The sequence below is a fragment of the Ascaphus truei genome, chromosome 7, assembly GCF_040206685.1.
Source record: "Ascaphus truei isolate aAscTru1 chromosome 7, aAscTru1.hap1, whole genome shotgun sequence".
Taxonomy (NCBI): Eukaryota; Metazoa; Chordata; class Amphibia; order Anura; family Ascaphidae; genus Ascaphus; species Ascaphus truei.
In genome coordinates, this window is record NC_134489.1 from 24,616,450 (window position 1) to 24,685,050 (window position 68,601).

Sequence of the window (68,601 nt, forward strand, 5' to 3'; positions counted from 1 at the left end):
ACATCCCCTCTGTTGCCTCCTCCTATCCCACACTGCTTCCCAACTCTCCTCCTGCCTTTCTTGACTCTTTTTCCGCTATCTCGGAGGAGGATGTGTCACTGCTGATCTCCTCTTCTCCCTCTACCACTTGCCCCCTTGATCCCATTCCCTCCGATCTCCTAAAACCTCTTGCTCCTTCTATAATCCCTATGCTCACACAGATCTTTAACTCTTCCCTCTACTCTGGTACCTTTCCATCTACCTTCAAGCATGCAACCGTTATACCATTACTCAAAAACAGCAAGCTTGACCCTACCTGTCCTTCTAACTATCGACCTGTCTCCCTCCTGCCTTTTGCCTCTAAACTCCTTAAACGTCTTGTATTCTCTCTGGCAAAACAAGAGTACTAAAACCAGCGCTAGACCAAATGTGAAACAGTGCAGTGCACAAAAAAAGCAGCCTGGTGATTCTACTAAGGGAACTATCTCAAAAGTTACCCAAAAACAACATGAAAATACAAATATAGAAATGAAACCTGGCGCATGTGTACATAAATAATGTGAATTAAACAAATGTGAATTAAACAAAATCAATGTGTATATTCCATAAAAGGATATGGGTGACTGAAATGAGTGGAGTCCTTTCTTCCAGACGTTGAATGGTTAATGAACAGAAAACGGACTCAGTTCTCAATGCACGTGGAAAAAAGTTTCCCCTTCGCAGCAGATTATTGTCCTGTAGCGTGAGACATAAACCAGGGACACAACATAGCGCAGTATTGTTTTTCAGCAATGAAGTCCTCCCATATGCAACTCAAACAAATGCCCACTTACTAGAGTTAGGGTGGGCAGCATGCAGTGGAGAGAAACTGTATATGTGGTCTTCTAGATCCAGGCGTTTTCAGGGTAACACGAACCCCACGTGGTATCCCCGATCTCGATGGGCACTAAAAGAACCTCCTTAGGAAAATATCTCCTGAATCTGTTCCAGGTCTCCTGTATATAATCTCCAACAAGGGATAAAAAGACAGAGGATTGCGCAATATCTAAAAAAAACTTTAATAACGCCTCCAGAACTGGAACAGAATTATACTCACAAGGAACCGTGAGTTTAAAATCAAATTAGAAGTGCCCGACCCGGCCACCCAACAGCAACACACAGTCTCTGGTAGTCCTTGCCGACAGAACTACTTTAATTCAATCTGCGAAAAAGGCACCTATGGATGTAGACAAGGGAGGAGCCTAAGGAGACGCTGGCATGGACACTCATCTGATCACCGGTCTAGGAACGGAGGTGGTGACGTCATCACGCTCGCGCCGGAACACGCGAGGTACACGCGGTACCGGCAAGAACTACCAGAGACTGTGTGTTGCTGTTGGGTGGCCGGGTCGGGCACTTCTAATTTGATTTTAAACTCACGGTTCCTTGTGAGTATAATTCTGTTCCAGTTCTGGAGGCGTTATTAAAGTTTTTTTTAGATATTGCGCAATCCTCTGTGTCTTTTTATCCCTTGTTGGAGATTATATACAGGAGACCTGGAACAGATTCAGGAGATATTTTCCTGAGAAGGAGGTTCTTTTAGTGCCCATCGAGATCGGGGATACCACGTGGGGTTCGTGTTACCCTGAAAACGCCTGGATCTAGAAGACCACATATACAGTTTCTCTCCACTGCATGCTGCCCACCCTAACTCTAGTAAGTGGGCATTTGTTTGAGTTGCATATGGGAGGACTTCATTGCTGAAAAACAATACTGCGCTATGTTGTGTCCCTGGTTTATGTCTCACTCTACAGGACAATAATCTGCTGCGAAGGAGAAACTTTTTTCCACGTCCATTGAGAACTGAGTCCATTTTCTGTTCATTAACCATTCAACGTCTGGAAGAAAGGACTCCACTCATTTCAGTCACCCATATCCCTTTATGGAATATACACATTGATTGTGTTTAATTAACATTTGTTTAATTCACATTATTTATGTACACATGCGCCAGGTTTCATTTCTATATTCGTCTTGTATTCTCTCGCTTGCTCCATTTTCTCAACACCTATTCTCTCCTAGACCCGCTACAATCTGGCTTCCGCACTGCTCACTCCACGGAAACAGCCCTCACTAAAATAACTGATGACCTCCACGCTGCCAAAGACAGAGGTCATTACACTCTGCTCATATTACTTGACCCCTCTGCAGCATTCGACACCGTGGACCACCCTCTTCTCCTTCACATTCTCCATACTCTTGGTATTCGGAATAACGCTCTATCCTGGATCTCCTCTTACCTCTCCCATCGTACTTTCAGTGTCTCTTTTGCTAACATCTACTCCTCTATTGATCTCTCTATGGGGGCACCCCAGGGCTCTGTCCTGTGACCCCTTCTCTTTTCTCTTTACACGCTCTCTCTAGGTGACCTAGGGCCTCATGCAGTAAGCGTTGATAAGGGAAATATGGCCATGTTATAGCCAAAATTGGGTTTGAGATTCAGTAAGCGCCGATAAGTGCTTCATATCGCCAGGTTTCGGAGCCGATAATTTGGTTATGGCCAGTCGCCTGCCGATAAGCCTGTTTTCGACACTGATCGCCACTTTTTTAAATCGGCTGGATTCAACAAAAAAAAACAGCTTATCGGGGCTGATCGGCACTACGAAATTGAGATGTTATGGCCGATTTCTCCCGCCAACTAAAGTTGGCATTTTGGACGGGGGAACGATCGCTAAGGCTGCCGGAACGGCACTTAGAAAAAAAACATCTTCTGTACATCAATGGAAGTCAATGGAGCGGGGACGTATAACAGTATAGTACTGTTTACGTTTCATTGCTCACAATACAAGGGGGATTTGCATTACAGTGTGGGGGCATTCCCTGCATTGTGTCACAGCTGACGTGTCTTATTTGCATAACATTCGACTTTTACATGTTTTCAGCATTTGCGGGTCACATTACTCATCATGTGATGATGTGGCAAGGGAAAATACTATACTACACTCTTAAAGGAGAACCTCACATCATATCACACATTTTACTCAACTCAGCGACAATTATTTACATGATGTCACACATGTCACACATGTCACACATACACAGTATATTCATCTTCCTTTACATTACACAATGCTTGTAATGTGACACGCATCTTTAAACGTTCATGTACATCTGTATTCTCATGTTTACATATACTTTTGGGTCCTCCCTATTTTCATGACGTCACTTATTGGACGCTCAATCACATTGCATGTTTACATTGTAACCGTTGCATTACAAGCACTTCAACCTAACTTATACACACATGTACAGTAATTCATCATTGGGACACCTTGTAAACTCATTCTATACCAACTATCCTCCTTACACAAATGCATGCATATGCACACGACTATTCATTGTTGCCAACATGTCACAATAACATGGATAATTACACATGTTACACAAAACTTTTCCCACGTCAATCTCAGCCTTTTTGTCTCATTACATGACTGACTCTTGCGTTCACAAGTGTTACATGCATTGCACATGCAACTATTTATTTGCAAGCAATCTTTGTACAAAGCTTCACGTCACATCATTGCCAAATATCATCATTCCCTGCAGAATACACACAACAAATACTTAGAACAACAAGTGCACACAGCTTGCCACAGAAGTACTTTATTATGTTAATGTAACACCTTGCATTTTACTATGTCACCTGACATCATCACATACCTATTTAAAGGACGCACATTACCTGCTCATTCACAGCTACTCATTTCAAAATGTTGCGAATGTTTAGGAGACGGAGGAACATTCTTTTCTATGACATGCTTGATGATGAAGACAATCATATAGGGCAAGGGAGGGACACACCGAGGGACAGTGACAGTGACGCGGATACGACAGGGACAGGGAGAGGGACAGGCCGAGGGACAGGTAGAGGGACAGGAGATCAGAGGAGAAGACAGAGGAGACAACTTGTGCCTCGTCCGCGTCTGTACAGGGAGAGAACCCTGTTAGATGGGATGAGTGAGGAGGAGATTGTAAGTCGCTATCGTTTGAGTTCAGCAGCAATCTTAGCTCTTTATCAGGAGATAAGGGGGGATTTAGATTTTTTCACAGCCAGAGGTCGTGCAGTCCCTGGGCTTGTTAAAATGCTGTGCTCATTACATTATCTTGCTTCCGCGTCATACCAGACAACTGTGGGCATAGTGGGCGGGGTCTCGCAATCTACATTCTCGCGGGCCTTGACCCAGTTTCTCTATGCACTCAATAGACGCGCTAGGAATTATATTCATTTTCCTACAGAGGCAACAGAGTGGCTGGAAGTCAGGACTGGCTTTTATAATATAGCAGGGATACCATCTGTGCTGGGTGCAATCGATTGCACACATGTTGCTTTGATTGCACCTAGTCAGAGTGAGCATGTGTACCGCAATCGGAAGCACTACCATTCACTCAATGTACAGGTGGTATGTGATGCCACGATGAGGATAATGCATGTGGTACCCAAGTTCCCTGGTTCCAGTCACGATTCCTCTATCCTGAGGAACTCTTCAGTCTTCCATGCGTTCGAAGAGGGACATTTTGAACCTGGTTGGCTGCTGGGTGAGTACATATTTACATGTTCTAACACAAAACACATGTTGATTTAGGAATGTTGGCATTGTACAATTTGATCACTAATGTCAGCTTATGTGTGCTCCATTCATTATAGGTGACTCAGGATACGGAATTAGGCCGTGGCTCTTGACTCCGGTGCTAAACCCTCAAACTGAAGCAGAGGACAGGTACAATGCAGCCCATATATCTACAAGATCTGTTATAGAGAGGACATTTGGCCTACTCAAGACCAGGTTTAGGTGTCTGGACAGAACTGGTGGGGCTCTTCTATACAAGCCTCAAAAAGTGTCTGATATTATCCTTGCCTGTTGCATTTTGCACAATGTTGCACTCAGGCACAATGTACAGTCAGACCTAGCTGAGGCTTTGGTAGACGAGCATCCCACCCATGTAGCTGCTGAAAATGAACAAACAGCCAGTGGTGGCCAGACACGACAGAATCTCATCAATTCATTTTTTTCTTGTAAGTACAAACTCATATGTTCCTAGTACTACTTTTATAGTTTAATTATGTTATATTAACAATAATGTTTCTTTATATAACCTTCTGTTAGGACACAGATGAATATGGGTTGCACACCTTTCTTTTCTCTGCTGTGTGCACAAAGGGATGTGGCACCGGTATGTTATTGTTGCACAGGTTATATAATCCCTCTTCAATTGTACTTTAGTTGTGTGTATGTGAATACAACTTGGGTAACAAAGCACTAATATTTTAGCATTGTGTTATTCCTTATGCTAAGACAAAACACATATTATGCCCATAATCATTCATGCTTCTAGTATGCTTACATACAATGTTATTGGTGCAGTGTAACATGTACATCCATATGATGTGTACACCAGGCTCATTTACATTTTGAATGTCATGAAATATACATGGTGTTGTACATTTAACACCAAATACACACTTTGCTGTGTTGTTTACGGTACTGAAGATGGCATGTCAATGTTTGCAATTTATATATTGTTCCTTTGCATTATAGGTATATCTCCAGTATGACTGATCATGGTATGTATATTTGCTGACATCTCTCATAAGATGTGGCTACCTCAATCTTCCTATAATTATTGGAACTAAAAACCCAACATATTGGTTTAAACACAAATGTTACATATATGTACTTTCTGTATCATGTATATGCATTTAGCTACTCTTGAGCTTTCATGTGCATTGTATTACAAAATGATTACTCACATTTCATCACATTTTATGTATGTTTCCTTATAATTTCCATTAATGTAATATAGAGGTGGTTGGAGAAAAGGGGATAACTGTACTTATTTGTTTACTTACGGGAGCACATTCATCACTAGCATAGACACACTTTTTAAGACAACTGTTTGTGTCTCTATCAATTGGTGTAGGATCCATGTATAACACCGACAAATGATAACACCAGCTTTATTATGGTAGCTTATATCATCATATTGACTATACTATGTATTTCGAAACGATTAATAAACACAGTAAACTATAGTTAGTTAGGTTAATGAAATATACACAGAAACGTACTTCATAACATGATGGTGATGTCATATTCAGAACATCATGCATTGGAGGGGACCATAACATCTGGCCAGTAACATTATTTGCTACAGTCCCAAACCATTTTATCTACATACCCATGTAACAAGAGATTTTAAAAATAAATGGCTACTTGGTTGTAAGTGTCCTTTACATTGGGAGAAGGAGTGGCTCAGTGAGTAAAGACACACACTGGCACTGATAGTTTGAAGCAGGGGAGTCTGGTTCAATTCCCGGTGTGGGCTCCTTGTGACCTTGGCCAAGTCACTTTATCTCCCTGTGCCTCATGCGGCAAAAAAACATTTGTACGTTCCACGGGCCAGGGACCTCAGGCTGAAACATGTGTCTGTAAATCGCTGCGTACAACTAGCAGCCCTATACATGAACATGCTCATATTATTATTATTATTGTTACATAGTTTCGACAGTCATACGTTCCATTACATATTAGAATACACAAATGTGTTAGCAGAGTGGGAATGGTTGTTATATATAAAACACACCATGTCATAAAATGTTAGTAGTCATTAAAGAACACTCAATAAAAATTCATGAGGCACTCTTTTGCAACATCATTATGTTAATTAAGTGCTTATGCAATATAGGCATAAGGGTATCACATTTTTAATTGTTTGTTAATAAGCGCTGCAAGCAATATAAAATTAGTTCCATATGTAGTATAGTAGTCGGTGGCTCCTCCTCACAATCATCTCATATAAAGGTAGACTCTTCTGAAATCATACATTGATCCGATTGTATCTTCCCCGACATCTCTGAAATACAGCAAACACATGATGGTCAAAGATGGCACCTTACTAGATATGCATCCGTGACAACGCGTTACGCAGCTCTATATGATTGTGTAGATACACACGTCAGTCACTTATATGTTAGAAGTAAAACTGTTCATCAGTATGTAATGTTTCTTTAAATTTGTAGCAGGCATAACTATGTATAAGAAGTGAACGTTGCCTGTATACTGAAAGATGTGCGCGCACATCTTTGTGTGCGCACGCACTTCACGCTTGGCTCCACTAACTGTTAGCGCATGCGCAAAACAAAGCGTACGTTGTGCGTTCAATACATGTTGAAAATACCAGTAAACATAACATCTTTATTTCAAATACAATGAAGACGAAACTACATTCGTTCTAAACGAGTACATCTGTATTCTTTTTAAACAGACGTGTTTGAACAGAAAGCACGGCCGATAACACAATGCGCAAATGCAATACGTGTGACGTCATGTTAAGCCAGCGTGAAACGCACGCTAACACTCCTCCCACTCAATTAACATTCGGCTAACGCCCAGGGTACGCCTACAAACACTGAGCCGCACGCATCACACACTGCAGTTACCGTTACTATAACAAAACATGACAGCCAATAGGCTTTGAGGCGCGCACGTCGCTTGGGGGCGGGACTTACATCACTAATCCTTTTTAAGGACGCCTTGGCCCATGACAAGGGTCCCACGTCATACGTGGTGGACCCGGTTTTCAATGTTGTAGATGTTGCATGATAACAAAACAGGTATGTGTTAGAGTAATGGTAAAATGTTGCTAATATGTTTAAAGGGATAGGAAAGTACGTATATTTATTCCGTCAGCAATGTGTACTACTCTTTCAGGTCCTACTATATTGTATTAGGAAACAATTTGTTTGTGATCGCTACATGTTATGCAGTCTGCAATGTTACGCTGTATCCACGCATTGAAAGTGAAAATGGTGGTTACAAAAAAAAAAAAAATTTAAACGCAGAGTCAACGCATAACGATTGTTATATTTACCATTCTTCTAGAATTAACTCTTCGCCTGGCTGCAACTGGTCGCTCCAGAAATGCAAGCCATTTTCATCCACGCTTAACCCAACCGCTGAATCCAGTATGGCACATATCTCCTCCAGGATGCGCTCATAGGAATCGCCACTGCTTTCTTCAAATAATTGGTCGGGAGGTAGGTTCATTTCTTCCGGTTCCCATTCCAATGCAATTTCAGCTGAAAGGCTTGGTACATAATCATAGTACTTTTGTTCTTGTACAATGTGGGTTTCAGGAATGGAGGCTGCAGATATTGCAGCACGTATCGATTCAAACGGATCAGTAGTAGCGGATACATTGCTATTGCCATTAGGAATAAATATGCCTTTCACGACAATATAAGTGCCGTCTTTCAGGATAAATTGTTTTTCCGGGGCAATCTTCCAGAAACCATAGGTGTGTTGTAGCTTATCCTGGTCACGTTCAAAAAAGTCATTACTTGATAAAGTGAATCTTATTGAGGAATTAAAATTCCGTGCATGCTTACGGTCTTGGTAATAAGGATATTTTGCTCGAATGAAATCATCGATTTGGCGTGTGCTTGCTTTCTGTCCGCGACTGTTCAAGATGGCTTCACAGATCATGTACTTATACCCTAAAAGGGGATTAATATTGTTAACGAATTCATCAGCCATGTCTGAGTAGCACAAAAGCTGTGTGCAGGTCTGTGTTATTTGCTCATCAAAATGAATGTGCTGAATGGCTAACAAACTCCTGTTTTTCCTTGTCAAGGTCAACAAAAGTAACTACTTTGACTCCTTATTTCAAACGCCAATTGGATTTGGTTGTCTAATTGGGTTAACAGTTGTGGTTCGTGATATGGGACTGTGGGAGAAACATTTCTCCTTCTTTTATCTCGTTTGTGAAAAACATCCCTAGACTGTGAATGCGTTCACATAGTGTTTTTTTGAAAACTAACAAAGGCCAGTGTGTGAAAATATTTCTTAGCCAGGCATATCAGTAAAAACACACCTGCAAAAAGAAATGTTTTTTCCCCGCTTACATTTCTGTGTGTATGTGAAAGTCTGGTTAACTCCCTGTCTGCATGAGTTTAAATACGTGTGTATATATATATATATATATATATATATATATATATATATATATATATATATATATATATATAAATATATCTCTTATAAAAATATATATATATTTATATATAATAATTTTTTTTTTTTTATATTGCAGGAGTACACACAACATTGATGGCATTAAGTATACCTTGTATGAAACCTATTTAAATGGTGAGAAACATGATTGAATTAAGTAATAAACATTTGTTTAAGCACAATACTGTTAGAGTCTCATACTTAGGATATTTCTCAAACATTAGGCCTGTATTATTAAAATAGTGTGCTTTCACAAGGAAGCATGAAGTGTATTAGTTTGTGTATACCAGTTTATATAGTACTATATATATATATATATATATATATATATATATATATATATATATACACACACACATATATACATATATATATATATATACACATATATATATATATATACACATATATACATATATATATATACACATATATACATATATATATATACACATATATACATATATATATATATATATATATACACACACTCACACTCACACTCACTCAGTGTGTGTGTGTGTGTGTGTGTGTGTGTGTGTATATATATTATTATACATTCTGAGATGTTATAGAAACGAACACACAACTGATTAAAGGACAAAATTACAATGGCCAAGCAAGGCAAAGGTAAGTAATAATTTACACATAATCCTGCTGTACACGTACAAGAAAGATGTTTGCACTTACTTAGGTGTTTTAATAATTGCATGTGACTAATATGCATATGCAATTCTTACATCAATTAACACACCCAAATGCAATGTTTTGCTGCAAAGTCAATGGCAGCTTCTCTAAACTTAGCAACTGGCTCCTGGTGGACCATTACTGAACAGACGATTACAACATAAATATTTATAACACAATTAATTATGAGTGTTAACATTTCCAAACCTTCACGTGTACAAGAACATAGTTGAAAGTTTGGAAACAACACAGTCTTCAGCATACATACAATAGTAATTAGATAATCTGAAGTCAACAAAACAAGGCCAAACACATATTTTCTGAATTATAACATTTATTTTTTTTGTTCCTTTTGCGAGCGAGTAACAGGCCTGCTTGTTGTCTCTTGAATTTTCCTTTTTCTTTTGCCACCAACTTTAGGCACAACAGAGCCACTTTGAGTGGCCTCTGGCACTTCACGGGCAGGGCTTGTGGCCAGTGACTGTTCACCTACAGGGCTTGTGGCCAGTGACTCACCTACAGGGCTTGTGGGCAGTGATTCACCTACAGGGCTTGTGGCCAGTGACTCACCTACATGGCTTGTGGCCAGTGACTCACCTACAGGGCTTGTGGGCAGTGATTCACCTACAGGGCTTTTGGGCAGCGACTCACCTACAGGGCTTTTGGGTAGTGACTGTTCACGGACAGGGCTTGTGCCCAGTGACACATGTGAGCAAGTTGGTAGACACTGCACAAGTGATGGTTGGTCTGTTTCATGTGTGTCTTTTGTTGTTTTTGACCAAAAACTGGTCAGTAGTAACTGCTTGTATTTTGTTTTTGTGGGCTCCTTTGTAGGTGTCAGCTGCTGATTTTGTACAGATGGCAGTGGTAGTATGTCGTCAGGAACCTGCACAGCAATGTCTGCTACTTGACCGGTAACATTTGGGCCTGGTGAATGAATATCAGATGAATGTGGTGAAAACTGACCTGCATGAACAGATCCTGGCTGGGAGGTGTTGAATTGTGGTACATTAGTCATTCTCCAGTAATTAGCTTGTGTTTGCTGAACAACTAATGCTTCGAATGAGGTGTTGATTTTTTGCAACTGTTTAGGCACTTCAATGAAGACTCTGTGGAGATGTGCCAATTGTGATACTGTTTCTTCCTGCAGTCCAATCATCCTTTCCAGCACTGTCATCATGTCTGAATGGCGACGATTTTCTGCGTCCACTATTTTTCCCTCTGAAGCTACAATTGCATCGTATGTGGAAGTTGATGGACGATTTGGCGGTACAACAGTTTCTATTGGCACCTCTTCATGGTCACATGATTGTATTTCAGTCTCTTCTGTGGCGTCATCCTCATCATACTCATCATCCTCATCACCATGATGTTCTAAAAAGAAATGTACACATTATTAAATGGCATGTTAATGTATGCTGTGTTACTATGTAATTGTACTGTGTCCTAAGTAACACCTAACATGTTAGCATACGTTTTATAACCTCATTAAAAACTACCTTGACTTACGAATAATGTTTGGACTCAGTATGAAATATGAATGAATGAAAAGTTGCTCTAAACTCAGAAGTCCTACATGATAATTAACATCACTAACACAATACATGTTGCCTTACACTTAATTTTCACTGACACTAAGTAATCCTATTTAAAGAAGATGTGCAAAACAAATAATGCACATGACAACATAACATATAGAAGAGCACATATTATATGGCCAGCAAATGATACACTCACCTTCTAGTAGTGTTGAGCTGGCTGACCCAGGTGAAGACACTTGTTCCATCTCAGGTGACACATGTCCTCCAGGGGCAACTATATATAACAATAACATAAGTTTTACATTTACATGTGTAAATATTGAACAAACACTTATTGTATGTTCTGTATTTATGATTAACTAACAACATCAGTTCCTTAACCGAAAATGTGTGTGTGAAAGTGAACATAAATAGTTGTAATAACAATGTACATGCCTGTGTACTTAGAAGTTTTGAGTTCCCTAACATACAACATACTATGTTTCTGCAGTAATGCGTGAGGATAAATAGATTAAATGAGTACATAAAAATCATATGTTGTGTAGTGATATCAGTATCATAATGTACATAACCATTGTGAATGGTCATCTCATGATAGTTATCATGAAGGTGGTCATATTGCAAAAAGTGTTATTTTTGGTAGAGGATATGTGTGGTACATTAATCGAAGATGTGGCACACCTGAATGTGGCTGTGACTCAACAAGACAACACATGCAGTGTGTGATAATGTGTCTTTCATAGTAGTTCAACTATAGATATGAGTGAACTAATGTGTGACGTACGCTTTGATAAGTAATGAGTTGTTGGGGCATTTAGTAGCTAGAGTTAAGCTTTCCAATGAGTGTGATTAACTTCAGTTGTGCTATTCAGGTTGTAAGAAAGGTATTCCCTTCCCCAAAAAGCCTAATCAGCCACACCTTTCAATGACTTGAAACAGGTGCAAATGGTGTGAACTAAGTTGACCGTGAAATGAGGCTGTAATTAGTGTGTGTGCTGAACCCCACCCCCTCTGTTGAAGTGTATGCTGTGATGAGATATTAATTGCAGCTGCTTTAACACAATGGTAGATGAGCTAAGTAGTCATCTGCAGTGTTTAAGTTATGAAAACAATGACATAACATATGATACGTGTGCCTCATTATGCTGTCTGTATATGACATAAAGCAAAAATGGACCTTTTCTTAAGCAACTATAGATGTGTTAGTGCCAGTGATGTTTGTAGGCCGTTACATGCAATTTCTTTGATGCATGCTTAAAATAGGCAGTAATGTCATGTTTGTCGGAGTAAAATCAATAAAATACACAATAATATGATACATATTTCTGTTCTGTACCTGTAGCTACTAATAATTTCTCATGAACATGTGTTACACGTGTACTACCCTGTTGTTCCCCATCTTCGCCCACCATCAATTGCTTCCACTGCAGCTATGCATTTTGGGAATTCACATGTAAATGAGCACGCAATGGCACGTGCTATATTAGTTACTGCTTTTAGTAGGACTACTACATATATGTCTATTTTGAGATATATATATACAGAATCAGACATATACATATATAGATGCAGGTATGCTTATATTGTGAAGACAGTATAAAAAGCAGTGTAACTATGCAAAATAACTGTAAGCAACGACACGCCTAGTACAGTAATATTTATCACCTGCTGGAAATTGTGACGGATAAATTCCAATGTCACGGTCACCAGCCAAGCCTTCCACGACGACGGTAAGTAATTTTGGCCGAAGCAGCTCCTCCAATGGAGTCAATATGAGACGTTGTGGTGTGGGCCCACCTCCAGTGCCAGTAGCATGCACGCGTTGGTCTTGTATTTTCTTTTTCAATTTGGACCTAATATCATCAAATCTTTTCCGACAATGATACTTGTCCCTGACACGATTCCCACAGGCATTGACACCAATGACTATTGTGTCCCACATTTCTTTTTTGCTTGCTGCACTTGTCCGCCCTTGAAAAACATATAAAAGATATGAGGTAAATGAATAATAATATAAGCACCAGTTTCCTACACTGCTAGCTGTTCCAAGTGATAGCAAACATGCTGTTTTATGTGTAATATGTGCAGCACATGAGCATTCACTACTAAACCTATACATGTAAGCAAGCTTGCATTCATATTGTATGCAGTTATGGCAAATTGACCGCCTGTGTTTATTTGTCCTTGTAAGGCATGATAAAAAGCTGTGTTTCCACACTAATGAACATAGAAAGATATTGTGTACCCATATTTGCATATGAACAAAACTCAGATGACCTAGGATCACATGTATTTGAATAATAAATGTAAAGTTACACTTACCTACTAAATGTCCATATATACTGTCATAGTGCTCCAGAATGCCAGTGACAAGAGCCCTATTTTCCTGGTCATTGAAGCGAGGATTACGTGGCTTCTCCACACGTTTTTTCCGAGCAGGTTTAGGGTCAGAGCTTGGCTGGTGCTGACTGGACTCTCCTTCTTCCAATGGAAGAGCCTCCAAAAGCTGGCCACCAGCAAGCACGCCACCACCATCCACCCCATCAGCAACTGCGCCACCAGCAGCACTCCCAGCACCAGCACTCCCACTCCTAGCACCAGCACTCCCACTCCTAGCACCAGCACTCACACTCCTAGCACCAGCACTCACACTCCTAGCACCAGCACTCACACTCCTAGCACCAGCACTCACACTCCTAGCACCAGCACTCCCACTCCCAGCAACAGCACTCCCACTCCCAGCAACAGCACTCCCACTCCCAGCAACAGCACTCCCACTCCCAGCAACAGCACTCCCATTCCCAGCAACAGCACTCCCATTCCCAGCAACAGCACTCCCATTCCCAGCAACAGCACTCCCACTCCCAGCAACAGCACTCCCACTCCCAGCAACACCACTCGGTGCACCAGCAACATCACTCCCCTGAACAGTACGTTCACTCCGACGCGTACTCCCACGAGTAGCACTCCCACTCCCACCAGCATCACTCTTCCCACGCTTTGCGGGCATACTTCCAGCACTCACAAAAAACAGACAAGAAATGTACAGGCAATCACACGACCCACTTCCACATATAAAACAAGACAAAGATGTAAACAAAACAACAATGGACAAAGCTCACCCAATACACAACAAGTCTCTCAGTCAATATGCAAATGTTCAATCGTCCAGCTCTGTGCGTCTCTCTCTCTCTCTCACTCCCAACAACACAGAGAATGATTAGCAGTACACGTTGCCTTTAAATATGGCGCGCAATCAAAAACATGCTTGTTTCGCCTGATTCAGCAAGATTTGTGATTGTGCAACCTAACAGCACCCCGCCACGCACGCCGATACACCTGTGTGTGATCGGCTCATCATCGTGAGAGTGGGCGGATTTGTTTTCGGGTTGATTTTGAATGTATTCGGCACTTACTGCATACGGAGAGGGAAAAACGCCAATAACATGACTAATCGATAAGCTTGCCGATTTCACATAATCGTCGCTTACTGCATGAGGCCCCTAATCACATCTTTTGGGTTTAAATATCACCTCTATGCTGACGACACACAAATTTACCTTTCAACCCCTGACCTTACACCTGCTATACAGACCAAAGTTTCTGAATGCCTTTCTGGAATATCATCCTGGATGGCCATCCGCCGACTGAAACTTAATATGGCAAAAACAGAGCTCCTTATTCTTCCTCCCAAACCTGGCCTACTACCTCCTTCCACATTACTATTGGAAATACGATCATTCACCCAGTAGCCCAAGCACGCTGCCTAGTGGTTACACTTGATTCCTCTCTCATTCTCCTCTCATATTCAAAACGTTTCTAAAACCTGTCGCTTTTTCCTCCGCAATATCACAAAGATACGCCCTTTCCTCTGTTACTCGACTGCTAAAACTCTGACTCAGGCCCTCATTCTCTCCCGTCTTGATTACTGTAACCTCCTGCTGTCCGGCCTTCCTACCTCTCACCTGTCTCCCCTACAATCTATCCTAAACGCTGCTGCCAGAATCACTCTACTCTTTCCTAAATCTGTCTCCGCATCTCTCCTCCTGAAATCTCTCTCCTGGTTTCCTATCAAATCCCGCATCTCGCACTCAATTCTCCTCCTCACTTTTAAAGCTTTACACTCTTCTGCCCCTCCTTATGTCTCAGCCTAATTTCTCGCTGTGCACCATCCCGACTCTTGCGTTCTTCTCAAGGATGTCTTCTCTCTACCCCTTTGTATTTAAAGCCCTTTCCCGCCTTAAACCTTTCTCACTTTCTGCCCCACCACTTATTTTATTCAAAAAGGCAGGATTGACGTTTCGGTCCCTAGATGGGGGTCCATGTAGGGACCGAAACACCAATCATGCCTTTTTGTGGCGGGTTTGTCTGCGCCGAACCCCTGTGGTGATTTGGTGGCGGCAAATCGTCCACAAACCGAATTTCCTATTCCGTTCACAGACTGCAGCACAAAGTTAGACGGTGGCCATTATGTTAGTCACACAATCAGGATTTTAGAGATTTATAACAGGAGCACCAAACGATTGCCAGTTTAGATAAAAATGTAGAATTATACATTATCACAAGATTTACATGTACAAATAAGAAATAAAAAAAATGGGAAAATTTAGTATTTAAATTGCTTTAACCACCACATTAAACTGTGGTTACTGAAGCTGGGCCGGGGAAGATTGCAGGGCCAGTCGCAGCAATGGCAGCACCGTCAAGCTGGCCCTGTTATACTCACGGTCACGTTAATGCCTTTATAGCTGCAGACCAAGCAATATCTTAAGTGTGGGTTTTTAAAATAAATCAGATCAGTACTATGAGACAATACTTGGAACATTTTTTTTAAACAACTCTGAATGACATTTTTAAAGTATTATATTGTAACAAGCATTTGTTTCTATAGCAGCCATTTAGTCACATCCCCTTCCTCTTCTGAAACAGGCTCTGGCACACCTCTTTTTGAGCCCTGCCCTCTCTCTAGCAGTGCACCAATTGTATCTAGTGACTGCCTGGTCACATGATCTTCCCCACAGAACTTTGCATCTTTGGTCCTCTTCTGCTTCACCGACAGCCATTTAGTGAACCCTTGAGCCGAATCTTTGCCGATCGATCACAGGAGAACGGATTGATTGGCAACTTAGCTAATTACATATCATTGTGTGGATTGTATTGAAGCACATATTAAAGGGGGGGGGGGGGAGAAAAGGCAGCTTGGACGGCTGCTTTAATCTATTCAGGGGTGTCAACAGTACAGCAACAGAGGGGGTTCATTTGCATTTTAAAAATACCTGGCCTGTCTCCTTGTGAGGTTACCTGGGTCAATATTGTCTTTGCATTAATAGGCCAATAAAAATTGGGTCAACAGATTTTGAAAACTAAAAACCAGGACACATTAAAAGATTTATAAAACAAATGACCACTTAAAAATAATTATAGTGGTATTTGTCTAATCGCGTCCCCATTTATGCAGTATTATTGATTTTACTCAGAGTACAGTACATTACTGAATTACATATCACCACCGGTAATTAGTTTACCAATATATTTAAACCGTTTACTCTCTGATATTATCAATCACATAAAAACAATGTTTATTTTTAGTTTTATAGGGAATCCAAACAGGGAAAAGCTATCAAAAAAACAAAACGTGGGACGTTTAAACAATTTTGAGAAAATGGTCGTAACATTTAATGAAAATCCAGGATGTACGGTCACCCTAGTGTTACTGCATGTGTCAAACTCGTAAAGTGTATTAAATCATTTCATTTGCCACATGCCCACATTTTTTAAACTGAATTAATAAAATAAATGTAAGTCTTGACATATACAGACGTGAACTTGCACCCAGCCCTGTTCAACCAATCACTGAGGTTCTTGCCGCCTTGACCTATGATGTCATGCAGGAAGTGAGGTCAGCCTGTGGGACCCTGTATGTAGGCAGTGAACTCCTTGTGGAACTAATCTACATGTTGGGTAGTTGCTCTATAATTCAGCTCTGCAGTGGTCTCCAACTACTTAGTATGGCTAGGACTAGCTGCATATTTTATTTGTATATATTACTGCCATTAGGGACAGATTTCCATTGACCCTAACCCTTCCACTGCTGGATCTATCCAGTTTCTGGGACACCCCACTGCAGAGCGCTTTAGACTGGGGGTGTTTTACCAAGAAGAGCCACAGAACTGAAAGCAACCGGAAGCCTACAGCACAAGAGTTCCCGTTCTACGCGTCTGTATGTTTGTGTTTCCAGCCATGTCGTATTTTGTATCGGGCAACAACTGGATCAGTGCATCTGTAGTTCGTCTCATCGTGAAATCCCATCAGAGACCATAGTCTCCAGGACCCCACTGCTGAGGTTTTCCTGTCAGTTATACTTTAGCAAGATGGGTAATTTGGAAGGCTCTTCACAGCCTACACGTCACATCCATGTTTGCCATCATTACTTCAGGAGTCGCCCACATTTAAATTCTCCTTTGGAAATACCTACATTTGGCACATTACTGCATCAACGCACAAACCGAACACTTTGTTTCATTCGCCACCAGCACCAAGAGTTAATCTGAGCCCAAGCAGCAAAGTAACGCTGTTCTGAATTTAAGACTACATCTCAACTGTACTGTTGAGTTTATGAACTATTTGGGGTAATGTTATTGTTTTGTGTTCAATAAAGATTGGTAAAGGAAACTAGATGACAATGTTGTGTGGGTTTAGTGTGTACAACCTTTCCCACATTCTATTACTGGAATTATTTGCCCAATAATTATACAAGTTGTGTGTTACTAAATTATTTGTTACTGTGTGAGCATTACTAGTACGCCTACTTGGAAGAGCGAGGGAGAGGGTGGTACTTCATCTGTTTGGAGGGGACAAATCGCCACCAGCTGAACTCTACAATTAAAGAACCCTGGTATCTTACAACACTACCTGGAAGAGGCAGCACTGAGACACTGGCAGGGAGCGGGAGGAGGCAGCACTGAGACACTGGCAGGGAGGAGGCAGCACTGAGACACTGGCAGGGAGCGGGAGCGAGGAGGCAGCACTGAGACACTGGCAGGGAGCGGGAGGGAGGAGGCAGCACTGAGACACTGGCAGGGAGCGGGAGGAGGCAGCACTGAGACACTGGCAGGGAAGAGGCAGCACTGAGACACTGGCAGGGAGCGGGAGGAAGGAGGCAGCACAGACACTGGCAGGGAGCGGGAGGGAGGAGGCAGCACTGAGACACTGGCAGGGAGCGGGAGGAGGCAGCACTGAGACACTGGCAGGGAGTGGGAGGGAGGAGGCAACACTGAGACACTGGCAGGGAGCGGGAGGGAGGAGGCAGCACTGAGACACTGGCAGGGAGCGGGAGGGAGGAGGCAGCACTGAGACACTGGCAGGGAGCGGGAGGGAGGAGGCAGCACTGAGACACTGGCAGGGAGCGGGAGGGAGGAGGCAGCACTGAGACACTGGCAGGGAGCGGGAGGGAGGAGGCAGCACTGAGACACTGGCAGGGAGCGGGAGGGAGGAGGCAGCACTGAGACACTGTGGCAGGGAGCGGGAGGGAGGAGGCAGCACTGAGACACTGGCAAGGAGCGGGAGGAGGCAGCACTGAGACACTGGCAGGGAGCGGGAGGGAGGAGGCAGCACTGACACACTGGCAGGGAGCAGGATCACACAATGCCTTTATTTAAGACGGATCCTCTTATCTTTAGAAATAGCACAGTTACATTCAGAATACAGTTCCTTCTCCATATCCACCCCGGCAGGAATTAGACGTGTGCTTGTCCCACCACCTCAGAACGGACAACACTGCAGACATCCGTAAATATAGTTTTAATTCTGTACAAAACAAATTTCACGTTTACAAAAATAGACACAAAACCCTGTGCCCCTCCCCCACTTACTGACGCCCTGTAAGTGCACGGACGTCTCTTCCCTCTGTGATTGTGCTGCTCAGTTAGACCCTGCATAGAACATAGAAAGCCCTCCTTTACAAGTGCTTAAAAATCTTTAGTGCACAAAGTGTGTTTATTGTTTTAAAATAAAAAAGTACACTGAAATTTTTGGAAATAATAGAATCCTAGTAGCGGAGCTGTGGGGGCCGATGCCTGGGACTTTCTGGAGTACTTCACATGGGACTAGCCCGGAGAAGACCCTGCGGACAGAGAACGTGTTCAGATGTAAACTACCTCCCACAAAACACTAGCACTTAAATTCTGAATTACTCACAAAATTCTCCCCCTCACTTTTATGGCCATACACTCTTCTGCCCCTCCCTACATCTCAGCCCTAATTTCTCGCTACGTACCTGCCAGACCTGCGTTCTGCTCAAAAATGTCTTCCATCTACCCCTAGAGACCTCTCCGCCTTATTGATGGTCCCATATCCATGGAATGGCCTTCCCCTCATTCAACTAGCACCCTCGCTCTCCACCTTTCTTAAAAACACAGCTCTTTAACAAAGCATATGTCCAATTCTACACATCTCTGATGCACGGACCTAGACCCCTTGCAGACACACCAGAACACCCTACCACGGTGTCTAACGTCTCCCCACTTAGATTGTAAGCTCTTCGGGGTAGGGACTCTTTTTCCTAATGTTACTTTTATATCTGAAGCGCTTATTCTCATTATGTGTTATATTATTGTCACGTGTATTACTGCTGTGACGCGCTATGTACCTGGATGGCGCTATATACAGATATACATATACACTTTGACCAGTGTCCCTTAAAGAAATGTCACCGACATGACCTTTCTAGCCAAGTGGCAGTGTATGTAGCACCACCTCTTCCATAATATGGACCCAAACAGAAAGGTGTAGTAGTTTGAGTAAACAGCGGAGTTGTAGGGTCACTTCCAGCACTGACTTTACTCCTCACACACAGCACCTCAGGGCTCATCGAGGCTAGGCAGCGCCACATGCCTTCACCCACCCTCAAAGCACCAAGGCCCGAGCACTGCAGATAACTTGCCCAAGTAAGCACTAGATGGTTAAAAAGGAGTCATCCGCACAGAAACCCTCTTTCAACACCCAAGCATCTTACCCTCCTGCAGACTGCCAAGTCGCTGCTGCACCACCTCCAGGTGCCGGATATACTCGGTGAGTGAGTGCTCGGGGTCCTGAGTGGAGCACCGAGATCGTTCTGGAGTGAGGACGGGAGTGTGAACGAGTCTGAGGAACCAAAAATAAACGTATCACGCTCCCCAGTCACCTTCCTGTGCTATTGCTACGGCCATGGCGATGAACCATCCTGTTACTAACCTGTTGCGAGACCAGTAGGCTGGCTTCGGAGAGAGGTTGCTGACGGCGACAGGGCTGGAGTGGTGGCATGAGGTGACGTCCCGAGTCGGAGGGGACTTTAGCAGGATGCTGCTCAGCTGCTGCTGACGTAAAACATCTGTCCTGCTCACTGGCCCTGAAAGAGCAAGCAGCGCATCAGAGGGACTATAGGAGGACAGCAGAAATTATCCCAGAAAGACAGTGGAGTTACACAGGAGCAGGCAGGAATCCAGCAGTGACACAGATTAAGAAACAGTGCACTTTAGATGTACATATATAACTACATGAGTGTGTATTAAATACACACCCACCCATTGCCAACAGAGGTCCTAATGTGGATACATTTGCAATGAGTTACTTGGAATAAGCACTTGTAGTGAATCTGAGGAGCTCTCATGGCTGGATGTTTGCAGCAGTCAGCTGGACCAATGCAGCCAAATGAAAAGTGCATACTAAGATTTCACAGGGACATCACAAAGGGTACACCGCCCCCCCCCCCCCCCCCACCTACCTGCAGAGTCCCAGTTCAGATAAATAGATTTACCTTGCAGAAGAGCAGCAGAACTCTGCATTACAGGTTCCCGAACACCTCCTTTCCTGCTTATTTTGTGCCATTTCTTCACTAAAAACTTTAACCTGGGGTGAAGAGACAAGAGGCATAAAATCAGACAGGTGCTTAGCTACTCTTCACGCTTAGGCCATTTACCTGGATTCAGCAATATTGTAAAACAGCCAGGGTGCCTGTGTGAGGCCCAGAGCACACATCACTAGATCTTGCTTCCCCCCCCCCTCCTCCGGCACATGAACCCCCGTGCCCACAAAGCCACTGAATCCCTCTGTGAGCCCCCCTGCACACATCAATGTTCATTTCTCTGTACCTGGAGATGGCTATAATAGCTCTCACAGCTGATCGGAACTTGGTCAGGCCGGGATTGTGTGGGCTTGTGCGAGCCTGTAGGTCTGCGGGCGATGGGTACACGCCCATGTGGGCGATCAGGGACAGCGTGGCCTTCTCACAGGCGTGGAACCCGCCCAGCAAGAGCAGCAGATATTTCTTCTGATACACCAGGGCCTTGCGGAAGCTCTCAGCTTTCAGGTACTTCCTGTAGAGACGCTGCATCTGTGGAGGGGATATTGAGGGAGGATGCGTGAGACAAAAAAGGGACAGATGTGGGGCAGAGGTAAAGATGGGAGAGGCCTCTTCACCTTTGAGTTGTTCACGTCGGTCACAGGCCTGTTCTCGATCTCAGAGGTCACCTTGGCCAGCTCCGACTCTGCATGTTTCAGTGCGTGCTGTAAGAGACGCCTCTCCCGGAGCCACGCTGCTCGTTCTACCTCTAACGCGGAGTCCACAGCATTGACAGAGTGCAGCTGAGAGCAGCAGCAAGAGGGCACATGGTTATTCACCTCAGCAAACGTGAAATTCTTTACAACTCAATATGCGGGTTTGTCTTACTATGCAACTTCAACACCCACTATTGTGATATGTTAACAGCACTAGGTTGGCTGTCCCTCGAGTCCAGGTGCAACATACAGCTTTCCTGTCTCACCTTCAAATACTTTCTAGACAAGTTACCCAATTGTGAGAGCAGGCTTCTCACCCCTACCTGTACCCAGCACATCTCATTAAATCCCCCTAAAGAAACCAGCTTATAGTCCCACGGTTCAATAAAGAATCCGCTCCCTCTTCCTTCTCGTACCGATGCGCCGCGCCACCCCCCCCCCCCACTGCTGGAGCTATTCACCAGAGTCCCTCAAATCCGCTTCCTGTCCAAGATCTCTCAAGATTTCGTCTGGTTTCCTATTCTAAACAGGTTTGTAACAAACGAACGTTGTCTACTTTACTTTGTGCCCAGGACATACCGGAAAACGCGCGGTAACTTAACGTATCCTTTTACCTGGTAAAATATTTTACAAACAAAACATTTCAAATGCAGACTGCTCTGTACATCCAAAAGCTATCCTCGTTTCTTACCCCATGTATCAGACAGACTGTATCGGGAGGTGGTGACTAGCCTGAGGTCACAAACGGGGTCTCACTTACAGTAACGTGCCCTCACTCCAAAGCCCCATTTAGATCCACAAGGTGCGCTTTACCTGCTCCCCGGCCTTGCCTCTGTGAGGGGGCTGCTGCAGGCTCTGGCTCAGTTTGGCCAGTTGGTTCTTCAGCTCCAGTTTCTCCTCAGTCAGTGCAGTCACAGACTTCAGGAGCTCTCCGTTCTCACCAAGCAGCACGTCCATCAGACTGGACGAGGACTGTGCCGGTGGCTATAGGAGAAAGAGAGTGTAGTGGTCAGGTGATGGGGAGACAGACTGCTCAGTCAGAGGGTCAGTTCGACGTAGGACCAGAGTGAATGAACTGCAGTAATGGGTAACAATGAAATGCAGACAATAGATCAAATCGCACAGCACTGCAGTCATCCCCAAGCAAGCATTGCGACCCACTTATCACTCCCAGAGACACTCACCTGTACAAACCCTTTCTGTATATCAGACCTCAACTCTGACAGAGTGTTAAGCAGGGACGTCACCGCCTCCTCCCCCGGGCAGCCTGCCAGCGTCCTGCAAAAGAGACGGAGTCAGCAGATTCTCGTGGCTATGTGGTAACCTCTCTGCAGCTCGGGTGCTCCTCCTCCTGCTCACCTGTCAGTCCCGTTATGCACCCATTCTTTCACCCGCAGTACAGTGTGCAGCAGCTGCTGCCAAACCTTCTCCAGCCTCTGCACGTGCACCGCAGATGGGCTGACCTCGGACGGGTTTCTGGCAGGACTGAATGAGTCGATCCGGAGACGGCCCTTGCGGGAGGCGAGCGCACGCTCTTGTTCCTCCAGGTCCGCCAGCATGTGCTGCAGCTCCTGGATACGACGCTGATCCTGCTGGTGCTGCATTTCCAGGTCCTGGGTTCGGACACCAAAATTAGCTCTGGGTACAGGGAGACCCCTTTGCAACTTCTACAACCCCCCCCCCCTTGTTTACCCAATACAGTCTATACTAAAGAGCAGATATTCCTAGTGAGTTTATAATGGGCAATACAAATCACTCGGTGCTGGGTCCTACTGGCTCTATAAGCTCTGCATGTTTGCAGATTGGTTGGTCCAATAAAAATTATTACAACACGGGACTCTCCTCGGGGTGGTACATTCTTTAAGAACCTCCAAGGCTGCCCTTCTAATTGCCTGGGTGAAGTTACACTGCTGTACAAACTCAGCATTTCATTTAAGTGGTTTATGTATAGCCCTCACACTGATCCCATAGGAGATCGGTCTGTGCAGAGGAAAGCCCCTGTCAGTTTGAAACCAAAGAACTCACTTGTATCCGCCGCTCCCTCTCCTGCTCCTTCTCTCGCTTGTTCTCCGCTTGCTGCTCTCTGCTCCTCTCGTTCTCTCTCTGTCCTGCCCAGCTCCTCTCCTGCTCCTGAAGTAACAGCAGCCGTGCTTGATACTGGTCACGTTCTGTCTGCAGGCGGCTCTCACGCTCTCTCTGCTGCTCCAGGGTGCCGTCCATGTGTTGCTTCTGGCTCTGCAGGGACTCCAGCATGGCACGCAGCTTGGTGCAGGACTCCCGCTCTTTTTGGGTCTCCTCACGGCTGGCCAGTACCTCTGCCTCCAGCTGTCGCTTGGCATGGATGGCTTGGTGCTGTGTCTTCTCCATCATGACAGCCAGGTCCCTGGACCGACGCCTCTCCTCCTCCAACTCAGTCTGCAGAGCCAGTAGCAGGTTGTGCAACTGCAGTCGTTCCTGCTCCTTCCTGGACAGCTCCTGGCTGTGCCGATGCCCGAGCTGCTCCTGCATGTCTCGCTCATGGTTTAAAGAGCTGGACAGACTCAGCGAGTGCAGCCTCTCGTTCTCCAGCTGCTGCTCGGCCTCTGACAGTTTGCTGTGCTCCTGGGTGAGCAGAGCCTGGCAGCGAGACTGCTCGATTTGAATCTCTTTCCTGAGGTTACTGCTGCTGGTCTGCTCGTGAGTCAAGGCCACGGAAAGCTGGTTATACTGTGCACGCTGCTCCTCCAGGGATGCAGACCGCTCCTGACAGGAGGGCAAAGCAAGAGTGTCATTATGCAAAGCAGGGAACAGGGGGGCGGCTGCAGACTAGCACCATTACTGCACAAAGAAGCGGTAACTGACCCTTCTTCACTGGATGCATTTGTCAGGCAGCAAAGGGGACCCAGGACAAGCTGGGTTATAAACAAACTACATCATTGGGACACTAAGGGGTAAATACCTCAGACACAGGTCATATTCCTTCCTAAACAGTCTTACCTGGAGAGTTTGCTCCATCTGTTCCTGTCTCTGCTGTACAAGCATTTTCTCCTCTTCCTCCTTCTCCATCCTGTGCTTTTCCTGCTCCCGCTGGCTTTGCAAGGTCTGCGTACACACAGACACCGCCTGCTCTGTGCTCTCCAGCTCGCCTCTATAAATGAACAACACTCGTTATGCCTGGACAGCAGAGGACGAGTCTTAACTGAACCCCTCTCCACAAGCCCCAATGATAGAGTGAGCAAGGCAGCCCAGGGCGAGTCAGGACTGCAGGGGGAGACAGGGGAGAGGCGCAAGGACAACCAAGGGAGGCAAAAGCAAGAGAGTGAAGTGAGAGGGAGAGCAGCGCAGGGGAAGATCAGCACACACTGCATCACACCTCAGCCTGGATATTTCCATCTGAAGTTCCTTCTGTAGTTTCAGGAGTTTCTCCTGCTCCAACCTGCTCTCCTCCACTTCAGTGCCGAGTTGGCAGACCGAGCTCTGCTCCGCCAGCAGGTGTCTGCGCTGCTCGGATGCTCGTTCCTGCTCTCGCGATAGGGAGGCCTTCAGGTCTGCGCCGATGGAGGCTTCCTGCTGCAGCTTGAACTCCAACAGCTCAACTGCACCAGGTAGGAATACAGACTATAAGTGTTGCATGTCACCCACATGCTCCGAACACACACTGCGGGATATACATATTAAGCACAGGGATAAGGGCACACCTGGCATACAGGAAACATGTCCATGTCTAGGTGTGGTGGAAGGTAGAGGTCAGTACAAGCTAATCGGGGGAAATGAGTGGAGTAGCACTTTGTGCAAGTAGGTTAAGAGAAAGGCGGAGACAGTGTAGTAAAGCCTAATGCAATGCTTTGTAGTTGGAGAAAGAGGTGCAGGCGCAAATAACAATACTTAAACGTGCACAATTAATAAATGAACATAAAGTTCAAAGTGAGTGGTGATATAAACGAAAAACTGATGCTGTCTTTGGTAGAAAGTGCAGCTCCCAAACAGGACTCAAACCCAGTCCAGACAGTAATGGCAGGAAAATAAGGGCGCAAATTTCATCCAGAGACATAAAGGAAATAAACAATAGTGCAACACAATCTGACGTAGAATCGGATAATTGTGTGAATGTGAAACGCACGCGCTCCCCGTGACAATCAGGCAGTGGGGTTATATAGAGTAACCAACTCAGAACAACATCAAGGTAGAGGTTTCATACATCCAGAAACGGTTTTCCATATGGTCAGGAGAAGAGAGGGAGGAGAATCCCACATAGAGGAGACACAGCAAATATAGTGAAGATTTGCTGTAATAAATATAAAATACAAAATACTACACTTACATAAGTGTCTTTGAGGTAAGCATTCAGACCACCCTGGGTCAAAGCGCTGGAAATGGACAGCAGCGCTCCCAAACAGCAATCCCAAATCCTGCTACACGGCCGATAAGCCCTTGGGGGGAGGGGGGGGCACATTCATTTGCTGCTGGTGGACTTCAGCCGAGATTTGGTTCCAGGTATCCAGCCCAGTGACTGCTTATCGGCCGTGTAGCAGGATCAGGGATTGCTGTTTGGGAGCGCTGCTGCCCATTTCCAGCGCTTTGACCCAGGGTGGTCTGAATGCTTACCTCAAAGACACTTATGTAAGTGTAGTATTTTGTGTTTTATATTTATTACAGCAAATCTTCACTATATTTGCTGTGTCTCCTCTATGTGGGATTCTTCTCCTGACCATATGGAAAACCGTTTCTGGATGTATGAAACCGCTACCTTGATGTTGTTCTGAGTTGGTTACTCTATATAACCCCACTGCCTGATTGTCACGGGGAGCGCGTGCGTTTCACATTCACACAATTATCCGATTCTATGTCAGATTGTGAATACGGTGTTGCACGATTGTTGTTACTTATTTCCTTTATGTCTCTGGATGAAATCTGCGCCCTGATTTTCCTGCCAATGCTTTGTAGTTACATGCTTCATGGCTTCAAGACGTCGGCTTTACAAAGATCCAAGTTACGGATCTCAACGTCCATTTTGTTTCAATAAACCTCGTCTATTTTTGGAACACACCCCTGGAGTGCTGCTCTTTGCTCCCCTTATAAGGAGAGTTGCCCCTTATACTGAGTGCGCCTTTGGCGTTGGGTGTACATCCGAGGCAATAACTTTATGCAAGTCAAGGGAGTGCACCTTTTTCTTCAATTTATACGACATTGACAAAAAGCTCCAGAGACGTGTGAATAGCTTAAAAAAAAAGGTGTGAGGGACCTGTAACATTTAACTTCAAGCAGCACGTCATATGAGCGCAATAACCTGCCCTACTGACTCCGTCAGCTGAACAGTTTAGATATGCAAGGAGCACTGAACAGAAGGCTCAGGGTATTAGGGAGTTCGGCCAGACCTGTGGATTAGGGGAGGTGGGGGTGGCTACATACCCTGCCTGCGCAGCTGATGGTCCTTGGTGTTGCCCCTCTCCTCTGTGCTGGTGAGGGTCTCCTGCAGGTGCTGCAGCTTCTCCTGGTTCTGCAGGTGAGCCATGCGCAGCTGGGACCTCAGGTCCTGGATTTCAGACAGCAGGCTGCTGCGGTCAGATGACAAGAGATGCTCCAGGACAAGGCGCTTTTGCTCCTCCTGGGAAGGGTGGCGATTAATGAGACGCTGAACATTACATACCGAGGGCAGAGTAGAGGATAGGCTGCCTAGCTTTTAAAAGGGATCTGCAAACACTTTGTAGAGCAATGAAATGGTGCATTACGAAGCAAACTGTTGACTGCTAGAGGGGAGCGCAAGGGGTTAATATGCAACGGGTACTACTATTACGAGAACGCGTGTGGTTTGAGAGTCTCAGACTCACACCCGGGGGGCGGCTTCTCACCTGCTCCTTTACAAGATGCTCCATTCTCGCTGCCAGGGAACCTTTATCCCCAGAACCGTGGTGACGGAGATGTGACTGCAGCTCCAGGCGCAGGTATTCCCGCTCCTTCTCAAAGAGGCCCTGCACGGTGTGCAGCAGCTCCCCCCTCCAGTCAGAGCCAACATCGGGGGCATCCTGCGGGAGAGACAGTGAGACTCAGCCCTTCATGCACGCACACACGCACACGCACACACAGAACAATCAGTACCTTTTCCCTTCTCCCTGCAGCCTGTGTCATGGCGCCTCTCAATGACTGGATGGCTTCTTGCAGATTTTGCTTCTCTCTTTGCCAGGTGTCTCTCTCCGGCAAAGGCTGAGCATCTATGGGATAAGACCTCTGCAATGCAGGGCGCTCTGAAAGGGCTAGAATCTTGCAGCTCTCCTCGTGCACCATCTGCAACATGCTCTGGACACAGGAAAAACAAATGGTACTTGCAACTATGAACACACACACACACACACGATCAACTGATCAAGGCTTAGACAGAATAGAAAGAGAAACACTCCTTCCCTCTCCGACATCCCCTCAGTGCTATGTGGTTACAGGGTAAGAACCTGAAGTCAGTGCTGCAAGGGTCGAACAGCGACCATGTGTATAATAGCAATAGAAGCGCCGCCATCCACACCCATACGTGTTACCTGTAAGTGTGCAGGGAGTCCTCTCTCTCTTCTGGAATCTACCTCCTCCTGTCCTGTGTGCAGCAGGCGCTCTGCCAGCTCCGCTCTGTAATCTGAACACAAAGACTCACTTTAGGAGGTGCCTGAAACAGCTGGGATTGGCCTCCAAAAGCTTTTAGAAAACCCTCCTCAAACCCAGGCCAGTCAGGTGCTAATTACCAGCATTGGTGATCTGAGCCATAGCATATGTGATGAAGACTGCCTCATTAAACCCCCCAGTCACACTTATTAGGTGCATTAAACAAAATCGAGGGGGTAAATAAACTAGAGCTCAGGCACAAGAACAGAGAGGGGAACTTACAGAGTTCCTCGGATAGTTCACTGGCCATTTTGTGGGCCGCGGGGCCCGTTTCGTCCTCATGAAAAGAAGACGACTCCGTTAGGGTGCGCTCTGCATCCCCGACCTGAAAGGGAGGAGAAAAGGTAACTTTCTAGCAGTCCCCACCCAACCTGCACCCCCAGGATGGACGCTAAAGCGGCAGCCACACGTCCCTAGTGATAGCCTGGCAGCAGTCCCATTGTGAGGCATCATTGTTTACATCAACAATGAGGGCAATAGAAGCTCTGATGTCATCAAGCCATTACCTCAGAGGTTTGATCTGTCAGCATTGATGGGTCAGGAGCAGTGTCTCTTTATAGCAACGTGCCAGCCCTGCCCTGATCTTACAACAAAATACTAGCTGCCTGCGAAGTCCTCCCGGGGCAGAGTTTTGCCTTTGCTGTGATACCACATATAAGAGACGTGGAAGCCGATCAGCGAGATTCCTCTACACGAGGCTCCCTCTGCAGCTCACGTGAAACAGTTTGCAGAACATCATTCAGTTCACTTTTCAGTGCAGTATAAACAAGAAAAAACATCACTTTTAAATATTATTAAACAAAATCTTTACCTGGTCACATGATGAGACAGAGATATACATATTTTTTTTTAACCCTTCATGATGTAGAATCATAATGTACACCTGTTATTTTTATAGGTGATTAAATCAATCGCACTATAATAAGAGCGCAGGAGTTGCATGTTGTCTAATAAATAGTAAAACAAAAGACAATTGAACAGATCCTGCCCCTGCCTCCTTCAGACAGACCTGTGAGTAGCGTAGGGTTGTCAGGCAGCACGGAGTTACACCGACCATCAGTCGGGAAAAGGGCAGCATTACAAATGGTTTAACAATTGCTGTACAGAAGGGTCCTTTTCAAGGACAAGAACCTAAAATGAAAGGAGACTTACCGGGCTGCTCGAGTGCGTTTCATGGGAGTCCGGCATGGAGTAGCTGCTTCCGGTGAGAGACGGGGTGCTGGATCCCAGAGCGTGGGGGATGAACTGGATGGGACGTGTCAGGAAGACTGATGACTTAGATTGGATGAGGTCAAGGTCAGCGCTGTACTCCATGCTGAGCTCAGAGAAGGGGGTGAGGGCTTGCAGGCTGTGCATGTTGTCCTCCTGCTTCCTGAGCATCTCCGGCGAGTCCCAGGTGCTCATGTCTGTTAAACTGTCCCTGAAGCTCCTGGGTTTGTCTGCAGCTTTCAGGGGCTCGGAGGGATTATTTCCTCGGCCGTCCTGCATTTCGTGGCTGTATTGCTGCAGCTCCACCGACAGGCTGGCGATTGTGGTCTCCTGGCACCCCAGAGCCTCCTGGAGCTTCTGCACCTTAACTCTAAGGCTCTGGGAGTGGGTCTGCAACTCAACCATACGGACATCTCGCTCCTGGAAAGAAGAAATCAGACATTTGCACCGAGTAAAAGAAAAATGTGGGCGATACTAGAGGACCTCTTCTAAATGGAATCAGGTTACTGGCAGGCCTCTTATTAACCAGACTTCAAATGCCAGGTACCACCAAAACTGGGTATGTAATGTATGTAATGTATGTATCCTAAATAATGTGTGGTGAAGACCTACTCATGTCTCAAGTTGCAAAGCCAGTACAACCAACCTCACACTGATGAGACCCACACGGTCGAAACATGTCTGTGAGTGGGTTTATTGGCTTTGCATCTCATCCCAGGCTATGTTTAGAAGCTGTGTTTAAAACAGCGAGCATTGGCTTAAGGGTTTTCCATGTAATGTGGACAAAAGGTGGCACTGTGTGCTCATTTGCATGTCATTTCCCAGAATCCCTTGCTGCAGTGGAAGCACTGTATGCTCGGTGATAATGGTGAAAGACAGGGTTGCAGACCTGTCTAAGACATGTGAATGTGCTCACAAGTAATATTTTTATATGTATGTATCACCATTAATGTACATAGCGCTTCCCAGCAGTAATACACGGGACAATCATAAATAAATAATACAGATAACAGGTCATGGGAATAAGTGCTTCAGACATAAAAGTAAAATGTAGGAAAAGGAGTCCCTGCTCCAAAGAGCTTACAATCTAATTGGTAGGTAGAACGTACAGAGACAGTAGGAGGGCATACTGGTAAGTGCGTATGTAGGGGGCCAAGGTTAATATATGAGGTGTAAATTATATGCTTCCTTAAGCAGGTGGGTCTTAAGGTGGATAGAGAGGGTGCTAGTCGGGTATTGAGGGGAAGGGCATTCCAGGTGTGGGGCAGTCAGTGAGAAGGGTTTAAGGCGGGAGAGGGCTTTAGATGCAAAGGGTATCTAGATCATATGTGGCCACCTTATAAGTCAATACCCAGTGATCATACCCCCAAGTATACGTGTCACAGTTAAACCCATCCACACATCTCAGTCTAGTAATAACAGGGTCTTATTGCCTCAGCGTTTCCCAGCTCTTGTTACCTTGAGCTGCTGCCGTACTTGTTCAGCTCTTGCGCCTCTGTGCTCACACTCCCCACGCAGCTCTGCTAGCTCACACCTCATGCTAGTGAGGAGGCCCTCTGTGCTCTTCAGCTCGGCTTCTCTTTCCCTCGCCACGTTCTCTGCAGCCCTCAGCTGCTCATTCAGACCAACCTGAGAAAAAGGGAACACAAAATATTCAGACTGGAAAAGTAGCAAAAACATTTGGGTATGTTAAAGCAGCAATACGGGTATCACTTTTATATTTTTTATTACAGGATTGAAGAAGGGGGTCTCCGGAGATGAAATGTGTTCATTTCAGCTGTGGGGGCCCCACTGCTTTCAATGATACTTACCTCCATAGGGGGTGTCAGTATCTCTGCAGTCGGAGAAACGGTGCGCCCCACATACTGGCGGCGTTTAAATGTCCCGCGTCACACGGGCCAATAGAAAGCCGTGACGTCATCTGGTGCAGCTTCCTATTGGCCCGTGTAACCTGGACATTTAAACTTTTAAGAGATACTGGCACCCCCTACGGAGGTAAGTATCTCTGGAAGCAGGTGGTCCCTGGAGCTGAAATGAATAGTTCAGCTCCGGAGACCGCCTGCTACAAACCTGTAAAAAAAAAAAAAATGTAAAAAAAATAATAATAATGAAACACGTATTGCTGCTTTAAGACGCTTTAAGTCGTACTTTGTCCGCAAGTATATAGGGGTCCCACATAAGCAGGGTCAGAAGCCTTTTACAGTCTGAAGAAACAAAAATAATTATAATATTCTGTTACAGCACTGCCTGACTGGAAACATGGTTCCCATCTTGCGCCTGTGCACAATACCCCACCCCAGCTAATATTTCACATCTATTGGTACAATAAATAGGACTCACTAAGAGATGGAAGTATTCATTATGAACATGTCTTACCAGACGACGTTCTGTCTCTGGCTCAGAGGGTAGCTGGCTCTGTGCAGTCACCTTTGCGTCCAGCCTCTGTATCTCTTCAGTTAGCAGCCGAGTCTTGGCCTCCCACTCTCTCAGGTGCTGCTTCAGCTTCTGTATCTCTTCCTTATACCTCTCCTCTCTTTTACTTTGCTCCTGCAGTAACTTGGAAACCTGCTCTCTGTGCTCCTGCAGCTCAGAATCCAGAGCAGAGTTCTGTGCATGCAGCTCCTGCAACTCTGTGTCTGTTACTTCAAGGCAGACATCCCTCTGAGACAGCTTATCCTCCAGCTCAGAGAGATCCGCAATCCTCTGCTCCTGCAGTGTCTGTACCAGCAGCTCCTTCTCCATCAGGGAGGCCTCGCTCTCCCGCAGGGAGTCATCCAGCTCCTGCACCTGGGAGGAGAGGATGGCGACCTCGGCCTCTCTCTGTGACAAGCAGGTCCTGAGTAGCTCGCCCTCTTCCTGAAGGCTGCTGTGCTGCAGACGGAGTGTGTGCAGCTCCCGCAGCTGCTGCCTGCTGGACTCTTGCAGGTTGTGCAGATTTTGCTCCAGGACCTCCACCTCCGCACCACACAGAGCCTCCCTCTCCTCCAGCTGCTGCTCCAGTGCCTCCCTGGCAGTGCTTACTTCCTCCAGCTCTTCCTGCAGCTCCTTTACACTCCACCCTGGCACTTGCCGTGCTCCCTTCCTCAGCTCTCTTTGCAGGTTCTCCACCTCCCCCAGTCCCAGCTCATCCAGGCTCTCCTGGCTGTCGCTGACCTCGTGCCGGACTGGCCCCAGCTGCTCCAGCTCCTGCTGCAGCTTCTCGATCACTTCATGCAGCTGCTCCACCTCCTCCTCCTTGTCCTTGCGCAGCCTATCCTGGTCGCTGCGGAGATGCTCCACCACTGACCTCAAATCCTCCATCTCCGCGCTGCGCGACTCGGCAACCTGCAGGGAAAAGACCGCGAATGTGAGGACCGTGTGTGCGTTGCTACTGTACGCACGTGGGAATATGCATTCATTCAAAAGAAGGTTAACGGCAGCACCGACTCCTGGACAAATATCACTGCACTGATACTTTTACTCGTAGCAGCACAGGATGCTCAGAGGTGTAATCCTTTGTCCGGCATAAAACTATAAGAAGGTAAGAAGGAAACCAAACACTATCTAGGAGAGAGCGCTAGGTGTTCAAGTGTTTGTTTGCTTGCCAGAGATCTAATCAGTCCCTATATTAGAGAAGGCTGGGAACTAAAAACACACAGCTGTCCTGGCTCATTACAATGGACTGGTTGGACCACAGCAGAAACCCTAGAGGGTCTATGGGACTGTAGCATATTCCCTGGCACTTCCCTGCAGCAGCGACACTCAGCGCTACTAAAAAACATTTTATGGGCAAGAAAGTTCCACGGCTGATTTGCCTTTAGACATTTGGGCTCAGATGATACAATCTACAATGGAAAGCAGCCTTGAGGGTTTACAGTTAAGCGGCTAAAAGGGTGATGCAGTATTTATCCAGCTTTGCTCTTCTCTGGGACAACTAACAGGAATGAGGCAATTCGCCATACACATTATAATCTAATGAACGAACCTGTGAAATCTTCACGGTAGCAGCTTTCATTTCCTATATTCGGGTGAATACTGCGCCCCTCACCTGACTATAGGAGGCCCCCTGCATCTCCTGCTGCAGCCGTAGAAGCTGCTCATTAAGATGATCGATCTCCTGGTTCTTCTCTCGCATCAAGGCCTGAGGGAGCTCCAGGGAAGAGCTGGTTCTTTCCGGACCTCTGTGCAGCTGCAGAGCGCAGGAATATTACAGACCCATTAATACACCGCTGCCTGCCGACTCTCCCCCACTCCCATTACTCTCCCCCACTCCCATTCGCAAGACCTGGATTACCTTTAGCTGCAGGTTCTTTTCCTGGACTTGGTGCACAGCCAGCTCACTCTGCTTACACTGGACCTCCAGCTGCATGTTCAACTGCAGAACTTCCTCAGTCTTGCTTATTAGGTCCTCTCTGAACTGCTCCAGCTGCTCCACCAGACTTTCAACCTATATACAGATGTGAGCAACTTGAGCGAATTGGCTGCTGTGACCGGCTTGCTCATGCAAACCTCTCTTATGTACATTACCTCCTTCTCCTTCCTGAACAGGGCCTCTCGCTCAGCCTGCAACTGTTCCTTCAATGCCTGGTCAGGCTCTCCCGCCACAGGCACCCAGTGCCGGGCCTCATCTACCTTGGACTGGAGGGCAGATAGCTGGAGAACATTGTTGTAGTGCTGCTGTTGCAGAGCGTCCTTATCCTGCAAGAAGCAGGTGGTGAGGGGTCTGTAGCACTGCCATGAGTACCAACTCACCCACTGCGCCCGCTCCAGTTCTAAAACCTGCTGGCGCCTTATTTTTGGGGGTCTGAGGAATTTTGACTTTCCTGAGGTCACACAAGTTGGCTCATTCTGCAAACTAACGAACTAGGGCAGATTGCGCTGTGGTGCTCCTTCCACAAACGGAGTCAAGCCCTGAACCAGTCTCTGCCCTGTCTATAGGCTGCTCTAGTAGAAATGGCACAGTCTAAATGTATATAGGTGAACAATTTCTACCACTTCAAACAAACTAATAGACTGGAAGGTCTCCGAATGGATTTATTGCTGCCAGAAACATATAAATAGAAAATGAATACTGCTACCTAAATCAAGAGGGTCCTTGCGCTAGCACTAAATACAGCTGCACAAGCAAACTGCCTGATGCTTCATCCTGCTCAGGGTAAAAAGTGCTGAGTTTGTGAGCTCTCCAAGAGGAGAGAATTAATGAGCTACTTAAAGCTGTGTCCACCTTCCCCAGCTTGCAAGAAGAGCAACATTTCAAGGCAATTTATACTGCAACGTTTATCAGGGAGTATGATGGATTGAGATGGGTAAACATGGAGTCTGTACCGGACATTCTTCCATGGAGCGAAACGCTTAACATTCTATGATTGCCATGGAAATCCAACGGCTTCACCTGACCAGCAGGATTCCAGCAGCTGATAACAAGGAGCCCTGGGACATCAGGTGACCCCATCTCGATGAGCACGAGAAGATGCGTGGCGTCTGCTCTGCCTCTCTTTACCTGCAGAAGCTCCTGCTCAGTCCTGCGCACTTCCTGCAGCTCCGCTTCCAGCTGGCTGCACTTCTTGGCAGCCTCAGAGTTGCTCAGGGCAGCTTGTTCCAGCTCTTGGATCCTCGCCGACATCTTGTCGATTTCCTCGTTTCTCTCGGCGATCTCCTGCTCGAGGTGATCTTTCCCGAGCCGCAGCAGGTTACAGTCGTCCGCCTTCTCCTTCACTCGAGCCTCCAAAGTCTCCAGCTGTGGAAGGGAGAAACGGAGAGCTGGAGGCACGACAAGCCAATGCATTCTGGGCAAGGGATCAAAGCGTGAAGCACTAAGCAGCATACTCACAGGAGAGGACTGAAGATCAGACAAGTGGGTGGCAGAAGTAGTATTAGACAAAAGCAGTAGGGGGGGGAGAGGAGGAAAGTCGGATTTAAGAAAAAAAATAAAATTCCTAAGCCTTTGCAGAGAGGCGCCATGCAGAGCCAAGAAGTGAAGCAGTGCATTAGACATGACACGTGCTCATACCTGGACACCCCAGTCATGGAGCTGTGTCACCCATCATATGGAAAGAAAAAGGAAAAGCTCAGTTAATGGTGTAGGGCAGGGGTACGCCAATCCTTAGGGACTGGGATATAGTAGGCACACGCGCGCCGGAGCGCACGGCGTTGTGCGCGCCTAATGAAGAGGCGATCCGTTGCCTGGGGAACTGGAGAAGCGACGGGGAGGCGTGCCGTGACATCACGTGAGAAGTTCGCTCTCATTGGCTGAACAGCGCACGTGACCCGGCCGTCACGCAACAAAAATAAAATGACGCGCACTCTATGGCCGTTCTCATAGAGGCGCATTCTCCCCCCCCCCCCAGGTGCCGAAGCAGGGATATCCTGAAAACCTGACCTGTTGGGGGGGAGGCGGGGGGGGGGGGGGTTAAGGATTGGAGTTGAGCCCTCCCTGGTGTAAGGTATAATAGAAATGACGCCTTAATCCTCCGCTGTGCGAGACAATGTGGCAGATAAATCTAGCAATTTATACACACCCCGGGACCTGCTGCGAGCTCCTCCACAGCACAAACGTCCTACAGCAGGAGCGGCCAGCTCCAGTGTTAAAGGGCCACCAACAGGTCAGGTTTTAAGGATACTCCTGCTTCAGCAGATGGTTCAATCAGTGCCTTAGTCATTGATTGAGCCACCTGTGCTGAAGCAGGGATAGCCTTAAAAGCAGACCTGTTGGTGGCCCTTTAACACTGGAGCTGGCCACTCCTGTCCCAGAGGACCAGCTACAATACACCCAAATCCATCCTTCATGAAGACACAGTGTAGCAAAGAGAACTTAGCAGCAGTTTGTTATCCATTAACCATCAAGTACAACTGGTAACAGGACCAGGAAAGCAGTACAAACGTAGGATTCGGGTACTGGCATCCCGTCGCGCTATTTTGGGTTAACGTATCAGATGTAATCAATACATAATTACAGATTATTATTATTATACCACACTGGCGGGCTGTGTGCTTCACAAAACAGTTTATATTCTGTTGCTGTAATCACAATGCTGGCAGCTTTCCTTGGGAGCGCATAGTGTGAGTGCACATGTATGTTTAACACTGCTGTCCCCACCAGTGAGGCCTATACACGTTACATTATACACGGCTGTATGACCTGCGTGACACATACCCCGTGTGCCCTGGACTCTCCCAGATTTTTCAGAGTCTGTTTCAGCTGCTCCTCCAGTTTCTGGATCTCATGCTGGAAGTCATCTCTCTCATGCTCCCGCTCCACAGCCTGCTCCTGGAAGGAAATAGGAGGTGCGGGGCGTTACCCAATCACTCCCTACTGCAACAAGTGCTTCAAACGCTGGCTACTATAGGACACCTGGAAAGCGTTGTGGGACGCCATATCAAGGTACTGGGGGGAGAATCCTGAGCACATTTCTATTACTCCGTCCTGACCTTCACTGAGGCATTAGGATGTTTATGTTTTGCAGTGAAACTTTAATAAATATCCCCCACTGTCTGCTCTAGAACAAGGGTGGCCAACTGCAGTCCTCAAGTGCGACCAACAGGTCAGGTTTTCAGGATATCCCTGCTTCAGCACAGGTGGTCAGAGACTGAACCACCTGTGCTCAAGCACAGATATCCTTCAAACCTGACCTGTTGGTGGCCCTTGAGGACTGCAGTTGGCCGCCACTGCTCTAGAATATGGCAAAGGTCAATGGCCGAGACTGGAATTGAATCCACAGGCATGTGATCTTTAGATTAACATATTAACCCCACCTAAATCAATGGCCCTAAACAAATCAATGGCGTTCCTAGCCGCTCACATCCATGAAATGCCGCTGGTTCTTCAGCTGCTTCTCCAGCGACTGGATCTGCTGCCTAAGATCGGACACATCAGACATCCTCCTAAGCAGCTCCTGGTTCCGTGACACCTGCTCTTCGAGCTCCACCTCGAGCACCTTCATTTGGGACTGGAGGTTGGAACGGTCCTTCTTCGCCTGGCAGTGCAGCTCCAGCTTCTCTTTGGCCAAGCGCTCGGTCTCCTTCAGCAGCTCTGTAGGGGAGAGGTGAAGCCTTCAGCGTCAACACATGGTAACAACAGCACAAGAGGCACCTCAAAGCTAAACTGTGGTGAGCAGAAATCCATTCCAATCAGGTGCCACTTTATTTAACAGAACCGGGAACACACATTTCAAACCCTTCTTAAACAGGTTTCTGCGCTGACAAGTGCCTACAATAGACCACAGAGCAACGTGTTGTAGGCTCATCTGGTAGCACAAGGACTGGAAGGCTGGCAATCAAGCGATTTCTGTAAGATCTTGATTAACCAGCTATAGGCCGCAACCCCCAGTATGATAGTCCAGAGTAAGCATCTTTCAGCAATTCACCAAAACGGTTACACATACCGCCACGACAAATTAAACAGACTGGTACCCAAGGGCTGTCCTTCCATGATCACCCTTCTCTTGGCTGCTGGAGGAGTCTGCAGAATAAGGATTATATGCCCTCGCCGGGAGAAAACAGGCTGATCAACATTACACAAAGTTGTTTAGTGCATGGAGATTCCAGGTAAGGATTCTGGTTCTCTTCAAAGATAAGACACATATGTATTCCTCTACTCTAAATGAGGGTCTTCTCTTTATCTGACTCAGCGGGTGCGTGTCACGTTTATTAGCAATACTCCAATAGTGACCATGTCATGCACACGTTTACAACCACGATGACAAAGATTCCTCACCCACTTCCACATCTCTCATGTTGCCAGAAAGGACCTCCTGCAATCTCTGAAGAACCTCTCGTTCTTCCTCAAACACGGGGGGTTCCTGTGTCTGCATCTTCAGTTGCTCCCGGGCCTTCTCCAGCTCCACAACCAAAAGGCGCTCGGCTGTCTCCTTCGCTGACAGAGCTTCTTCCAAGGTCACCTTCTCCACTGTGTAACCATCAATGATGCCTGCAGCAGAGTCCAGAAACAAAAAGGGAAAGGTGACAGGGTGAGAAACTCAAGTTGGACTCCAAGCAAAGGGTTACAGACTATACAAAAACAATGGCAGCTTACTTCGGTAAACCCCCATTTTATAGCCTGCACATTACCCCAATTACCTTCATCTGCTATTTATTTTTGGATGATCTCCTCTTTCATAATATTTAGGGCAAAGGTGGGCAGCCAGTAACCCACGGGTCACAAGTGGCACCAGTGTGTCAAACTAGAACCCCAGTCTATTCAATATGTTGGAATAGGACTTTTGATACCGTTTACATTTTAAAAACATGTTAAGCAGACTGCACGTGTATAAAGAGAGATTTCGTTTTGGTCCTTGGAGCTATGTGAGGCTGCGGCCCCGCTGGCTACTGCAGCGCCCGCTGTGGCAGACGCTGCAGGGACAAGAGCCGCCCCACAATGAGGCCGGGCCCGCTGCGAGGGGCGGCTGCTGCGCTGCGCCGACAAACTCCTGCTCAAGAAAATTGAGAGCAGGACACGCGACGGAGCGCTAGGCCACGCCACCCGGCAGTTCAGCCAATGAGGGCGAACCTGCCGGGTGACATCACGGCCGCGCCCCAGTCACTCCCCCATCACGCCCCCCGTATTTCCCCCTGCAGCTCACTGCAGACCGGGGGACTCGACTGCACATGCCGCCTGCCTTGCAGGTGCGCGTGCAGCGCAGGCACTGGGGCCGAGGCCTTAGGGCCACACAAGGCCGCCTTATTAGGTTAGGCTGCACATCACTGCTTTAGGGTCTTTATTCCCTTTAAACCTATTCCTCCACCAATTCAATAAATAGGCTGTTCCGTGCATGTGCCGCCTTCTCAGTGAAGAGCACTCGGATCTCCAACGTTCACACCTCAAACTATGAAGGCCGACTTCTTGCCCTAGCACGCTTTAGGCCATGCCTATAGTGCCGTCGATGGCGACACGACGAGTGACGTCACCCGTCGCCACCGGCGAAAGTTATATTTCGCCGGGCGTCGTCGTCGCATGTTTCCGGCAATTTGATTGGTTCAAGGGCCGTCACGTGACGCGACAGCCCTTGAAAAATCAAATGTTGCCAGCTACCAGTTTTCGCGATTGCGACGTCGCCTTGTCGCTGTCGTGCGCACTATAAGCGCACGCGGCGGCGGCAATGCATTTGTTTTCGGGCGACGTGGCATCGCCGGCACTATAAGCACGGCCTTAGAAAGCTGTAGCCGGCCTTTGTATCCTCCTACTCACGACAGTCTTAAGAACAGCTCCAACAAGTAGTGCCCGGCGCAGATTGCCTGTCAGTAACCCCTCCTCCCTTGCCCAGGCCTCTCCTCACCCTGTGCTTTGTGCAGTTCCACTTGCAGCTGATTCTTTGCCTCCGTCTCCTGCTCCAGATGTTTCAGCAGGTCCTGGTTCTGAATCACCACCTGAGCCGTCTCTTGGTTCCTGCGGTTAAACTGCTCCTGGAAGCGCTGCTGCATCTCGTGGGTCTGCTCCAGCTACAAACACATGGGCAGCGCATGAAGCCACTTCGGGTCAGATATAAGGATTAACTGCCAGAAGGGCTTGTACTGCAAACGTGGTGGCCTCCCTGGCTGCGATGGGTTAAAAGGAAGTAGTGTTTTCACAGTGCGGATCTCAAACTATTTAATATCCGATCACTGAAAACGGATCAGTGCTGAAGGCAGATTGTGAGATCCCGATCAGACATTGAATTTTTTTTTTACTGTACATCAATACATTTCCCAGCGAAAAAGGCATGGCGCCCACGCATTGCCGCCATTCATAGTAAGGAACGGCTTCTGAATATACCGTTTATATTAACGTGCCCGCTTCTGCCCTTCTGTGAGGTCGGTGCTTCTGCTGCTCACCTGCGTCGCAGACCCTGTAACCATCTCTAGCAGCCGCTCCACGGCAGTGCGCAGGCGCTGGCCGATCCTCAGGATTTTCTCCTCATTCTCCAGGCCCAGCTCCAGGCTCCCAAACATGCTGTCACAGAGATACTCCGACAGCTCGTAGCCCTCGTCCGTCCCACAGGACAGCAGGCTGTGCTCGGTCATGGTCTCACAGTCTGGGCTCTCGCGATGCTGCTCACCTAGCAGGAGAGAGGATTATTTGCATCGTGTTTGTGTGCGGATCTGCATACGAGAACACGACAGGCACATCTACCCCACAGAGAGGACCGTTTAATGCTCGTCGGCTCCAAAGCAGAAGTACTTTGAAATACTTTGTCAACTTTTTAAAAAAATATTAGTTAATAAATTTAGAATTTGAAAATTAAAAATCAGGCAACATACTATATAAATATATTTTAAATTTTTTTATATATATATATAAATATATTAAAATTATAGTGTGGTATAAGGCAGCGGTGCGCAAACTGGGGGGCGCGGGGTTTAGAGGCCCCGCACACTTCCCGAAGGCACTTAAATTAAGTGCCGGGGAAGCGGCGAAGGCCTCTGTAAACCTCACTTACCTTGGCTCCGACGGCTTCTTAGATGCGTCGCCATGGCAACCCTCATGTGACATCATGACGCCGGAGCCGAGGTAAGAGGAGGGGGGGGGGGGGGCGTGGAGAGAGGGAACTGCCGGCAGGGGGGCGCAGGGAAATAAGTTTGCGCTCCCCTGGTATAAGGAAGAGGGTAGATAGGTGAAAGCATTTAAATCAGGGGTGGCCAACTCCAGCCTTTAATGACCACCAACAGGTCAGGTTTTAAGGATATCCCTGCTTCAGCACAGGTGGCGCAATTAGTGGCTCAGTCATTGTGACTGAGTCACCTGTGCTGAAGCAGGGATATCCTTAAAACCTGACCTGTTGGTGGCCCTTGCGGGCTGGAATTAGCCATCCCTGATTTAAAGTAACAATCCCACCTGGAGATATATATTTTTTTCGCGGATTTGGAACCAGGGGAACACCGCTGCTCTCTGCTAGGCCGCATCCCACCAGGCTAACAGGAACCCAGACATGAGGGCGTATCTTGATTTTTAACATTTTTATCTCAATCTTCAGGCTTTGCCAATACAATTTCCATTACATTTTAGCTAGGGCGACTATGCATCATTACATTTAGCAATTTAATGATGTAATGTCAGTTTCTCCCTATGGCCCTTATATCAGTGACGTATGGAAGGCGCCGGGGGTTGCTTCTCCAATCTTGCAGCCGTGATTTCAAAACAAAAACCGCCGGAGTTGAGAAACTAATTGTAGGCGTTTTTGTTCCAACAAATAAATCTATTAATAATGGCTTGTACATTTTTCAAGTCTGAAGATGGATATGTTAATAGGTACCATTTGCAAGTAGATACAATTACAATTGTACCCAGGATTAACACGTTATTAAACACCTAGAACGGTAGAAGAATGGTCTTTAATAAAGGAGGATAATTGACACAGAAAAGGTTTTCCACTCGGGTGGTAATGTTTATACCTACATATTTATGGGATGCCAATTTAGTTAAACTTCGTGTTCCCTTGGTAAAAGTTGCAGGAGTCTCTACAATCTTCACCTGACCTCAGGCCTCCTCCCTTGTAGGAAATGGATCTAATGGAATATTCCACCACTACAATATTTTTAGGAAGACTTAAGATTCCCCACAAACTGATGTATAGCAGCAGCTTCTTGCTACGCAAAGAACTTCATCACTTGTGACCAACTATAAAAAGATCTATGTATACAGACGTGTAAAATCAGCGTGTTGTTAGCAGTTGTAAGACGGGTCTTACTGTTCTCTGGAAGCTCACTAGCTTTCAGGGCCACAGAGAGGCCCCACGGCTTTGCCAAAGCATCCATGTCACCCGCTGTGTCGTCCTGGGACAGGCTGTTGTCCAAGCAGAGACCAATTTTCTTGCTTATTAGGTCCTCGGTGGAAAGCGTGCTCTTCAGCACTTCTGTGAAAATCTTGATGAGCCGCTGGCAGGAATGCTGCAGCTTCTTCCTGGAAGTAAAACATGCTATAGGGATGTGGACTGCAACCTGCCCCCCTTCCATTTTCAGGAGCCCCTTTCCTTGTGCCAGATACATCCACACAGAGCCTGTCTGACCAAGTACGGCATTGCGATCAACTAGCACAGGAGTTGGGGGTTGCATGGAGCAGCCTCAGTGACAAGAATCAGGCAAATTATGCAAATTAGGCTCCCACATACAGTGCTCCTTCCTCTACTCCTCCCCACTTCAAAGTCATCCATCCCTTGCTCCCCTAATCCACACCAAGCGTCCCCTTCACAGTTACTTACTGCTCCTGCTGGGCACTGCCAACATCGGATCTCAGCATTGCTACCAAGTTCTCTCCCTCCTGGTTCTCACGCTCTCGTCTCTGCACAAGCATCTCCAACTGGGAGTTTGAGGCCTCCATCTCCTCGGCCAGGGCAGACACCCTGTCCTGCAGCTGGGGAGATCGGATCAAAGACAAGAGAGTCAGGAAGCTGATCATGACTTGGGCATGGTCCCCCACGCATTAGATGTGCTGCATTTGCACATCGCTATTGCAGGTCTGGGCCCCCAGAAATGCAGCTCCTTGTGTCACTACAAGACCTCTACTGGATATCCCAAAGACAACAGGCAGCTCCTGAACACTCTCCATCCCTCGTCCTCTGGGGCCCTCACACGTCGGGCACAAGGAACTGAAAACCCGAGAAAACAGAAGACCCCTAGCAGAGAGCTGGCACTCAGCCAACACTGCTTCAATCCATTTGTCTTAACGACACTGCTTGGAGTTGCGTGCACAGGACACTACTTCCAATCTTTACTGCGACAGGCACAGTTACCGTGACAACAACTTGGAGACCTTAACAAGCCAAACAAAAAGGCAAGGATCCACCCCTTCAGCATTCGTGTGTCCACTGCCAGCAGTTTTGCCTCGATATTTAAAACTCAGATCCCTTCAAACATGGGATCCTATTTACAGGGCACTGGGTGACTACTAAAAAAAATTATGTATTATACATGAAAGACTACAAAACTGGGCCAACGATTCGGTCCTAAGATAGTCCACATCAGGGCCGAAATGTTGGTCCAGTTTTTGTATTTTTCCATGCATAATAAACTATTGTGATCATAAATGTGTCACGCCCTTTTTTATTTTTAAGTTTTTCTATTCACACCTTAAACTGGGAGGTGTCTGAAAGACAACAGAACAGCTTTCTTCTGGGCTTAAGAGTGACTTTGGTTTAAACTTTAATGTGCCAGGCAGTCAGATTACACATGAATTTTTATTTTACTGCGGTATTTCGGAAAGGTTTGGGTCACATGGCAAGATAAAGCCATAATTTGCCAGGCGTTACTCATCACTAATAAGAGCCGCCGGACAGATTCCACCGGGTATATCAGCTAGTCACTAATAAGAGCCGCCGGACAGATTCCTGTAACTCCCCAACACAGTGCAGCAAGTGCTTGTCGAATACACACGTGCCAAACAACCCCCTGCATTCCCTGCACTGTCCGAGCTCACGGGGTCACCCCGGACCTGGTAGGTTACACACCTGCAGTACAAGTCGGCTCTTCTCCTGGAGCTGCTGCATCATGCTCTCTCGCTCAGTCTGGTGAACAGTCTGCTCCGTCTCGGCTTCTCTTGCAGACATCTCTTCTTTCTCCTGTAGCGCCGCCTTTTTCTGTACTTCAAACTCATCCTGAAAGTGCAAAAAAAGTTGAGACTTCCAATACAAAGGCTCCCAGCTCCTGGCTGCAACACATTAAAAAGTGTTCCCTCTTGGGCTGCTTAGTACAACAGGTAAATAAAAAAGGTGTACGCTGGGTGCGCGACATGAGAAATCCAACAATGCAATGCCAGAAACACAGGAATTGGGGTGTGGGATCCAAGGTAAAGACTCCATGTTTGTACCTTGAGCTGAGTGATCTGCTGCTCCAGTAACATCTCCGACTGACACTTCAGCAACTCGATCTCGTCCTGGAACCGCAGCTGCTGCTCAGACTTGTTCTGTAGCTCTGCAGACAGGGACTGGCGCTGGCTGTTCAACTCTGCCACCCGGAGCTGAGAAGGGACATGGCACAGTCACGCCATGCTAATAAAAACCAGGTGTACAAAGCACACAGATCGTCGACACAATATAAAAAGCACAGAAATACCAACCATTAGCACTAAGTAGCAGTTGATGAGATTAGGTGTTTACGGAGGGGTGAGATGGTGTGGCGTTGTAACACCTGTGTGCAACATTAAGGGTGGGCAAACTCACAATATGGCCGTGGCGAGGTTCAGATTTATTACTGGGTCAGAGGTCACTGACCTCTTGTCTCTGGAGCTGCTCTTTCAGCTTGTCCAGCTCTTCCTGCAGCCTCTGTGTCTGCCTCTGGACCTCGGACCTGTGCAGATCACACAGTTCCTGCAAAGCAGTCTGGTTCTGCTCCTCCATCCGCAGCACCTCCTCCCGCAGAGAGTCAAGGGCTTGGTTCTTCTTCTCCAGCTGGCAGTTCTGCTGCTCTTGCTGTTCCTTCAGCTCTTCCTACCAAAAAGGTTACCAGCGTGAGGGGATAGTTACACACTATCTGCCTGTGTTGTGTGTTGAATGCACATCACAAAATACAGCAAAGAATCAGGTAACCGGGTCTGCTCAAGTTGAAATGCCGACAGAGTTAAACTTTTGGGGTGACCGCTGCAGTTTGAGAAATCTGCACTTCCTTGAAGTACATTTGATTTTTTTCAGCATGTACAGAACAGTAAATTGCAGCTGAATGTAACATATAAAAGTACTGTAAGCATTTTCTCCATCAGCCTGGAGCAATCCTCTCTCTTTCCTCCCCCCCCCCCCCCCAATGATCTCCAATTAATCATGATTTGAATTAGCAGGTTACGATCATTTAAATTAGAAATGTCCTGTCTGTAATATTGTTTCAATGTCCTATCAAATCACTGCACGCATTCTAGATCCACATACACGCGTGTCATTAATCAGTGGCTCGGATTAGGCTGGAATAAAATGCCTTTGTGAGGACATTAACAGGTCTCCATATCTGAAGATACAGGGCTGCGCTTCTGATTTACTGCAGCATTGAAGGGGTTAAATAGTGCACCAGGTGACTCAAACCACCTGCTGTGAAACTCTACCCTAGCAACACCCCCCTCAGGGAGCGACAGACCCGGAAACCAGGATGTGTGAAGATACCAGTCTGTTCAGGGAGGCGTTTCCTTTTACTAATAACGGAGAGGAACACTGGTTTTAAATTACTACATTCTAAGCAAACACCCCTTAACTGCCTTCTTCCCCTAAAACAAACACCCCTTAACTGCCTTCTTCCCCTAAAACAAACACCCCTTAACTGCCTTCTTCCCCTAAAACAAACACCTGGCACAAACCACAAGAGAGTGTTAACATTTAAATCACTTCCCCAGCTTCTTCTAAATGTCATTATAAGAAGAGAAACATAGGATACAACATGCTCTTTATCTGACCCCGTGCAGCCATTCATTCCTGTGCCTCCCAGTTGGTATTTCTCAATCACTTGCACACAGGCACAGAAAAGGAAGGTGGATGCGATACCCATTATAAGTAGCTCGTGGGTAAAAGGAGTGCAAGCTTTCAGGGCCACAAAAGGGCCCTTCAGGCAGATTTTGGATTAATTGCCCTTTGAGACAGTTTGTGGTCCTGAAAGCTTGCACTTTTTTTTTTGTTAACCACAAGTTACCCATTACAGGTATCCCTCTTTACTTTTGTCTATTCTACAGGCCAACTCTGTGCCGTCTGCTGTTTGCCCAACAAGGAAACCATGTACACGGCCAACTGAAAAGGCACCAACATTTGTTCAGCCCTTAAAATCACTGGTCTCTCCAACATGGGAATTGCTACACATAAAGGGGAACTCCCGCACAGCTGAGAAGGTGAACCACGGTGAGGTGCTAACTAGGTAGGGGAGATAGAGTATACAGGAGAAAAGGGAGACCTAGTATATAAGCTAATGTATAATGATAATATTAAAATACTTTATTATCAAGTTGATAATAAAGTATTTTAATATTATCATTATACATTAGCAGTGATTGAGTGCTTATATACTAGGTCTCCCTTTTCTCCTGTATACTCTCTAAAATGGGATTAGAAACTAAAATTACAGCTAATTTTACACGTACAAGCACGCTTCTAAAACACTGCAGTGGTGTTCTTGTATATTCTGATTATCTGGTACATTAGGAGTGATCCATAATCGTTCCGCAACAATACAATGGTAAGTGAGCCTGAGGCAGCCATAGGTGGCAGCACCGAGGTTGAGTAGCACGGGGCGCGCAGCGTGCGGGGACCTCACCATATGAGCCGCTTCCAGCTCCTCCGACATGGCTTTCAATTTCTCCATATGGACTGCGGCCAGTTCCTTCCCGGTGTGCTCCCTGGCCAACTGCAGATCCTGCGCGTGCTGCGTACGCCAGCGCGCCTCGGCCTGTGCCAGTTTCTCCTGTAGATCCTGCTCTTTCTGCAGCAGGCGATCACACAGGCAGATCTCGAGCTCTGCCAAGGCCTGTGTGTGCTCATCCCGGATCGTCTGGATCTCAGTCAGATAGGAAGATTCCAGGGTATCCAGTTTGGACAGGTGTGTGGTTTCCAGGTATTCAACTTGTGCTTCGTGCTGCCACTGCAGCTCCGTCACACTGTTGCTCAGCTCCTCCTCATGCAGTCGCTGCAGCTCCGACACACGGTTGCTCAGCTCCTCCTCATGCAGTCGCTGCAGCTCCGACACACGGTTGCTCAGTTCCTCCTCATGCAGTTGTTGCAGCTCCGACACACGGTTGCTCAGCTCCTCCTCATGCAGTCGCTGCAGCTCCGACACACGGTTGCTCAGTTCCTCCTCATGCAGTTGTTGCAGCTCCGACACACGGTTGCTCAGATCATCCTCTGAACCCCTTTGCTGCTGCTCTCTCAGTACTGAAGCTCCGGGTTGGGGAGGTGGCAGCAGATCGCGAGTCTGCTCCTTGTGCTTGTCCTGCGCCCCAGAGAGGTTTCTCTCTTTCAGTTCCCCCAGGAGACTCGGCTGCTTCTCTGTGGATTCCTTGCACTCCTGCTCAAACCTGCAGCAATTACAGAAAAAGACATTCATGTATGGTCATAAACAGCACAGAAATTTACCTGGGGATCACACCTATAAATCAAAAACAAAGTACGCATAAATCTTAGTATATTCCATGTTGTGTGGATTTTACAAAAGCACACAGCATTATAATGGGTGCAAAGTTGCCGCTATATGTTGTTCGTTCTGATAATGCAATCGTTGCAGTCTACAGAAGTGTTTTTCAAATGCAAATATTAGGCGTTTTGTTTAGTACAAGAATGGTTTATCAGCTCCGCTTGTCGCACCTGTCCTGTGTGGTCCTCAGTGCATTGTCGCACCTGTCCTGTGTGGTCCTCAGTGCATTGTCGCACTCTGCCCTCAGCCTGTGGGTGACTTCCTCCAAACCTCTGGCCATCTGTTCCTTGGCGGCTGCCAGTTCCATGTCACACTGACCCTGCAGCGGAGCGCTGCGTGATAGCTGCTCTTTGCTCTGGATTACCACGGATTGCACAGTTGCACACTCCTGTTTCCCCTTCACATCTGCCTCCTGCAGTGTACAATCCCCCACGCTGAGTAGCGTCTCCAGGTCATGGCCTGTGCACTCTGGGGGCGGATGCAGTACTTTCTGGCATAGCATGTGCTCCTTTTGCTGTGAATGAATTAAAAACAGGGAGCAAAGTAAAGCACAATCTACATAAAGCAATATAAAGCAACCCGAGAATGATCTGTTCTTATACTAAAAAGGTAAAATGTTAATCATTTTATCATTTGTTTTTAAACAAGGAGTGCCAGTCCTGATTTATACTACATTCGGGTCTGGTTGATCTTGTGCTACTTCATAAAACAAACCAGGTCTGGATGTAGCTGGGATCAATGATTGGGCATGAAGAGCTTCCATTCAGTAATTAGGAAGAAAGACAACAAAGTTGGCTGTAAAAAACCCTGAGTAAAAAGGAGGCCTCGATGGGCCTTATGACATTGTTTCACGTTTCTCCATATTCCCAGCACAATGCAGGTCATTCTTCTTAAGGCCAGTGAGCAGTACAAGGCTCCGCCCCGAGATTCACTTGCAGACAGCCCGGACAGGACACATCCCTGCTCTGTGTTCTCGCACTTGCCTTGTCCGGCTCCGCTCTCGGCTGCTTTTCATGCTGCCCCAAGACCAACTCCTGATCGGTCGTCAACTGCTCTGGAGCCTTCTCCAGTTCCACAAGCTGCTGCTTTTCCGGGAGCAGGAGAGACACGTGATAATTCGCTTCCATCGCTTGTAGCTTCTCCGCAACCTCTGCCTCCACCTGGCGGGCGGCTTCCTGAGCGCTCTGCAGATGCAGCCGCGTGATCTCTGCAAGGAGGCGACGTAGGTGAGACGAGGAGCACATCACCCAACCCAAGAGCACAGGGTGTCAACAGAAAATGAGTATAATCTATGCGCTATCTAGAACCTGGGCTGTAAGAAACACATGACTTCCAATATAAAAGGTGGTTGCAATGTTTACCAGAGGTGATGAACATTACTATTGAGAGTTCCCGTCATTACTTACACAGCGCTGGTAAGATTAGTGTGTTCCCAGCCGTGCACGGATCACACATCCCCCTGCAGAGCGCTCACCTTTGATGTGCTCCTCGGACAGTTTGGCTCTCAGATGCTCCAGTGCCAGGCAATGCTTCTTCTTCAGGGCCTCGATCTCGCAGATGTACCGATCAGACAGATCCAGCTTCATGTTCACCAGATCCTCCTTGAACTGGAGTGTTAGAGTCGCCCGCTGGGTGTCAAACTCCTGCTGGTGCTTCTCCTCAGATTGGAGCCGGAGGTAGGAGAGCTCCTCCTGGAGAGGAAGGTGGGGAGGGAAAGTGAATGATCCGTATATGTATCTGCAGAGCCAGGACACCTCAGCACAAGGGGGGCAGCAGTGCACCAACTACTACAATAAAATCAGGAGCACAAACTGCAGTGACCGTATGGAACGTGTCCTTAAGCACAATTAGGTAAAAACTAGAAGTACAACGGGCTGGGACTTGCGATAAAGACCGCGCGGTCTGTTTAAAAAGGTACAATCCTACCCTCCCAGCGGAGTATGAAGCATCCTCACCTTGTGCTGCTCCAGCTGCTCTGTCAGCTGATTATGGAGGTTGATCCGCTCCTGTTTTGATGCCTCATTTACAGCCACAGAGGAACTAGACAGAAAAGGAAGCAAAAACCTTGAATGTTTTAAAAAACACACACAGGAACCCATCACATGCTCGCATGCTGCGCTTCTTACTCCGTTCATTCCCCACATAACAACCCAAGTAAACTGTTACTGGATTGAAGCCCACAGTGTGTGGTGCAAAGTTGTAGTACTGGCCATTGAGAAGTGATTCTGATTGGGACACCATTCATAGAACAATTCTCCTCATACTGGTATCCAGTAACACGAACATGTCACAGTGTCGATCATTAAGTCTTACTGCAGCAAGCACAAACTTGGAAGGTTTCATGCAGACTGAAAGCACAGAGATTACCTGGTCTGTGCAGCCAGCTCCTCCCTGTCCTCCTCCTGCATACGCTGATGAAGTATCTCCAAATCCTCCCTGTAATTCTCCTCCGTCGCTCGGGACTTCTGCTCAAAGTATATCCTCAGCTCCTCCATCTCCCTCCCGTGTTCGGCTTTCAGCTGCAGCCGCTGCTGCTCGAAGTCCTGCTTCAGTCGCTCGATCTCCTCCACATGAACAGAGCGGGCCAGGAGCTGCTCCTTCAGCTCTGAATAGAAAGGAATTTCTACCATCACTTAACTGAATCTTTCCAGAGTATGTCAGTCACCTCAGAATGAGCACTTCAGCCGCTCGAAGGGCTCAGGGGGGGAAGCTCATTTACAGCTGGGAACAAAACATTGCAAATGCACAAGTACCGCTCAGCTCCTGACGACTTGTTCGCGTGCTGTCCAGCTGAGACCACAGGTGCTCTATTTCTTGACTGGATTGGGCTTTCAGCTCATCGTAAGCAGACTGCAGCTTGTTCACCTGGTGGGGTAGGATTGTTCAGAGAATGGGACATGAGCTATGCGGTTCAGTGTTTGCTTTGCCCACACCTGCACAGTCAGACACAATTACATATTGTAGGCCTGTGATCCAATACCTGCAGCTGCTCTTCCTCTTCCCTGCTAATTTTCTGCCTCAGACCTTCAATCTCTTTTTCGTATTGCTCCCGCAGAGCTGTCACCTGGGACTGGTGCTCCTGCTCCGAATCACCTCCCATCACTGGAACAGGAGTAGTAATTCAGTTATGTATTGGGGCCTCATTCTCAAAACACCCATAGCCATTGCTGCACTGTAACCTCCATTCACTAGAGCAGGGGCGGCCAACTCCAGTCCTCATGGGCTACCAACAGGTCAGGTTTTCAGGATATCCCTGCTTCAGCACAGATAACTCAATCAGTGGCTCAGTTGAAGACTGCACCACCTAAGCTGAAACAGTGATATTCTGAAAACCTGACCTGTTGGTGGCCCATGAGGACTGGAGTTTGTCGCCTCTGCACTAGAATGTACAACCAGATTTGTGAACGACCGCGAGCTGAGGCCATACATTAAGAGTGACAGAGCCAGAAACAAATAAAACCGGACACACAGACACACAGACACACAGACACACAGACACACAGACACACAGACACACAGACACACAGACACACAGACACACAGACACACAGACACACAGACACACAGACACACAGACACACAGACACACAGACACACCCTTCAGTACCATTTTTTTTACTACCTTTTTATAATTTTAGCTCACAGACAAATTATGAAACACCTCACTAAAACGTGAGCGATTATAAAGATACACACACACAAAATATGCCACGTGTGACCAGGGATCCCACTCTTACCCTGCTCCTGGGCTTTGCTTAGAAACAGACTCCGCATCTCCTCGCTCAGCTTGTCGAGTTCTGCCCGCAGGAGGGTCACCTCAGACTGATGCTGCTCAGAAAGCACCTCACAAAGGCTCCTCTGCTCCTCCAGCTGCGCTCGCAGCTCCTGAGGAAACAAGTTACAAACCTTTAAATCTGCATCATGAAGCCCCTTAGAGCTGCAGCAGGTGGCATCTCAGGTACTAAAAATGGGGTAAAAGCAACAGCATCCACACCACAGATAAGTGGCCAAGTAAATAGCACTGTACATGGCCAGGTGGCTTCACTTTCTGGCCATCTACCCTCAACCTGATTCCCAAGAAAGTGTCCAGCTAGAAAGCAGCCATTGGGAGTTAGTGCACCAGCATCCAGAGACTTGGATCCCTTTATCTGTAACCAACATACGTTCATACCTCCAAAGCCTCTTCATGCTGAGTAGACACTTCTATGACTTGCGTCTCTCTCATACGAGCTGTAAGAAAATACAAGAAGTGTGAGACACTAAAGCGTGAGCCAGGTCTTGTATCACCACTGCATGTAATTCCAGGCACTGCAGAGCGCACCAATATCGTACCCATGTCCTGCTGGGGCCTGTGCTCCCGCTCTTCCAGCGGCCCTTCCATCTCCTCGCTGTGCTGTTTTAGCAGTTGCTGCATCTCCTGGGAACGCTGTTCTCTAAGCTGCTCCACTTCCCGTGACCGCTCTTCTCGTAGCTGCTCCATCTCTTGGAAATGCTGTTCTCTTTGCTGCTCCATCTCCCGCGAACCCTCTTCCCGTACCAGCATCATCTCCTGTGCAGCCTCTTGACTTAGCAACTCCATCTCCTCCAAATGCTTCTCCCGAAGATGCTTCATGTCAAACTGATGCCGGCCCTGAAGTATGGCCACCTCCTGCGCACGCTTGTCGTTGAGCCGCTCACGCAGCTGGACCAGAGCACCCTCCTTCTCCTTGTGCAGGTTTGCCTGGCTCAGCTCCAGGTGTGCAGCGTGCATGTTGGTCAGACTCAGGCGAAGAGCTTCCAGTTCCACGTGGTGCACAGACTGTGGAACAAACAGGAAGTAAAGCAAGCCGGAGGCGCGCCATGGGAATAGGAGAGGTACCCACTGCTTCTGCCTGGTGCAGGATACTTTCTGGGACTATGTCAGTACATAACAAAGGATCGTCACAACACTGTTTTGTTTTCAGAGCGGCTTATCATCAGTTCCCTGCTGGTCGTGCTGTAGAAGGATTTTGTCTGGCAGAACCCAAAAGAAAGGTGCATTACCCAGCTTGTCTGCTGACCTACCTGTGCCTGTAGCAGAGCCTGTTCTTGCTGCTGAAGCTCCTCTAGCAGCCGTTGCTGGTCATTGCTCAGATACGTACGGACCCGGAGGAGCTCCTCACTGTGACAGGCCCGGAGCTGGCTCAGCTCCTCACTGTGACAGGCCCGGAGCTGGCTCAGCTCCCTCTCATGTTCCTGCAGGGAAACAGACGATGTTTACTCTCCCCCTAATTACAACCATAGAGCTGACAAGAGCAATTCAGTCCTGCTGTACTGTACAGTGATGAACCAGTCACTCACAGGAACTACACAAGACAAAAACACCTCACACCCATCATATGGAGGGGCCCTTGCATTCCTCCTCCTGGTACCTGTGTTAATGAAGCCGTATGCTCCTTCCATTCCACTCCCGAAATCTGAAATCCTGCGTTCAGACGATCAACCTACAGATAGACACAAGTCGTGAGATCCTTCCATGCGCTGCCACTCTTACAGGACAGCATTTTACTAAACAGAAAGGCAGTGAGGAGGATCCAGGTATCTGGGGAGGATATTCAAGTCACGTCGAATGGCAATCGAAATTAACCCTGTCACTGCCATAATGCATTACTGGTAGCAAAAAGGTTAACGTAGAGTCTAATGTGGGGTGCCTGCCAGGACCAACTAAAAATTGATAGGGTACCCTCACTTAGGCAATTAGACAGGTGGCACATTAGGATGGCTGGTGCCAAGCAAGTATCTGAGGAAACACATGTTTAATTTAATGACTGAAAGACAAAAAATGATCTTCATCCCAAACCCTACATCACCCAACCGTAATTAAATGGGCATAGTAGGATTAAAAAAAAAAAAACACCCAGGTGGGAAACAAGGAGTCCCAGAGTTGAACATCGTTAATTTCAGCTCAGGTACTCTCTGCTTCTCGAGATACATACATACGAAAGGCGCCCCTGGTACCTCTGAGGTTTAAAAGCACTTGCACCATGCTGGCCAATAGAAAGCTTTAAAGCTCCATATTGTTTATCTTGGGAGGGGACAGCAGCGTGTACGCCTCCGAAAGTATGAATCTCGAGAAGCAGGAGGTCCCCAGAGTGGATATTAAGGTTCAGCTCCGGAAACCACCCTTTTCCAACCAATGCATTTAAAAAAAAAAAAAATTACGCCTAGGCAGAACGGCTCCTTTAATCTCACCAGTTAACATCCCCCGGCTTCTGATTGAGCCTCTAACAGATATGAACCTTCTCACCTCCTCCCGCAGCCTGCTCTCCAGTTCTGCCTGTGCCTGCTTCAGAGAGCACACTTCCTCACAAAGGCACCTCTCTTTCTGGTAGAACTCCTCTTCCTTCTCCTTCATCGCCTCCTCCAGAAGCTGCTTCTCAAGGCCTTTGGAGTTCAGTTGATTGTCGAATTCCTGCCGGTCAGACTCTTGGGCCTTCTCACAGTCTTGTAACCTATGGCTGAGCTGGATATTGCTCAACTCCAGGTTCTTACTTTGCTCAAGGGCCTTCTTCAGTCTCCGATCCACATCAGACAGTGTCTCTTGTAAGCTATTCTTTTCCTCCAGCAGCTGTGATAAACATTCTTCTTTGGCAGACAGAGCAGATGTGAGAGTCTCCATCTCCCTGCAGTGCTCCCCTTCTGACACAGCTTTCTGCTCCTGAGCCTCCTTCACAAGTTGTTCTTGGTCCTTTATTTGTACGCTTAATGCATTTCTCTCACTCTGAAGTTGCTCCACCATTTGCTGCAGTGATGGGGAGTGTTGTCCCTCCCATTCTTCCAGCCCCTCTTCCTTGCTGGCCTTCTCTTTCACCACTTCAGATCGCGCAGCAGACAGCTCGGCTGTCACCTCTCGCCATTTCCTCAGCGCTTCCTCCAGGTCATCGGAGCACTTCTGTAACTGGCACTCTTTATCATGCAGCTGCTCCACGAGCACAGAACACCTGTGCACCAGGCTCTCATCGAAAGCAAGGCCGAGCTCACTCTTCTCTACAGGAGACAGCACATTCCTGGACAAATAGACCGCAAAGGATTCTGGATCGAGCATTGTCCCCTCTGAAGCTCCACCTGCCAAGACATTGGCAATTGGCATAGGAGAGCAGAACAAGTCAAGGTTCCCCCCTACTGTGGAGTTCAGACTTTGTTCCAATATGATGTCGCTGTCTAACTCAAAACGGCTGTGGTCAGAGGACTCTCCTTGGTTGTCAGACAGATCAAACACCTGCTGCCTGCAGGTGCAGACCAAGTATTTATCCATAATGTCTGGTTCCTTAGTGATTGGATTGGGTTCGGTGTCCTCGCCCTCCCTGCACAGCTGAGCCGCCTCGTAATTGTCATGCTCCTTCCTGGCTTTGACTCTGTTCAGGTTTTTCTTCAGATCTTCCAGCTCGTGTTTGAAGCCGTCCAATTTTGAATTGTGCTGGATGCCCAAATCCTGCTGCAGAAGCTTTACCTGGTCCTCATAGTGGACGGACAGCTCCTGATGCATCTTCTCTCGCTCTTCCTCCAGGCTCTGCAGCTTCAGGTTAGAGGCCTGCAGGTCTTGGTTGTGCTGCATCTTCAGGGCCTGGCTACTCTCCACTTCTATCCTCAGTTTCTCTTTCAAATCCCGGAGCTCCTCGTTCAGGTGCTCCTTCTCGTGTTTGTCACGTGCCGCAGCCATCTCAGCTTCCTCTTGTGACCGTTGCAGCTGTAGAGACAGACCTGCGACCGTATCATTGTGCTTTTGCTCCCAGGCCAATCTCTCCGACTGAAATTCCATCATTTGTTCTTCGAGCTTCTTGCACAAACTTTCCCGCAGAGCCTCGGACGCCACAAGCTTCTCTTTTAAATCCGCAATTAGTTTAGTGAGAGACTGAACATTGTCCCCAGTGATGGCAGCTATGACTTCTCCTTCATGCCCTTCCTCACTGCCTCCCAGCCTCTGGGACACTTGCTTAGTCTGCTTGGATACAGAGACTTCAAGTCCGAGTTTCAGGACCACCTGGTCTCTCTCCGAGAGCTCCTGCTGCAGAAGGGAAACTGAACTTTCCGACATTTCCAGCTTCTCCTGCAGGATTGTCATCCTCTCCTCTTGGCCTCGTATTAAATCTTCCAGCTTCGCCATCTGATTTTCCTTATCTTTAGTTGTCTGAAAAAAATATCATCATGTAAAAACACAACAAATAAAACATTTTATTAGACAGAAGATTATACAGAAAGAGAATATTTTGTTGTGGGCAGGGACTTAACCCAAAGAGCAGACTTGGAGCAGTGTGATGGGACTTGTCTCTGGGATGCGCCCTGTTGCTGCTGCTGCTGCTGCTCCCCTGCTCACCTTGTGGGAGGTTTCCAGCTCCTTTTCCAGATCTTGTGCCCTCTTGTTCAGCTGACTCATGTGAAGCGTCTGTTCCCTGAGGTTGCTCTGGATTACAGAGATCTGCTGCTGAGTTTGGCACAGATCTGTCCTCCCTGGACTCTTACTTCTCAGAACCTCACTGGCCTAAAAGAGGAAATCAGTCAGAAATACATCCACAGAGATCAACCTGGACCCCACCCCAGCAGTTGATCCAGTTTGGTCAACTGAGTAAATGGCATCAGCAGAAGAAACTCAGGTTTCTCCTTGTTAATACATAGTCCTAAAGCAGTCCGCCAGTCATACCTCTGCAGCTGCACCTCTAATCTACGCGGGATGAGTGAGCAGCCGCTTCTCAGAGGAATACTGAAGGAATCATATAAAAACAATACTGTACGTTGGTATTGTATCTGTCTGACCCGGGAGTCATTACTTGTTCCCAACTGGTCCTGTGAGCGCCTTTAGTTTCATAATCTGTGGCTCTAGAAGCAGCACTGTGTGTGGGTTACATCCCTCTCACTCACATATACACTCACCTCCTGGAGCTGAAGCTGCAGAGCCTGTATCTGATTGGCCAGAATCAGGGCCTCCTCCTGCATCTCCTCACGGCTCCGCAGCGCTTGCTGCAGGTTACTGGATAACTGGGTTATGATGTCATCTCGTTCGTGGACGGCAGTTTGTAACTCCTAAGGAGACAACGGCATGGATTAATACTGTATCCCCCTATTCCCAACACAAAAATACCACAGCAAAGGCTGTACTTATCAACAGTTACTGTAAACGTAATTGCTTGAAAAAAATAAAATATGAATTCTATAGAACATTTAAGTTCAGCGCCACTGTGGGGAAGAAACTTCCGTTTACACAAATACATCTTTCTATTGGTTATTATGGAAAGAAGAGTTGAGACTGCAGGGAGCAGCCCATTTAGATGCTCTCAAAGGGAGACCACTTCTCACTGAATACCCTTTGGTGGTATAGGGAAATGTAACATTTAGGAATAATGGCTGAAGGGTTTCCTGCAGTGAACAGGTTTATGGAACGCTGTTTCACAAAAGCCACACAGAGGGACATTCTGTAGCTCATTAATGTAGAAGTAATAGAGGAGAACCTGCTGGAGCTCTCGGGATGCAGACTCCTGCTCGAGACGCTCTTGAAGCTCCGCGACGCCCTCCGTGAGGCTGTTAATTGCTTCCTGTTTCATGTGAAGCCTGGTTTCCAAATCAGACATTCTCTCTTGACACTCTGGCATGTTCAGCTCCCTGGACTCCAAACACACCTAACAAATAAGCAAGGATACAGTCAGTGTGGGGGAAATGGAAGGTCATTTGACTGCTAAAGTCTGTTAGCAGAACTCTGAGGCCCGGATCTAAAAAAAAAAGCACCAAAACATCAGCACGCCTTTACTCCCATTCAAATGCGGATCTGGGTCAGAGTGGATAACTGTATCTGGTGCAAAGGTCAGGGGGACATTTACTTATTAAGTTACATAGATTTAGGATATTTTAAAGCGATTACACCAATACTGATCTGGTTGTTTCACAGACTTGTATAGTTGCAAGGGCATAGAGTGATATATCCAACTATGTCATGCACGCCCTTCCATTGCTTTGTACAAATCTCTGCCAGCATCTATTGCTGACGATGGTAAAGTAGTTTAATACTCTATGCAAGTTAAAAAGTAAAACAGCAAAATAGATGTTTTTAAAGCTTGATACACAGATCCTGAAAGGTTTATAATGTGCGACAACTCGTCATGCTCTAGTAGGGAAGAGTTTGAGGAAGCTTTAAGGTTATGTGAAGTCACACTGACCCAATATCCGTATGAATAACACGTTATCAAAACGTAATTGGCCTACACAACACGTCCATCGCACATTTACCTCTATGGAGGTGTTCTCAGCATCAGACTTCGGTTCCCCCAGCACACCCTCGGCTGTCACTAGCGAGTTCTCCTCCGCCGCCATGTCATGCGTGTGAACAGACGCACCCTTCCTCTTCGACGCCTTTTTCTGCGGATTCGCACCTTCCCCTTTACTTTTACGCTGTCTGAAGTGAGCAAGCTGCACACGAAGGTGAAGGAGAGATAGAGGGAGAGGTAGGTCAGGAACAAATAACAGGACCATAAAACATAAGCAGACATTGCAGGCCGGACAACTGGGGGGCATTAAGAGAACAATCAGCGGTCCAAGAGTCAGACTAAAGCATCAGACAAATCCGTGTGGAAGATGTTCTCAAACAGGACGAAAAGTTAGTGTCTGTGTAATCCATCATAAAAACCAAGACAGGGTCTGCCTGACAGACATGTCCTACCAAGAATTTGATAGCCTGACATTACACTAAGGACAGCTTAATCAAAATGTGCCAGACGCTAAAATAATGGGAAGATTAGAAAGAGCTTCAGAAACACTAATAAAACCGTGGAGAAATGCAGGAGGCTATCAGGCAAGCCGTTCAGGAGTCAACACATACTGTAACCTATTTAAACAGCTCCCTGCCTCTGAGTCCGATAAGCAGCTTGGAGGTGGATTAGTTTTAAAAGGACACCTGCTTTAAAAGGCATTCAATAAAAACAACGTTTGTGCCAGCAGAGGCCATAAGAGAACCATCAAAAAGATGGCCAGCACTGAAGGGGCCAAAGTATCACCAATAGCCCTTTTAACAGCTACAGGGGGATCAATTGAAAGATCCCGCACGCAACCATCAACGCATATTAACATAACGCCAAATTCAGCTAAGGAGAAGCAAATCAGGTTTAAAATAAAAATAGTTTTATTATGGGACTCATTCAAACTAAAGCAACACAAGTACAACTTGTGAGCAAGGTTCCTGTCACCTTCCATCACAGAACGGAGGACACAATGGGCAGGATCCACTAAACACCGATGCGGGATGTCCCACCTTGATCCGGCGGTGGCTGCCATTCAAGTCGATGGCAGTTAACACCAGATCAGGCTGCGATACCCAGGTTTGGCACTTAATGAATCTTCACAATGTGCTGCTACACACTTTACTTATGGACAGCAGGTAAGCATATCGTGCAGGTCATGCCCACTATATTTTCTCCCCATGCTTCCACAAGGAAATGCAGGGAGTTACTCTCGTTGGACAGCACTTGTGTCCCACTAACATTAATCCAGAAAATGATAACGCATCTAACTGATGAAAGTCAGTCAACTAGGCAAACATTTTAATTCCAGTGCACAACAAATGAAATATCCATATTTGATACATAAAGAATTATAGATTTCTAGAGAGGAAAGACACTTAAAGTATTTCTTCAGCCCTTGTGATATATTCCGAGAAGTATTACTATTACCCTCCATCACAGCAACAAATGCAAGAGGTCAACCAATACAATAAAACAAAATATGTATTTATAAAATGTTTTACCAGGAAGAATACATTACAATATGTGATGAGAACCATGCTGCAGATCATTACAAGAAAAGCAGAGACCAGGAAAACACACTATTCATAACAGATCTGTATACTCATACTAGTGCAGTGAGAAGTATCGGTATACACAGTGTGAACAGTATACACAGTGTACGGGTAGATATGTTTTTACAAGAACTGTATACGATGCGTTACATTTATATCAGAGCTGTATATGAGGGGTCAGTATACACACAGTGTACACATTACAGGGGGTTGATATATTTATAGCAGAGCAGTATACGAGGGGTCTGTATACACACTTTACAAATTACAGAGGGGTTGATATATTTGCACTCTGCGCTCTCTCTAGTTCCATAACGTGTTTTTTTATGGAGTGGTTTGCAGCTACTGCAAGACATTTGGCACTATTGCTAAGCCTTTATATCATTGCAGTATATGAGGGGTCATTATACACACTGTGTGCACATGACAGGGGTCAGTATACAGTGTGTACATGACAGGGGTTGATCAGAGCAGTATATGAGAGGTCAGTATAAACACAGTGTGCACATGACAGGGGGTTGACCAGAGCAATATATGAGGGGTTGACCAGAGCAGTATATGAGGGGTCAGTATATACACAGTGTGCACATGACAGGGGGCTGATCAGAGCAGTATATGAGGGGTTGATCAGAGCAGTATATGAGGGGTTGATCAGAGCAGTATATGAGGGGTTGATCAGAGCAGTATATGAGGGGTTGATCAGAGCAGTATATGAGGGGTTGATCAGAGCAGTATATGAGGGGTCAGTATACACACAGTGTGCACATGACAGGGGGTTGATCAGAGCAGTATATGAGGGGTTGATCAGAGCAGTATATGAGGGGTTGATCAGAGCAGTATATGAGGGGTTGATCAGAGCAGTATATGAGGGGTCGGCTCACTGTCCGATCACCTCGGGGGTCTGGTACCCTTCCTTATCCCACATCTCTCACCTTAACCCTCCCGGCCTGCACCTTCCTCCTCCGCTGCTCCTGCTCGTCCCCGGGACCCTCCATATCTCAACTCATTAACTGTCACCTCACAACACCAACATGGCGGCACACAGCCCGCCTCAAGTCCCCCACCACAGGCAGCCAATCACCACCAGGCTGCACTATGCCGCATTCAATCAACGGCAAGCGCCTACAACATAGACACGCCCATTTAGCACCCTGCGTGGATTGGGCAGGTAGTTTGACCAATGCGGCTCATACTCTGAGCTCATAGCCGTTGAATTTGTCCCCGCCCTCGTTGCTGTGGTAACTGGATACATGACTGACACTCCCCGGCGCCGCTCCGGTGCAAGCTCCTGTTCCCTTGGGCTCCACCCATCCTACCACGTTGACCAATCATATACTGCAACTGCCAGGTTTCAAAACTTTTTTCTTTCAGACCCCGCCCACCAAAGTAATTTCAGCCAATCAGAAGAGCGTAGATTGCACCCCCGGGAAGGCGGTACTTGAGGCGCGTAGGAACATATTAAAGGGGCAGTGTCATTAAAAAACCAACAACAGACAATTACAGTGACAGTATCATGTAACCACAGAGATACTTAAAGGGGCAGTGTCATGTACCAACAAAGATAACTTAAAGGGGCAGTGTCATGTACCAACAAAGATAACTTAAAGGGGCAGTGTCATGTACCAACAAAGATAACTTAAAGGGGCAGTGTCATGTACCAACAAAGATAACTTAAAGGGGCAGTGTCATGTACCAACAAAGATAACTTAAAGGGGCAGTGTCATGTGAATAGACAGAAATACTTCAAGGCTGCGCTTATAGTGCCGGCGACAGCGATGTCGCGTCAAAACAAATGCATTGCTTGGTCGCGATCGCTGGAAGTCATCTCTATGGCCGCGAAAGTTAAATTTCAAATTTAGGCGACAGCGTTGGCTACAACGCCAGTGACGTCAGAAAAGGGGGAGGGCAGAGGGACGGAGAAGCTCCTGATTGGCCGCAAGGAGACTATCGCCAAAAAAATAAAATAACAGTGACTACCAGATTTTTGGTAGCACCGTCGCGCCGTCGCGTGCACTATAAGCACCGACAACGGCGACAATGCATTTCTTTTGACGCGACGGTTGTGTTGCCATCACCGACACTATAAGTGCGGCCTTATTGATTTTTCCAGCGACCGCAGCCTGACATCACCGTCGCGTCACCGGCACAATAAGCGTAGCCTAAGGGTCAGTGTCATGTAACCAAACATACAAAGCATAATATGTTGCACTACTGAAAAGTTAAATACATTTTTGCCAATGGAAAATGTAGGTAGGTGCATGCAGTACCCTTAAGGTGGTCCCTCGAAACAAAATAGAGGGAGTCTTCAGAATGCCAGAAACAATCATTATCAAAACAGCAATGTGTAAACATATACAATGTTGTCGAGTTAAGAATACACAAAGATGTCTAAAAATGTTAATAAAGGTCCGTCGCCCTGGGGAAACCGTCGACGTTTTGGGCAGGCAATCCTTGTCCGTTTTACCTGTAGCCCTGTTTCCTAGTGAACACAGACCGCTACCATATGCTGTATAACCTGTAGGCTCACAGGGCCTAAGCTCTCAGCAGCGGAGAGCCTGGGGCACGCGTAATAATAGATAATACCTTATACTTGGTGCAGCGCCTCCACCTGCGATGGCTCCCACCAGAGGGGGAGTGGTTCCTCGCAGGACACTTATATATCAATACACACACACACAGCATATAAACAACCGAATGACTTTACTTGTCTGCAATGCTTATGCATATATATCTATATCAACAGGTGTCCCTCCCTAGAGGAGACACTATCTAATGCGTCTCGCAGGACACTGATTTCCCCTCCTTCACCGGGTGATCCCACCCCGTGTCCAATACCCCAAACCAATATGTCCCCCGCCCTCAAGTGAGATAACGAATATGTATGGGTGACTGCGCAGCCACTGTGTCCTGAATAAATGGTGATATAGTTGGTGCACTTGTTGGTTATCTGCCGGGCACTCCAGTACCCGGGCCTGCCAAGGATCTTCACAAAGGGTCAGATGCGAGGTGGCTCGCAGCACAATCATAGTGAAGCACAGACTTTTTTTTGGAACGCGCTGCTTACCGAGAAACTCGGAAGTAGAGCGCGTGTAGAAACGTAGAGAGGACACCCATCCCCGCCGGACAATTATTCAGGCCGTTCAACCTGATGCAGGTAATGTAGATTATGTAGATAGAAACGGAGCACAACCGAACAACGAAAAAAACGGACAATCAAGAGGCGACCCCCATAAAAAAATGACCTTTTTAATGTCGTCACATGGACAGAGTAAAAAACGCACCACTTACACGTTTCACGGTTGTATGCGCTTTATCAAGGTGTAGGTGTTACTAGGATGCAAGTTTCCTCTGGGCATTTATTCCTCCCTAGTGCATATTGAGGATTATGCAAGTTATACATTATTGAAGGCATTCCGGACTTTATGTCACTTATTCTTTGAGCTCCATTTCATTTTGGACTCTGATATACGTTCAACCTGATAACAGGATCGTTGGAGATGTCCAACATCAACAGGCTATGATCTGCGTACTGATAGAACTGAATTTGGTCTCGATGAATAATGTACCCAAGGGCTTTAACATATATATTGAATAGAACCAGGGAGATGGCAGATCCCTTCGGGGATATCGGGGATACAACAAATCAGCGGGATTGTGTTTGAAGAATTCTCTTTGAGGGTGACTTCGTGACTAGGTTGCAGAGTGGGGGAGTAGTCAGTGCCAGTCCAGTGCCTCCTATCCAATCACCTCCCCTGCCTGAGAGCTGCTCCCCCTCACTGGAAATTAAACTTGGCAATGTGCCCAAAATTCCGGCCAATTACTGAATGAATAATCCCTTGAATGCGGCCAATCAATTTTGAGAAGTGAAGGGTTTTTCAGTTTAACCAACAATACATCCCCAATTGGGAACACTATTAGACAAACACCATTATAATCTTTATTTTTAAGTGATGTCATTTGTTCTATAAATATATTTTTTTAATGTGTCCCGGTTTTTACTTGAAAAAATCTAGTCGCCCTAGTGATAAGGCGCTCGTCCATAGTGATAGATTGGAAGGTGCTCCACTTAGTTTTAGTCGGTTCGACTGAAAATATCAGATTTGTCAGTTGATCATTGTGGCTTTGAGTAGTTCAGCCAAATTATTTACCTGTTTATGTATCAAAGATTTATTGTTGTTTGTTCACCATGGAAAATTAGAGCACTTTTTTGATCATCACTTGTGAGTGCCAGATTTTTTCTATAGATTGCAGTGGGTATTCCTTCTATTATCTATTGAAGGGAGAAGGAGTGGCTCAGTGAGTAAAGACACTGGCTGTGTAAATAATGATACCATACAATTCCTATGCGCTGCGTACCGCGCACTATAATGACGTCATTGTGAAGCACTTTGAGTCCCATTGGGAGAAAAGCGTCATATGAAATAAAGTTGTTTGTTTGTTACTAAATACAAATATCATATTACCAACACAATTTTTTTATTTATTTGTATAAGCAGTAGAAATGTGTGTGTTATGTGGGTGTTAAACCCCCCCAAATCAGATAAGCTGCATTAATTAGCTGAAGGTTATAACCAATGGCCTCCTATCAGCTGTCACTATGTATCTGTGTACAGTGTGTGATAAATACAATGTGTCAGTGAGTCTGACTGTGCACGTCATGCGCAGGGACATTCCGGTCTCCCCTCAGCAGGATCAGCAGCTCAGGTGTGCAGGGGGCAGGGCCTGACAGGTCACACGTCCTAGATACAAAGCTGTTTACTGTATATGGGACCTAGCAACCAAAGCAGCAGCAGCAGCACCTCACCAGGAGAGAGGAGGGGGATGGACAGAGACAGTCACTGAGCAGGCAGGACCCTGCAAGATCAGGGCTTATATTTATAACACTGCCTCTGTCCGGTGTTTACGTTTGCCTGTGTCTGGGACCCCACCGCAGTCACCAAAAGGTCCCCCCGTATATGGTGTCGGGGTCCGGCCTAAGGATGACAGACCCCTCGTTGGTGGATCACATGACCCGGCTGAAACTGAAATTGCTGGAGAAGGTGAGAGGGTTGGGGCGAACCTCTGAGATCCAGACCCTCTGCTGTCTAGGAACACCCCCCTTCCTTCTCCCCCTTTATAAGAACATCGCCTAACAGTGCCAATGTGCCTCTTCCTATGGGAGCAACCCCTGTTCTATGAACAGCCCCCCTTATAAGAACATCTCCATGCAGCCCTAATATGCCCCCTTCCTTTATTACTCTCTTTTATGTTTGTGGCGCCAACATATTCCTCAGCACAGTACAATGTGGGAGGGAGGACGATAACAATTTGGAACACAAAAAGAGTACATATATACGGTAAAGCAAACTGAGACAATAGGAAATAGGTCCCTACCCCAAGGAGCTTACAATCTAGAACCTCCCTAAATGGAACGGCTGGTGTGAGAACGTCCCGTTATCTGATCAAACAATCCAGGACACCCACTGTTATCAGATCACTCCCTGTTATGAGGACATTCCCTGTTATCCGATTACCCTGAAACAAGGACACCCTGTTATAAGGAAACTCCCTGTTATAGAGGACACCCTGTTATCAGATCACCACCTGTAATAAGGACACTGTTATCAGGACACCCCTTGTTACCAGATCACCCCGTTATGAGGACATTCCCTGTTATCCGATTACCCTGAAACAAGGACACCCTGTTATAAGGAAACTCCCTGTTATAGAGGACACCCATCGTAATAAGGACACTGACATCAGATCACCACCTGTAATAAGGACACTGTTATCAGGACACCCCTTGTTACCAGATCACCCCCTGCTTAAGGACACCACCTATTATCAGATCAGCCCCTATTATGAGCACACCCCTATTATTATTATCGTTTACTTGTAAAGCGCCAATATATTCCACGGCGGGGGGGGGGGGTGGGGAGGGAGGTGGGGGAGGGGCTTGTCAGGGTATGCCAGATAGGCGTCCTTAAAAAAGTGAGTTTTCAGAGAGTTTGTGAGTGCCCGAAAGCTGGGAGAGAGTCTGATGGTGCGTGGTAGGAATCTCAGAGGGAGGGGGCAGCAGGTGAGAAGTCTTGTAGGCGGAAGTGAGAGGAGTTAATAAGTCAGGAGGAGAGGTGGATATCGTGGGCAGATCGGAGGGGGCATTCAGGGATATATTTGGGGATACGATGTAAGGGGGGGCAGTGTTGTTGAGAGCTTTGTAGGTCAGAACTACGGTTTTACATTTAATTCTAGAGGATAAGGGAGGTCAGTGTATGGATTTGGGTAGTAGACAGGGACTGGCTGACGAGGGGAATACCAGCTGGGAGACGATCACTGTAGATAAGGTGAGGAGGGAAATGATGTGAATTAGGATTTTAGTTGCATCATTGAATGTGAGGAATGAAGGAGAGGATGACCTGTTGTTGATGAGATTGTGGTATTATTGACAGTGAGCGAGAGTTTGGAATAGGAGTGACAGTGGAAGTGGGAAAAATTATTCATTCTTTTTTGGACATGTTAAGCTTCAGGTAAGACATCCAGAAGGAGATTTGAGAGGGATAGTTGGTGACACGGGACAGGATAGAGGGGGAGAGGTCAGGGGAGGAGAGATAGATTCGGGTGTCATCTGCATAGAGATGATACTGAAAGCCGACAGATTGTATAAGCTCACCCAGAGACGAGGTATAGAGTGAGAAGAGCAGAGAGAAAATGACAGAGCCTTGTGGACCCCCTGACAGAAAGAGGGGGTGATGAGGAGGGGGCCCCATGAGAAGGAAACACTAAAATAGCGATTAGATAGCTAGGACTTGAACCAGGAGATGGCTGTATCACACAGGCAATGGAGTGTTGGGAGTGCAGGAGAAGGGCGTGATCACCAGTGTCGAAGGAAGCAGAGAGATCCAGGAGAATTAGTAAGGAGAAATGTATGTATTTATGTATATCTTTATTTATATAGCGCCCACAGCTGTACTTAGAGCTTTACAAGAGAGAGTATACAGTGGGAACGGGCCTCAAACGTTGCCCCTCTTCCCCATTCTTTTCCCACCCCAGTTTGGTTTTCCTTTCCCCCCTATTTTCCCTTGTTGCTTATACGGTTTTTGCAATTTGACCTATACCCCCTGGGGGTGTGTGTTCTTTTCTTCATTAAATCAATTTGGCTTATACTTTTTTCCATTTGTCTTTTATGAGTGCTGGGAACATTGTTTTGTACATATTCTTGTGGAGGAGGTAGGGTTCCTCCTCGTTCCATGGTGCACCATTTAATACACACGCTTGCTATTTTGAGTGCAGTCTACTTTTGTTTTGTTACAGTTTTTATCTAGTTTGCTTCCCTGTATATAACAATTCAACGTCAAGCTCACGTTTAATAATTTTACTTTATATTAAACTTGTGTATTAAAAGTTCATTTTTATATTCTCATCACTAATCCTACATTATAACCGAGTGCAACTTACAGAGACTTTCCCTTCTTGCGACTATCTCCAAGACGAGAGAGAGCAGCAGAGGTGAAAGGGGCGGAAAGGAGGCAGTTATGGGTAGAACGGAATTGGTAGTGGAGGAAATCGGCTTTAGAGAGTGGTTTCCTGCAGCAGCAGGTATAGTGTGTGTGCCAGGGTTGTGGCTTAAGTTGTCGGTGGTGTGCTGTGGTGGCAGTCTTGTCTAAGGCTGATGAGAGTGTGCTGTTGTATAGAGAGGTTGACAGGTCTGGGCAGGAAAGGTTACAGATGGGAGAGTTTGAAAAGATTTTGAAAATTGGAGGGTGTCTAGAGCATGGAGGTTTCTTTATGTGTGTGTGGAAATAGGTGTTGGGGAGGGTGCAGATCACTCCATGATAAAGACACCCCGTTACAAGATCACCCCCTGTTATAAGGACACCCTCTGTTATCAGATCAACCCATTAGAAGTACACTTCCCTCTTGCTGTTTCTCATGACTTACATCGAATTTTCCGCAGAGATTAGAGAACGAACGAGAGACCGCAGAGGATTCAGCAGAAACACCACTTACCACTGCACGTGAGAGAACCCAGGGGTGGGGGAGGGGGCGGCATGGTATGTGGTAAAATGGGGGGGGGGAGGTGTGGAGAGGTGCAGTGCAGGACACTGGGGTGGAGAGGTGCAGGACATGGAGGGGACAGGTGCAAGACACTTGGGGGGAGGGAGAGGTACAGGGCACTGGGGGGAGAGGTGCAGGATACTGGGGGGACAGGTGCAAGACACTGGGGGGGGAGAGGTACAGGGCACTGGGGGGGAGAGGTGCAGGATACTGGGGGGGAGGTGAAAGACACTCAGGAGGGGGTGGGGAGATGCAGGACACAGGAAGGGGAGATGTGCAGGACACTGGGGAGGTATAGGGGTACAAGACACATTGGGGCAGAGGTGCAGGGTACTAATGGACAAGCAAGGAACTGAGGGGGGGAAGGGGTCGATGAGCAGGACACCGGGGGAGTCAAGGGGCAGGAATAGAGGTGCAAGACACTAAGTGGAGCAGATAGGTGCAGGACACGGGGACGACGACAAGACACTGGTGGAGAAGGGGTGCAGGACAAATGGCGGGATCAGACACTAGAAATAATGACAGAATTATCTCAGATAGTCTGAATTTGTAGGAAATATAGAAAAGGAGTGTGTTGGGTTCTAGGGTTAGGGATGTGCTGGGCTAGAGTTAAGGGCCTCTTGCTCATCACTATGATTTTGTCCTGTGTTTGTGTCAGGGAGCTATGACGGGCAGGAGGATGCTCTGCAGAGTGCCCTGTACAGGCGGAAGGAGCTGCTGCACAAACTGCGGGTAAGGCTGCGTCCCCGCTGGCGCTGTGCGTGCTGTGCGTTCGACGCTTGCCGCTTTTACTTATTGCAGTCTTTATGTGGAAGTCCCCGCTCACGTGGCACGCACGCTCACCCAGGCTTGGCCCTTGAGCAGACAAAAAAACTGACTTTGAAGCGCGCTCAACTTGCCCGCAATGTCCCCCCCCCCCCGCTTGCAAAATAGGCAGGACACCCGGCGCTCATGCTTAGAAAGTTGGTGACATCAGCGCTCTCAAGCATGAGCGCGGTCAGCGCCAGCGGGGACGCAGCCTGAGGCGGCACAAGTCTGTCACACCAGGCGCTGCATCTAGCGTCCGCTAAGCGATACATTGTCATAGGGATAATGTGGGGATGTGTTGGTG

The 68,601-nt window shown here is 46.9% G+C and overlaps 2 protein-coding genes and 2 long non-coding RNA genes across 4 annotated transcripts in view; 2 read left to right on the plus strand and 2 right to left on the minus strand.

The window, feature by feature from the left end:
• The first annotated feature begins 7,896 nt into the window (after nt 1-7,896).
• LOC142498494 (uncharacterized) lies at nt 7,897-10,858 on the plus strand. Its single transcript, XR_012802441.1, has 3 exons — nt 7,897-8,053; nt 9,109-9,164; nt 10,551-10,858. It is a non-coding gene; the product is annotated as an uncharacterized LOC142498494 (long non-coding RNA).
• Nucleotides 10,859-19,041: 8,183 nt separating this feature from the next.
• On the minus strand, nt 19,042-60,580 carry PCNT (pericentrin). The gene is made up of 54 exons (XM_075607388.1): nt 60,389-60,580; nt 57,896-58,075; nt 57,124-57,291; nt 56,549-56,698; nt 55,995-56,159; nt 53,928-55,808; nt 53,053-53,124; nt 52,706-52,876; nt 51,995-52,460; nt 51,834-51,892; nt 51,400-51,547; nt 50,643-50,764; nt 50,416-50,527; nt 50,030-50,267; nt 49,618-49,702; nt 49,137-49,353; nt 48,646-48,869; nt 47,833-48,176; nt 46,790-47,546; nt 44,779-44,994; nt 44,376-44,525; nt 44,017-44,163; nt 42,772-42,923; nt 42,262-42,473; nt 40,409-40,632; nt 39,874-40,036; nt 38,316-38,528; nt 37,402-37,631; nt 36,756-36,869; nt 35,613-35,633; nt 35,103-35,339; nt 34,130-34,300; nt 33,897-34,049; nt 33,651-33,791; nt 32,000-32,947; nt 31,082-31,252; nt 29,567-30,043; nt 28,637-28,739; nt 28,297-28,388; nt 27,866-28,063; nt 27,619-27,792; nt 27,179-27,374; nt 25,143-25,365; nt 24,767-24,917; nt 23,816-24,532; nt 23,150-23,403; nt 22,975-23,068; nt 22,604-22,774; nt 21,713-21,877; nt 21,385-21,626; nt 21,051-21,142; nt 20,489-20,642; nt 20,271-20,398; nt 19,042-19,379 (listed from the first exon to the last, which is right to left on the minus strand). The coding sequence occupies exons 1-54, from the start codon at nt 60,449-60,451 to the stop codon at nt 19,363-19,365; spliced, it is 12,933 nt and encodes a 4,310-aa protein (XP_075463503.1). The 5' UTR covers nt 60,452-60,580; the 3' UTR covers nt 19,042-19,362.
• A 3,574-nt stretch (nt 60,581-64,154) lies between these two features.
• On the plus strand, nt 64,155-68,223 carry LOC142498829 (uncharacterized). Its single transcript, XR_012802558.1, has 3 exons — nt 64,155-64,495; nt 67,390-67,450; nt 68,149-68,223. It is a non-coding gene; the product is annotated as an uncharacterized LOC142498829 (long non-coding RNA).
• A 264-nt stretch (nt 68,224-68,487) lies between these two features.
• The window catches only part of YBEY (ybeY metalloendoribonuclease), a 3,228-nt gene continuing 3,114 nt past the window's right edge, over nt 68,488-68,601 (minus strand). Inside the window, exon 4 of the mRNA XM_075609977.1 lies at nt 68,488-68,556. Coding sequence (XP_075466092.1) covers nt 68,488-68,556 — 69 coding nt within the window. The remainder of the gene's footprint in view (nt 68,557-68,601) is intronic.

What these genes read in the sequence shown, in the direction of transcription:
- PCNT (XM_075607388.1), bottom strand. Translation starts at nt 60,451, where the DNA reads ATGGAGGGTCCCGGGGACGAGCAGGAGCAGCGGAGGAGGAAGGTGCAG. An exon ending in AGGGGGCCTCCTATAGTCAG is followed by an intron (nt 32,948 to 33,650) that starts GTGAGGGGCGCA and finishes TTTTCCCTGCAG; the next exon opens with GTTGCCGAGTCGCGCAGCGC. An exon ending in GAGGCAAGGCCGGGGAGCAG is followed by an intron (nt 21,878 to 22,603) that starts GTAAAGCGCACC and finishes TGCTGCTCTCAG; the next exon opens with CTGCACTCTGTCAATGCTGT.